The sequence below is a fragment of the Odontesthes bonariensis genome, chromosome 5 (genome assembly GCF_027942865.1).
Source record: "Odontesthes bonariensis isolate fOdoBon6 chromosome 5, fOdoBon6.hap1, whole genome shotgun sequence".
Taxonomy (NCBI): domain Eukaryota; kingdom Metazoa; phylum Chordata; class Actinopteri; order Atheriniformes; family Atherinopsidae; genus Odontesthes; species Odontesthes bonariensis.
In genome coordinates this window covers 11332868-11404956 of record NC_134510.1, presented here as the reverse complement: position 1 = coordinate 11404956, position 72089 = coordinate 11332868, and the positions used below count along the sequence as shown (strand labels likewise).

Genomic DNA, 72089 nt, shown 5'->3' with positions numbered 1-72089 from the left:
CAGAAGCATCATCGCAGCATCATTTAAAAACAATCATAAACACCATCAGTCTACACAACTTTTTTTCTTCACATTTCACTCCACCAGTTGTGGAAGATTCTAACTTCTGCTGAGGACTTGTTGCATCCCAACATGAAGAAAACACTCTCAGAAACCCAGAAAAGTGGAACAACATACTTCCAACAGGAAAAATAACAGGTTTGAGAAATGTCAAAGTCTGCACTCTTTTCTAAAGTTTCCACTGAGAAGATTTTGAAAAAGTTCATAGTCACTCATATTCAAATGACCAAAAACCTCTGAAATAAACACTTCCCACCTTCAGCTTAAAGGCAAAGTATGCTGAAGTCAGGTTTAAAATCGTTTCAAAAGAAAAAACGGCATCCAAACATTAGCTCTTCTCAAATTGGACTAAGTGTAGAACAGGGTCTTTTTTTTATAATCAATCTTTTTTATAGTTACACATAGAAATTGGTATGAAGAGTTGAACATTAAATCATATATATTCATTTATACAGCTGATAAAACTATTCACAGGACAGAAGTCCTCAGCTTCCTGCTGGGACACATAGTCACATGTAAAGGTAATGTGTAAATTGTGGAAAAACAATCACTGTAATGTTATCTTTTTCAATTTGGGATTAGAAAGGCATTCTTTCTTGTTTGAATTGAATTGAATCCTAACTCAAAGACTGTCCTTTATCCAAATAAGGTACCAACTCCCTGTCAAAAGATTACATTTGACCCCTAACCATGATCATTTCCTAAGCCTCGCTAAGAAGTCTGGATTTTTAAAGTCCCAACCCTGCCTTATTGGCTAAACCTAAACAGGAAGTGACAAAGTTCCATCCTAATGTGTTGTGTTTACATGTGAACAAGACCACAAGTAAAATGGACATTTCTTGGATGTGCGTCTGTAAGTGATTATGGTACAGAGAGGCCAGTTATTTCAAAGTAAAAGCTTAAGATCTGTCATATTTAGGAGCTCTTTCACATGTGACTGTGTGGGTTTTTCCTTTGATCAGCTATCACAGTCTTGAAAAGCAGGTGTCCTGCCCAACAACGGGGTCAGCCCCACTGTCTCATAAGATGAGTTTTTTTTTATCTTTCTTTGCTCAGAGGTGCTGTGATATTCAGGCTCAATAATTACTCTTAAACTATGATTCCGAGCTGCAGGACTTTCAGGTTAAGTTTGCAGTTCCGTGAGAGGATTCTTTGCTTTCTGGCCACAGCCCAGAGGAATTCCATGATCGCCATGGTTCCCTCCTCAGAAGCATCATCGCAGCATCATTTAAAAACAAACATAAACACCATCAGTCTACACAACTTTTTTTCTTCACATTTCACTCCACCAGTTGTGGAAGATTCTAACTTCTGCTGAGGACTTGTTGCATCCCAACATGAAGAAAACACTCTCAGAAACCCAGAAAAGTGGAACAACATACTTCCAACAGGAAAAATATCAGGTTTGAGAAATGTCAAAGTCTGCACTCTTTTCTAAAGTTTCCACTGAGAAGATTTTGAAAAAGTTCATAGTCACACATATTCAAATGACCAAAAACCTCTGAAATAAACACTTCCCACCTTCAGCTTAAAGGCAAAGTATGCTGAAGTCAGGTTTAAACTCGTTTCAAAAGAAAAAACAGCATCCAAACATTAGCTCTTCTCAAATTGGACTAAGTGTAGAACAGGGTCTTTTTTTTTAATGAATCAATCTTTTTTATAGTTACACATAGAAATTGGTATGAAGAGCTGAACATTAAATCATATATATTCATTTATACAGCTGATAAAACTATTCACAGGACAGAAGTCCTCAGCTTCCTGCTGGGACACATAGTCACATGTAAAGGTAATGTGTAAATTGTGGAAAAACAATCACTGTAATGTTATATTTTTAGATTTGGGATTAGAAAGGCATTCTTTCTTGTTTGAATTGAATTGAATCCTAACTCAAAGACCGTCCTTTATCCAAATAAGGTACCAACTCCCTGTCAAAAGATTACATTTGACCCCTAACCATGATCATTTCCTAAGCCTCGCTAAGAAGTTTGGATTTTTAAAGTCCCAACCCTGCCTTATTGGCTAAACCTAAACAGGAAGTGACAAAGTTCCATCCTAATGTGTTGTGTTTACATGTGAACAAGACCACAAGTAAAATGAACACTACTTTTATGTGCGTCTGTAAGTGATTATGGTACAGAGAGGCCAGTTATTTCAAAGTAAAAGCTTAAGATCTGTCATATTTAGGAGCACTTTCACATGTGACTGTGTGGGTTTTTCCTTTGATCAGCTATCACAGTCTTGAAAAGCAGGTGTCCTGCCCAACAACGGGGTCAGCCCCACTGTCTCATGAGATGAGGTTTTTTTTTATCTTTCTTTGCTCAGAGGTGCTGTGATATTCAGGCTCAATAATTACTCTTAAACTATGATTCCCGAGCTGCAGGACTTTCAGGTTAAGTTTGCAGTTCCCTGAGAGGATTCTTAGCTTTCTGGCCACAGCCCAGAGGAATTCCATGATCGCCATGGTTCCCTCCTCAGAAGCATCATCGCAGCATCATTTAAAAACAAACATAAACACCATCAGTCTACACAACTTTTTTTCTTCACATTTCACTCCACCAGTTGTGGAAGATTCTAACTTCTGCTGAGGACTTGTTGCATCCCAACATGAAGAAAACACTCTCAGAAACCCAGAAAAGTGGAACAACATACTTCCAACAGGAAAAATATCAGGTTTGAGAAATGTCAAAGTCTGCACTCTTTTCTAAAGTTTCCACTGAGAAGATTTTGAAAAAGTTCATAGTCACTCATATTCAAATGACCAAAAACCTCTGAAATAAACACTTCCCACCTTCAGCTTAAAGGCAAAGTATGCTGAAGTCAGGTTTAAACTAATTTCAAAAGAAAAAACAGCATCCAAACATTAGCTCTTCTCAAATTGGACTAAGTGTAGAACAGGGTCTTTTTTTTAATGAATCAATCTTTTTTATAGTTACACATAGAAATTGGTATGAAGAGTTGAACATTAAATCATATATATTCATTTATACAGCTGATAAAACTATTCACAGGACAGAAGTCCTCAGCTTCCTGCTGGGACACATAGTCACATGTAAAGGTAATGTGTAAATTGTGGAAAAACAATCACTGTAATGTTATCTTTTTCAATTTGGGAGTAGAAAGGCATTCTTTCTTGTTTGAATTGAATTGAATCCTAACTCAAAGACTGTCCTTTATCCAAATAAGGTACCAACTTCCTGTCAAAAGATTACATTTGACCCCTAACCATGATCATTTCCTAACCCTCGCTAAGAAGTCTGGATTTTTAAAGTCCCAACCCTGCGTTATTGGCTAAACCTAAACAGGAAGTGACAAAGTTCCATCCTAATGTGTTGTGTTTACATGTGAACAAGACCACAAGTAAAATGGACACTACTTTTATGTGCGTCTGTAAGTGATTATGGTACAGAGAGGCCAGTTATTTCAAAGTAAAAGCTTAAGATCTGTCATATTTAGGAGCACTTTCACATGTGACTGTGTGGGTTTTTCCTGTGATCAGCTATCACAGTCTTGAAAAGCAGGTGTCCTGCCCAACAACGGGGTCAGCCCCACGTCCTCATAAGATGAGTTTTTTTTTTTTATCTTTCTTTGCTCAGAGGTGCTGTGATATTCAGGCTCAATAATTACTCTTAAACTATGATTCCGAGCTGCAGGACTTTCAGGTTAAGTTTGCAGTTCCGTGAGAGGATTCTTAGCTTTGTGGCCACAGCCCAGAGGAATTCCATGATCGCCATGGTTCCCTCCTCAGAAGCATCATCGCAGCATCATTTAAAAACAAACATAAACACCATCAGTCTACACAACTTTTTTTCTTCACATTTCACTCCACCAGTTGTGGAAGATTCTAACTTCTGCTGAGGACTTGTTGCATCCCAACATGAAGAAAACACTCTCAGAAATCCAGAAAAGTGGAACAACATACTTCCAACAGGAAAAATATCAGGTTTGAGAAATGTCAAAGTCTGCACTCTTTTCTAAAGTTTCCACTGAGAAGATTTTGAAAAAGTTCATAGTCACTCATATTCAAATGACCAAAAACCTCTGAAATAAACACGTCCCACCTTCAGCTTAAAGGCAAAGTATGCTGAAGTCAGGTTTAAACTCGTTTCAAAAGAAAAAACAGCATCCAAACATTAGCTCTTCTCAAATTGGACTAAGTGTAGAACAGGGTCTTTTTTTTAAATGAATCAATCTTTTTTATAGTTACACATAGAAATTGGTATGAAGAGTTGAACATTAAATCATATATATTTATTTATACAGCTGATAAAACTATTCACAGGACAGAAGTCCTCAGCTTCCTGCTGGGACACATAGTCACATGTAAAGGTAATATGTTAATTGTGGAAAAACAATCACTGTAATGTTATCTTTTTCAATTTGGGATTAGAAAGGCATTCTTTCTTGTTTGAATTGAATTGAATCCTAACTCAAAGACTGTCCTTTATCCAAATAAGGTACCAACTCCCTGTCAAAAGATTACATTTGACCCCTAACCATGATCATTTCCTAAGCCTCGCTAAGAAGTCTGGATTTTTAAAGTCCCAACCCTGCGTTATTGGCTAAACCTAAACAGGAAGTGACAAAGTTCCATCCTAATGTGTTATGTTTACATGTGAACAAGACCACAAGTAAAATGAACACTACTTGTATGAGCGTCTGTAAGTGATTATGGTACAGAGAGGCCAGTTATTTTGTTCAAATTGGCTTTGTTCTCAGACATTATGAATGAAATAATCTCTTTACTTTTCCACGATGACCTAAAGTTATCCAGGAAAGGGAAGACAAAACAATTGAGAAAGCAGGTGCAAATTCACACACACACATTGTTTTGGCTGATCCAGAGAATATGACGAAGCATGTTGAACTTACTCATGTCCAATCATACTCGGTCGAGTGTGAGTCCAACCTATGAGGCTATAAATGCAAATGATACCCGGAAATCGAGGCTCAGTCTGACGGATTTCCTGCAGGAGCTCTGTTCCACTGAGCCCAGCGCTGATATGCTTGACGTGTGACTACCAATAAACATTTTATTTAACTTGAGATTCCTCCGGGTTGTTCTTGAGCTTCCATTGAAAGAATCGATCTAACATTTTATGAAAATAGGTTTTAACATTGTTATGTTGTATATGTTTACAGGGTTTGATCCACTCCTTCTCTTACATGAATAATATTCAGACAGAGTCAGATGAACTTACAGTTTAGAGTTGATATGAACTATATGAGTGGAAATGAGTCAGTTTCTTCCTTTTTAAGTATCTTATACAGAAAAAAAGAGTTCCTCTTTGAGTTAAATTGATGCTAAAAAAAATATGAAGCAACAAAACTGTGTTTGTTTTACATCACAGGTATAAAGAAACCTTCAGTGATCCATCTTCATGTTTGTTCTTTAGTATTTTACAGGAAGTGAACTATAGAACTCCCAGTTCTGTTCGTCAGTACAAAGACTCAGCCCTCATTTCATTTTAACATGTAATTCATTTCTCACCCTGAAACCCAGCAACACTAACAATTTAGAATCCTGTCTCCATCTCAGATTATTTGACTCTATTAACTAAAATGTACAATTATAGGAAGGGATTTTGATAAATACCACATCTACCTGAGAGAGGAGAAACTGCTCATTTCTAACACCTAACTGTTGAGATAAAGAACGCACACTTTAAATTACACATCAGGTAGTTTTAAAAAGATCATGTTTAACATGTTAACTGAGCAGAAGTAGAAGCACTTGTGATAAAACCACATGTCACCTCTGCAGAAACAGTCAGAGACATTTTCAAATAAAAATCAGTGTGTGTGATGATGCCACACAACTGCACGATTGGAGCAAAGCGAATGTTGTAATTCACAGAATTAGTACGACCTCTGTCACAGCAGAAGACATGAAATAATACTCATCAGCACAGTAACACACACAGCATGTTTCACTTTACACTTCTGCTGTTTAACAGTAAGAATTCTTGCAGTTCATCTGCATCACTGTCTTATAGTCTGAGTGTTGCACACACTCGGAGATGTCAAGTGCTGATATTACAATCTAACAAACATCCAAGAACTGTAGAGAAGGTCCCACGATAGACAGTCTAAAATGTTTGCATATTTATGTTGTGTGTGTCTCATTGTCACCCCAAAAGAATCTCTGTGGACGTATTCAATTAATCAAAGCAGTAAAAGTCTCCTCAAAGTGTGTGTGATGTGACAGCAGCAGCTTGATTGAATGAGTGATGGAGCAGAGTGTATCTGTGAAGCAGCGGTGAGTGATGTGGCTGATGGTCGTTGCTCGTCTTCTCCAGGTGGGGGCGCTGCAGGTCCAAGAAACAGCTGTGCTTTTCAATGGAAAAGAGAAGATAGAGAAACTGCTGTAACGTGTAAAGAGGTGATGTTGGAGCGTGTGTGTTGTCCTAGTATTTTGTTGGAGAGAACAAAGAGTGTAAAAGACTGGGTCCCGCTGTATGACTCAGGCTGCACTGCAGCGTCTAATCACAGGTGCGATCCCACTACTGAGCGGCACGGGGGCTTTGACCTGCTCTGTTTCCGACCTGGGCCGGTTCTCCCCTCCTTACACGACCTGGTGGTCCTGGGCTCCCCCAGGAGCACCATATCAGTACCGAGCTTAGTGCGGACACCCGATCGGCATAGTCTACTGCAGCTCAGAGCTCCTGAGCTCAAGCGATCCACCAGCCTCAGCCTCCTGGTAGCTTGGATTACAGGCGCGCGCCACAGCACCCGGAGAGAGACTCTCACGTTTATCAGACTTTCAGCTTGTTGAAGTAAACAACATTTTGATGTCATCAAACACAACAGCGGCATCGAGCAGCAAAGACTGACAAGTGTTTGGATCGTTTTCATTCCTGCAGAAAATCCCAGCTCAGTTTTTGGAAACTTGATGAATGGAGCAGCATCCATACAGGAGAATCTCTGTGTTCCATTTGTACAGTTACATGTTTCCCTTTCAGCTTCATCATTTTATAATAGAACTTTTACACGATAATATGAAGAAACAAAACTGTGTTTGTTTTCCATTACAGGTATAAAGAAACCTTCAGTGATCCATCTTCATGTTTGTTCTTTAGTATTTTTCAGGAAGTGAACTATAGATCTCCCAGTTCTGTTCGTCAGTACAAAGACTCAGCCCTCATTTCATTTTAAAGGGGACATATTATGCAAAACTCACTTTTTGCAGGTCTTTGTGTTCATATTTTGGCCTCTACTGTTCTTTTAAACACTCCAAGCGCGAAAAAAACCCATCCATCCATTTTCTGTAGGTCAGTAGAAAGACTTTGGTGTCAAGAATAATATGCTGCTGTGAGCCATTTGAATGGCTCCCTTATGCTGACGTCACTCTAAGGGAATTTGCATATACCTGTCAAGTCCCCACCCACTAAATTAGTTGAAGATCCACCATCTAGTATCGAGCATCGAGCATACGAGCGCAATGGCTATGAAAGGAAAATCACACATGAAATGTTGTGTTGTTGGCTGCACGGAGCAACACAAATCTTTGCATTTTCTCCCGAGCAAAGAAACTCGAAGAACTGCGTGGCTCCAATTAATTTTTGATGACCATGTCCCTGGTACAATTGGAAAGAATCTTGTGGTGTGTGCAAACCACTTTTCAGCAGACTGCTTCGAAAACCTCGGACAGTACACGGCAGGACTAGCTAGCAAACTTCGGCTGACGGATGTCTCTGTGCCAACTATCCGTGGCAAGTCAGCAGATGAAGGAGATGTAAGTACTTTCAAATAATGAGTTTCATGTTTCTATTGCAGTTTCTATTTAGCCAAAGCTAACGTCGCTTCCTGTCAGCCCTGTACCTGCTTAGATTGAGAGATGTTTCTCTCCGTTCTATAAAGGCGGTACACCTATCAAACGGTAACGCAGGTGTCCGCTGTCTCGCTGCGATCTATTGAAAGTCAGCCCTCGATCCAAGTTTTTGTCGGCCGGACCAGGGTCCGGGGCGCAGTGCAAATACTACCAAATACTAAATGTTGTAAAGAGATGGCATTATGTTTCTAAAAATAACCTTATTAGGCTACATAGTTGTGGCAGACTAAACATGGTAGGCTGACAACTAAGGAGAGATGCGATGGTAACAAATAAGTATATTTAAAAAGTTGACTTAAATCAATACTATGTAACATTTCTACCTTAAAATAACAGCTTGAAAAAAATTGTGCAGCTAGAATGAGTTTTAATATTATGATTGGCCTGTCTCCTGTGCCCTTTGGGAGTCTGAGTTGGAAAAACTGCGCTATGTAACTTTGCTGGACCGGCCCGGGAGCTGAGCGGAAGAACTTCGACTTGCTTTCTAGCACACCTACCGCAAAAACAAATAGACCCCTCTCACGCACCCAGGTATAGGGCTAAGCTAGCGCAACATTATCAGTACGATCATCATGGCAGAGGCACTGAAGAATCAGAAGAAGACGTTGACTGATGAAGCAACATACATTACCTCCAAGCCTGTAGGGGGAGCTCCATAATGGGCTTTTTGAGAAGTTACATAGTATTGCTTTAACATTCAGAAACCGCTTGCTGCATTCTTGCTGTTTGTGCAGGTGGATCCTCTTCCTCTTGTTCGGGATCGGGGTAAGACTCAGGGTCAAACATATGTGGTTGGATACCGGCTCTGTTTGCAGTCATTTCCACACGTGAAATGCGCAGGGTAAACAGTACACGCAGCCGGAGGCTTCTCATGAGCGGGGCGGGGCGTGGCCAGCAACAGCTTATTTGCATCAAAGGGACAGAGCCCTTTAAACGGCTCAATTTGGGAGAGACTGAAACTGGCAAGAATAGAGCTGGTGAAATCTCTTTATGTGAGAGTGATTTTGTGCAAAGAACTTCATGAACATGTTTTGTATAGCCCATAGACCAATTCTAACTTGTTTAAAGAGGTAAAATATGTCACCTTTAACGTGTAATTCATTTCTCACCCTGAAACCCAGCAACACTAACAATTTAGAATCCTGTCTCCATCTCAGATTATTTGACTCTGTTAACTAAAATGTACAATTATAGGAAGGGATTTTTATAAATACCACATCTACCTGAGAGAGGAGAAACTGCTCATTTCTAACACCTAACTGTTGAGATAAAGAACGCACACTTTAAATTACACATCAGGTAGTTTTAAAAAGATCATGTTTAACATGTTAACTGAGCAGAAGTAGAAGCACTTGTGATAAAACCACATGTCACCTCTGCAGAAACAGTCAGAGACATTTTCAAATAAAAATCAGTGGAAGTGTGATGATGCCGCACAACTGCACGATTGGAGCAAAGCGAATGTTGTAATTCACAGAATTAGTACGACCTCTGTCACAGCAGAAGACATGAAATAATACTCATGAGCACAGTAACACACACAGCATGTTTCACTTTACACTTCTGCTGTTTAACAGTAAGAATTCTTGCAGTTCATCTGCATCACTGTCTTATAGTCTGAGTGTTGCACACACTCGGAGATGTCAAGTGCTGATATTACAATCTAACAAACATCCAAGAACTGTAGAGAAGGTCACACGATAGACAGTCTAAAATGTTTGCATATTTATGTTGTGTGTGTCTCATTGTCACCCCAAAAGAATCTCTGTGGACGTATTCAATTAATCAAAGCAGTAAAAGTCTCCTCAAAGTGTGTGTGATGTGACAGCAGCAGCTTGATTGAATGAGTGATGGAGCAGAGTGTATCTGTGAAGCAGCGGTGAGTGATGTGGCTGATGGTCGTTGCTCGTCTTCTCCAGGTGGGGGCGCTGCAGGTCCAAGAAACAGCTGTGCTTTTCAATGGAAAAGAGAAGATAGAGAAACTGCTGTAACGTGTAAAGAGGTGATGTTGGAGCGTGTGTGTTGTCCCAGTATTTTGTTGGAGAGAACAAAGAGTGTAAAAAGACTGGGTCCCGCTGTATGACTCAGGCTGCACTGCAGCGTCTAATCACAGGTGCGATCCCACTACTGAGCGGCACGGGGGCTTTGACCTGCTCCGTTTCCGACCTGGGCCGGTTCTCCCCTCCTTAAACGACCTGGTGGTCCCGGGCTCCCCCAGGAGCACCATATCGGTACCGAGCTTAGTGCGGACACCCGATCGGCATAGCCCACTGCAGCTCAGAGCTCCTGAGCTCAAGCGATCCACCAGCCTCAGCCTCCCGGTAGCTTGGATTACAGGCGCGCGCCACAGCACCCGGCGAGAGACTCTCACGTTTATCAGACTTTCAGCTTGTTGAAGTAAACGACATTTTGATGTCATCAAACACAACAGCGGCATCGAGCAGCAAAGACTGACAAGTGTTTGGATCGTTTTCATTCCTGCAGAAAATCCCAGCTCAGTTTTTGGAAACTTGATGAATGGAGCAGCATCCATACAGGAGAATCTCCGGTATCAGGTCAAAAGTATTTGACTGAAGGAGAGTTTTCATCCACAAACATTAAGAATTACTGCCTGTGACACAATGACTTGTGTCTTCGCCCCAATGAGTTGATTTTCATCCTCTTCTATGCTGGTGACAGAAGGACAGGCAAACTCATAGGACCACTTTCATCGATCAAGTATTTGGCGGGTGCCTCAGGTCCCGAGATAAGTTTTCAGTAAATCCTTTTTTTTGTGTGTGAAGTCCCATTTTAATATTTCACAGCTTTCATACATTTGAGCCTTTTCTACATCTTGCTCTGGACGTTACGGTAATTACACCTCATCCATTCGTGGAGCTGACATGTTCTGTATTTCTGTTGCTGTAAAAGCATTAGATTTGGTCAGAGCTCCTAAAAACAACACATTAAACTTCTGAATTGATTTTTCTCTCCGTGCAGGAAGCTTCCAGTGTCTCCAAGGCTCTGAAACATTTTGTCAAGTCAGAAAAGCTGGGTGGTGAAAATTCCTACAAATGCTCATATTTCCTTTGTCATGTATCACTTTTCTAACTAATTAGGCGATCTTTGCCTCAGTTGCAATAAAATGGTCACAGCAAAAAAGGGATTTAAAATCCACCGCAGCCCCAATGTGCTCACCCTCTCACTCAAACGATTCACAAACTTCTCTACAAGAAAAATCACAAAGGTACCGTGACACCCCTATTTTGATATTTACTGTATAGGAACAATTCACATGCGTTTGAATTATCAACCACATATATTTGAATGGTATTTTGAAATCAATCCTCTCTTTTGTGTTGACCAGGATGTGAAGTATCCAGAGTTCCTGGACCTGCAGCGCTACATGTCTCAGTCTGAAGGGGAGCCCCAGATCTACGGGCTGCTCGCTGTACTGGTTCACTCTGGAGCCCACTGTCACTCTGGACACTACTTCTGCTACACTAAGGTACTGATTATCCCACAAACAACGATTTCAGTGTATCAGAACACTGCCTCATACACTCACACACACACATTTTCCTCAACACTTCACCAAGAACTCACTTCAGCAGAGATTAATGGAGAACTCCTTCATATAGTGGTCTGAACAGACTGAGGTCTTAACTGAAAAGTACAATCAATAAATGTACTAAATGAAACTCAGGAAGGTACATGAACACAACATTATTCAGAAGTGGAATCTATGACAGCACATATGATGTTGTTTGGACTTACCTTTAAGCAGGTTTTATTGTATTTAAGACTCGAAATCCATTTCAGAAACTAAATCTACAGAGTGAAACCTGACAAATCTCTTGTTGCGTCTCACAGGCCAGCGACGGACAGTGGTATAAGATAAACGACTCTACTGTCTTTGAGCGACATCCATACGGTCCTCAAAGAAGAAGCTTATCTTCTTTTCTACATCAAGTAAGAAAAACATCATGCAGGGAGTCAGAACGTTGGCAATTCCACAGAAAAAGAGTATTAACACGACTGTCTTTCAAAAAAAAAAAAACAGTTGGAATGCTCTTTGAAATGTAAATGGAAACACAATGCAGGAATGTAATATTTCCAGATCATTAAAAACTGTTTTAGCTGTGGTAATGATTGTATACCAGGGTAAAGGTTCATGACATTTTGCCAAATTCTCTACTTTTTGTTGTTGTTTTTGGAAAAAGTGGTTTAAGTAGTTAAACCCAACAACTTCACCGTACATTTGCTTCTGGCAATGAAATGCTTCAGTTTGCTGATGTCATCTTTCATCACATTGTTAGATCCCCGGATATGACAGAAGTTGGGGACTATAACCCAGGAAACTCCGCTCAGGTGTCTCCACAGCCGGCGGCGACGCCTCAAATCAGCACCACCCTCCACAAATACAACAATGGCTTCATAGATCCCCAGCTGACACCAAACACGACAAAGGTGATGCTCAATCTTTTCATATTAGTGATCCTTCTTCTAGTGTACTATAATTTGCTTTGACGGAAGTTTGATGATCTCATTGAGAAATATTTTAATGTCTGTGTTCCTCAGATCTCCAGCAGTAATCACGGCAGTTCTTCCTCTGTGACTGCTGCTGCTAATGGACAAGACACTGACCACAGTCTACCAAAGTAAGTTTAATATTCAGTTTAGAAAGAACATTTCTGCCATTGCTGTTCCATCCAAATCTTCTTTTGGGTATGAATGGGAATGAAAATGACTATAATTTATGCACATCTACTTTGTTGTATTGACATTTGCATTATTTTTTCTTCTGACACTCTATAAACGTGTTACTTCAGCCTAAAGTTTTGATCAGTCGAGGGTCACAAAAGGACTGCTGATCATCTGAGAAAGCAGAGAGGTTACAGCTCAGAGTTCCAGCACTTTAAAAGATTTAAAATAAGCTCGACAATGCACCACAAGAACAGGTTAGTATTGGTGTCTTTGACTTCGTGCTGACTGAAAGTCCTGCCTCTACTCAGAGATGTGTTCACATAAATGTTAGATCACTTAGATGTTTGAACTTCACAGCACAGACAGATGTACATTCTTACTTTAAGATCTGTAGCTGCCAGCAGGGCATGCATCACTGCAACTTATTTAGAAGTCTTATAGAAATCTGGAGGCCTGTACCCTGAAGCAGCTTTAGAGGCTCGGTGAGGTAACTTCAGCTCCAGGTTTCCAGAGGTTCCTGCTCTTGAGCAGGTTAGGTTTGTGATATGAGAGCAATACATGTCAGCACCTTACACTCAATCAATCGCCACAGAAAAAAAAAACAGTGAGAAGGTCTCCTCTCTCTAAGACTCAGACTACGAGAGATACGTAAGAGTCGGAACAAAATGCTGACACAAAACAGAAACTGATGAAGCAAAAGCTCAAATATTTGATGGAAGATTAAAAAGTCACGTTGATTTAAAAAAAGGATTCATGTCGGTGAACTACAAAAGATATTCTGTTTTCTCAGACTCCTGCAGCAGGAAGTCTGAATGAAGCTGTGAAGAATATTGAAATGTTCAAATGAAATGTCAAAGAATGTTTTTCACTTTAATAGATCCATGAAGCCATTAATATCAACCACCCCAAGTCTGAAAAGTGTTTTAGTAACCTGAAGGTGTTTGGACTTTAATACAGGAACATAACTGTACTCGTCTTTCTGTGAAACTGTGAATCGCGTTTTTCAGTGTTTATTGACATGTTCTGATGGTTAATCTCATGTTCAGTTTTGGAATTGATGGTGTTCACGGTGTTTTCTGTCCATCCCTTAAAGCTCTAACATGGACTCAGACGGATTCACGGATCCAAGAACGCTAAAGAAGAGGAAGCGCACGGCCATGGACCCTGAACAGTGTACAAGCAGTGAAGAAAGGCAGAGCTGTAAACGACGTTAGTTGGACAGTAAAGACTTTGGCGATGGCTTTTCATCAGAAAGCACAATCTACAAGTGAGTGCGCGCCAGCCGGTCGAGGCAGATGGCCGTCCTTCCTGAGTCTGGTTCTGCTGCAGGTTTCTTCCTGTTAAAAGGGAGTTTTCCTCTCCACTGTCGCCTCGTGCATGCTCAGGATGGGGGATTGAATTGAAGACAATTTTCAATGAGATCCGTTGGTTTTCTTAGCCAGACAACTTATTTATTTTTAATTGGCATTGTATGAATTGGACTTATTTGGATTTGAATTAATTGGATTTAATTGGATTACAATGAATAGGATTTTAATTGGCTTAATCTGGACTGTATCTTTTGAATTCCCACAAGATGATATTTATTACTCTTATTTCTACGGAGAAATCCTCCATCCAGATTCTCATGTTTTTGCTTTATAGTATAGTTCACTTTGAGGCACCAAAAAAAAAAGCATGTGCATTTAATATGATACATGCTCAGTTTAGGCTTGGTGATTCCTCTTCTGTGAAAATATATTTATAAAACATTAGGGTCATAAAGTGGTATCCAGCAGAGGGCGATGTATGTTAAAATGATACATTCTGTAGTCATTTGTTGAAATGAATTACTTTTTCATCATAAATGTCAACTCTTTTATGATTTTCATGTGAGTGGTCTTAGAGCTGAACACTCATCCTTTACTCTTGTCTAATTTACAAAAGCTGACAAATCACAAAGCCTGCAGTGAGAGGCTCATCTCAGTGAGAGGCTCGTCTCAGTGAGAGGCTCGTCTCAGTGAGAGGCTCGTCTCAGTGAGAGGCTCGTCTCAGTGAGAGACTCATCTCAGTGAGAGGCTCATCTGAGTGAGAGGCTCATCTCAGTGAGAGGCTCATCTCAGTGAGAGGCTCATCTCTGTGAGAGGCTCATCTCTCTGCGCTGCAGGACTGAGAGGTTCAGAAGGTCCTTTGTTCCCACAGCCATGAGGCTTTATAACAGTGACTGCTGAGTTCTTCTCAAATTGATTGATTGATTTTTATTTATTTGTTTATTTTACCATTTAGTCATTTATTATTATTTAGTTAGTAGTAGTATTATTATTGTTGTTTTATCGTTGTTAATTCAATCATTGTAAATATTTAAAAAAAATGTTGAGCTACTTGACGAATTTGAATTTCCCCCATTGGGGGATAAATAAAGTATTTTTCTATTCTATTCTATCAGCTCAGCTCAGTGAAGTAAAGTGAACAACAACAGTCCTTAAAAAGATAACAGCAATAAAGGTGAATGAACATCCAATGCAGAAGTCACTGTGTTTTATTGAGAAAAAAAAATGACTACACTGGTCAACACAATGACAAGCTACTCTGAAGAAAGCTTGTGGCAGTAACTATGTTCCCCATGATGGGTGTGCTTACATCAGTAAGTCTTAAGTGGATCAATAGGCTGCTTGATTAATCCGGTCTTTACTCATAAAGTTACGTTCATTAGAGCAAACACAAAGCAAAAAGTCACTTTCAAATAATGAGCCAACATTATTCTGATACAGCAATGCACACTTAATTCTGCCATTGTGTATTGTGCACACGTTACATGTAACAGTGAAACTACGATGAGTGAAATAATAAAAGGTCATTTTACCCATTTCAACTACATACCAGCAGTGAAATCTAAATCGGGGTGGGATCCGTGGCTCAGGCCGAGCACGGTGGGTGTTTTATTCAAAGGGCAAAACTAAACAGAGCCTTATTCTGTATACATATTTATTTAAATACTCCATACAAACCTCCTGAATATAAATATCCTTGTCTTTTAAAACTGCACTCACAAGACAAACCCCTTTCCAAACAGGTCACTCTTCCTTCATTCTCACCACCTGTTTATAACAATGTTTCTAATAAGACAAATATAATTAGAATAAAAATAGAAGATTTTTTTTTTTGTCCTTTTTTGGCAAGTCAGGAAGGCAGCCTGGGTGCTGGTGTGTTTCATCAGTATCGCCTCACGATCGTATCTACCTGCATCTGTTTAGTCCGTATAAAAACATGAGCGTGGTATGAGCATCCTTTACTCTTACAAGTTCTCAAAGGGACAGCTCACTCCAAAGGCTGGATGCAGGTCTTTCGCAGGTCCTCTGCAGTTGTCAATACACACAAGAAAAGTATTGTAGAAATCTGCTGAAATTTGGATTAATTAGAGGCCAATTCTTGCTTTGGATTTTATTCTAAATGATGTCATGCAACAGGACAATTATAACAAACACAGCAGTACATCTACATCACGGTGTCTAAAAAAAGAAAAGAATCCATAATGTGATAAGTAATAAAATAACTGATATTAGACAGTTGTTAGATAATAAGTGAAATGACAAACATAATTAAAATAACTGATATTAGACAGTTGTTAGTTAGAAGTAATTTAATTTTTTCTTGAATGTAAATGCTTTTTAAGATTAACATGATTGCACTTTGAAATCTGTGTGGGTTAAATATTCGTTATTGGTAATGCCTCGGGGATCCAGTAGGGGGAGCACGCACCTCTTCCTCACTCAGTAAAGACGAGTGAAGGAGAGAGCGACTGTTTCATTTATTCGTTCTCCCATCGCTATTTCCCTTGTTCAAGGTATTTATGAGTAAAAAAACAATGTAAATTTGTTAAGAGCATGTTCATAAGAGTTTTCTATGTGTGACTGTAGGTTGATACATAAGGAGAATCGTTTTATTGAGTGTCTAGAAGTCGTGTATAGCTCATGGAAACAGTTTCAAGCTAAGCGGCTAGGTACCTCATGGCTACGCTTGCAAGGCACAGCAAGGCAATTTTATTTATAGAGCACAATTCGTACACAATGTAAAAGCTCTATTATTAAAATGATGAAGCTCAAAGGGAAACATGAAACTGTACAAATGGAACACAGAGATTCTCCTGTATGGATGCTGCTCCATTCATCAAGTTTCCAAAAACTGAGCTGGGATTTTCTGCAGGAATGAAAACGATCCAAACACTTGTCAGTCTTTGCTGCTCGATGCCGCTGTTGTGTTTGATGACATCAAAATGTCGTTTACTTCAACAAGCTGAAAGTCTGATAAACGTGAGAGTCTCTCGCCAGGGTGCTGTGGCGCGCGCCTGTAATCCAAGCTACCGGGAGGCTGAGGCTGGTGGATCGCTTGAGCTCAGGAGCTCTGAGCTGCAGTGGGCTATGCTGATCGGGTGTCCGCACTAAGCTCGGTACTGATATGTGCTCCTGGGGGAGCCCGGGACCACCAGGTCGTCTAAGGAGGGGAGAACCGGCCCAGGTCGGAAACGGAGCAGGTCAAAGCCCCCGTGCCGCTCAGTAGTGGGATCGCACCTGTGATTAGACGCTGCAGTGCAGCCTGAGTCATACAGCGGGACCCAGTCTTTTTACACTCTTTGTTCTCTCCAACAAAATACTGGGACAACACACACGCTCCAACATCACCTCTTTACACGTTACAGCAGTTTCTCCATCTTCTCTTTTCCATTGAAAAGCACAGCTGTTTCTTGGACCTGCAGCGCCCCCACCTGGAGAAGACGAGCAACGACCATCAGCCACATCACTCACCGCTGCTTCACAGATACACTCTGCTCCATCACTCATTCAATCAAGCTGCTGCTGTCACATCACACACACTTTGAGGAGACTTTTACTGCTTTGATTAATTGAATACGTCCACAGAGATTCTTTTGGGGTGACAATGAGACACACAACATAAATATGCAAACATTTTAGACTGTCTATCGTGTGACCTTCTCTACAGTTCTTGGATGTTTGTTAGATTGTAATATCAGCACTTGACATCTCCGAGTGTGTGCAACACTCAGACTATAAGACAGTGATGCAGATGAACTGCAAGAATTCTTACTGTTAAACAGCAGAAGTGTAAAGTGAAACATGCTGTGTGTGTTACTGTGCTCATGAGTATTATTTCATGTCTTCTGTTGTGACAGAGGTCGTACTAATTCTGTGAATTACAACATTCGCTTTGCTCCAATCGTGCAGTTGTGTGGCATCATCACACTTACACTGATTTTTATGTGAAAATGTCTCTGACTGTTTCTGCAGAGGTGACATGTGGTTTTATCACAAGTGCTTCTACTTCTGCTCAGTTAATATGTTAAACATGATCTTTTTAAAACAACCTGATGTGTAATTTAAAGTGTGCGTTCTTTATCTCAACAGTTAGGTGTTAGAAATGAGCAGTTTCTCCTCTCTCAGGTAGATGTGGTATTTATCAAAATCCCTTCCTATAATTGTACATTTTAGTTAATAGAGTCAAATAATCTGAGATGGAGACAGGATTCTAAATTGTTAGTGTTGCTGGGTTTCAGGGTGAGAAATGAATTACATGTTAAAGTGAAATGAGGGCTGAGTCTTTGTACTGACGAACAGAACTGGGAGTTCTATAGTTCACTTCCTGAAAAATACTAAAGAACAAACATGAAGATGGATCACTGAAGGTTTCTTTATACCTGTAATGGAAAACAAACACAGTTTTGTTGCTTCATATCTGTTTTAGCAGCAATTTAACTGAAAAAACAACTTGAATTAAGATTTTTTTTTTCTGTATAAGATACATAAAAAGGAAGAAACTGAAACATTTCCATTCAAATTTATATAAACTATAAACTGTAAGTTATCGTCTGACTCTGTCTGAATATTATTCATGTAAGAGAAGGACTGGATCAAACACTGTAAACAAATACAACAACACAATGTTAAAACATGTTTTCATGAAAGACAGTTGAGGAAATCTCATCTGTTTCACTCATCGTGTAAAAGTTCTATTATAAAATGATGAAGCTCAAAGGGAAACATGAAACTGTACAAATGGATCACAGAGATTCTCCTGTATGGATGCTGCTCCATTCATCAAGTTTCCAAAAACTGAGCTGGGATTTTCTGCAGAAATGAAAACGATCCAAACACTGGTCAGTCTGTTAAGAGACATTCTTTTATTTAGTGTACTCAGTTGTTACTTGTACTCAGCTCATGCTGTGTCATTACGTTTTGTTTAAGCCACGCCCAGTTTTGTATTTCTGTATGGTGGAAGTTGCAAGTTCATTCCTCCATGCTTGAAGAAACGTATGAGTGTGTGTTAGCTATTAAAATGCTAAAAGAAGATAAATGATATATTTGCCTCCGTTGGTTTATTCTCCGAGTACAGCGCGAGCAAAAGCTGCAAAGCTCAACAGGTTATGGGCCCAGCCCAGGAGCAACTCGGAGAAAGGTTTTAGGATATTTTATCGCCGGAAGAAAGTCGCGACGAACAGCGTGCTAACGGCTAACAGATAGCATCATGGGCCGTGGGAACACACGCTCCCCTTAGCATGCTATGTTATTGACGCACGTGTACGTGAACTTTTTTTCTGTTCGGTTATGATTAAGCAATATGGAAACCTTATCAAAAAACAATCCGATTGAACTGCAACTGTACAGAGATGTTGAATATGCTGAGTTTTTCATTTAAGAAAAGCGTTTGTTTTCATATGACGAAAGGCAGTTGATAGCGTCCTTCCGGGCGACATTTTAGATGTAAGGACCACGTGAGCTGATGGTAACTTGGTTGGTAGCTGAGCAGGGTTTAGGCTCAGGGCTCGCCACTAAATTGTCGCATTTTGCTCCTAAAATTTGAGACGGTGTAAGTAAACTTCATCTGCTAGTACATTTGCTACCAGTAAATTTTCGGATTTAATTTTATCTTGCATGTATGGCCATTTTCTCATGGTGGCTTCAACTCAAACTCTATAAATATAACATGCCCAGGGGAAAAAAAATAAAAATAAAAATTTCCGAAATTGGAACGTGTCTTTTTGTTTGTATTAATTTATTTTTGTGACGAAAAAATACACATTGCATGTGTTTTTTTTTTTTTTTTTTTTTTTTTTTTCAAACTACAGTGTATTATGATTTTTACAATAAGTGTGCTTAAGAAATTTCTGGTGGAAATTGAACTCAAACTTCTCTGGTGAAATACATGTACTGATATACTATGATGTAACAATGATTAATACTTGCTCCTATTTCTTTTTCAGATTAACAGTCTACTGCTGATCAAGCTGCATACCCTCAAATATGTTAGTGATACTGTGCCATGGATAAAGAACGGTGGAATTCCACACGCAGTAATTTAAGGAAAAGAGCTGTAAAAAGGGTTAAGAAGTTCATTGACTCTTTGCATGAGCTTGAGGTTGACGCTGAAGAGGAGTGCAGTTTTCAGAATGAAGCAATTGCTTCGACCTCAGAAGCAATTGCTGATGCACCAAACTTTGATATAGACAGTGGAGATGGTGGATTAAGTTGTGATGATGACAGAAATGATGTGGATGATCCAAGGGATTTAGCAAGTTGTTTGAGAGAATGGAGTACACAATTTGGGATTTCACTGATTGCTTTGTCCGCCCTCTTGTCTATTCTGAAAGTTCATCATCCTTCATTGCCCAGAGATGCCAGAACATTGTTAAAGACACATATTTGCCATGCTGTTAATTCCTTGGCAGGTGGTTCTTCCCACTATTTTGGGATACAGAATATGTTCAGTAAAATATTTCAGAGACTTGCATTTATTTTTCCAGATGGTCATAACTTTAAATTGCAGTTAAATATTGACGGTCTACCAATTTTTAAACATTCAGCTGTTCAGTTTTGGCCAATTTTAGGAATTCTCCAAGGGTTCAGTAGGAAACCTGTGCCACTTGCTATTTTCTGTGGGAACTCAAAGCCTCACTCTTTGTCAGAATATCTAAAGGATCTGGTTTGTGAACTGAAATCCCTGAGCAATGGATTTGTTGTTAATGGTAAAACATTTTTCCTGACTGTGTGCTCAGTAATTTGTGATGCTCCTGCAAGGGCCTTCGTTAAAGGCATTAAGTCACACAATGGCTACAGTGGCTGTGACAAATGTGTACAGTCTGGCATGTATATGAACCATCGCATGACATTCCCAGAGGCTAATGCTAGAGCTAGAACTGATGAATCGTTTTCAAATGCAGAGGATGAAGACCACCACACACAACCTTCGCCGTTTTGTGAAGCATCTGTTCCTATGGTCAGTGGCTTCCCACACGACTATATGCATTTAATTTGCTTGGGCGTTGTACGTCGTCTACTTGATTTATGGATTGGCACATGTGGGAAGTTAAAATCCCGCATTTCATCCAGGCAAGTCTCTCTGATTTCTGCCAAGTTGATTGCTCTCAGAATGTACATACCCTCAGAATTTGCCCGAAGACCAAGGGGGCTTGATGAAAGATTAAGATGGAAGGCAACAGAACTTGGGCAGTTCTTACTTTACACTGGCCCAGTTGTTTTGAAAGATGTTCTGGCTCCTGAGGTGTATCAGAACTTTATGCTTTTATCTGTGAGCATTTACATTCTAGCAAGTCCAACCTATTGTTTGATGCTAAATGACTTTGCAAACACACTCCTCAGACCATCAGGCGAAAAGGAAAGGAATATCGCCGGCAAATCAGGCTGGGTTTACCCAGTCTAGGGCAGTGGTTTATTGATTCAGAATTAAATAGCTGTTTACTGACACTTTGATTTACTTTTTCTCTTTTTTCAGATCATTAATCCACATCGTCAAGTAAGCAAGTCCTCAGTTTTATAAGCTTCAATCTTAAAATATTTTCTGTTTCTGAATCTGTTCACCACATGCACTTACAATGGCATCACGCTGGTCGAAAAGGCGGAGATGTAGGTCAATGCTTAAGGCGACAGAGTCAGAGATACTTCAGCAGTTTGAGGAGACCTTTAATCATACCAATATGCAAGGCAACACTGACATAGCATTGGAACATGTAGAGTGACCAAGGAAAGTAGTGGATCCAACTGTTTCAACCTCTAGTGACTCAGTTGTAGAGGAGCTACCAGTTACAGGGAACTATGAGCCAGGTTCAGAATTCAGTGAGACCCATGAGTCAATAGACACAGCTCAATTTATTGATTCAGATGATACTGAAAGTCCAACTACAGAGTATTTGATGACAGGCCTGAGATTTTATGCCTCTACATTTTCAGTCTCTCAAGTGGCCCTAACTGCACTTTTGAGCATTTTGCGCTTGTATCATCCAGAGCTGCCTAAAGATGCGCGGACAGTTCTGAGGACACAAGGTCAAGTAATAACTAGGAAGATGGAGGGTGGGGAATACTATCATTTTGGCCTAGTCAATGGGTTGATGTCGAGGCTTAAATCTTCGACGCTACCGGCCAATTTGAACACTATTAAGTTGCAGTTCAACATTGACGGATTACCACTGTTCAGAAGCAGTAGGCTTCAATTCTGGCCAATTCTGGCCATGATAAATGTTGACTACACCAGATCTCCCTTTCTTGTTGGCCTGTTCTGTGACCTTAGCAAGCCTAAAAGAGCATTTGAATTCCTGGGCCCATTTATTGAAGACCTTAATGACATTTTGGACAGAGGTGTAATTTATAATGCGCAGCAGCTAATGGTGAAAGTGTGCTCATTCATTTGTGATGCCCCTGCACGAGCTTTTATTAAAAACGTAAAAGGTCACAATGGTTATTCTGGCTGCGACAAATGCTCTCAAGTGGGTGAATGGCAAGGAAAAAGAACCTTTCCTGATGCCAATGGTAAAGTAAGATCAGAAACAGACTTCGCCTCCATGATCGATGAGGACCACCACTTGAGTGTAACGCCTTCTCCCTTAGTTGGCATTGTGAAAATGGTGACAATGTTCCCATTAGATTATATGCACCGGTGCTGTCTAGGAGTGACCAGGAAGCTGTTGTACATCTGGATGAGGGGCAAATGTCTTGCATCTAGGCTGGGCAGCAAAAAAATTGAGGAGATTTCTTTTAAGTTGAAGGCGTACACTCCAGCTGAGTTCAATCGAAAGCCAAGAGAACTCTCCGAAATTGATAGGTGGAAAGCGACTGAACTCCAGTATTTAATGCTATATGCTGGCCCTGTAGTGCTAAGAGATACAATTCCACTTGAGATATTTAACAACTTCATGTTGTTTTCAGTAGCCATGCATCTCCTCTTAGCTCCTGGGACTTCAAAGAAGATGGTGGACTGTGCTCACGAATTTCTAATTTCATTTGTGAGTCACTTTGGGCAGCTATATGGCAGAAATGAAATAACTTACAATGTCCACCAGCTGACACACCTGGCAGCAAAGTATCATCTCTATGGTCCCTTAGATCAGGGGTTCCCAAACTTTTCCATGCCAAGGCCCCCCAAACAGTATCAGCTTCTGGTCCCCTTTGCAAACCACAGACAATGCTACAAAATATGTAAAGAAACATCAACTTTTACAACGTATTTTCTTTCTTTTATTCACGGACAGTAGCTCGCTGTGTGAATGCAGCCTGGCTAAATGCTCTTCTTTACGTCTGAAGAAGTCAACCGCTTTTTCGGACTCTGCCGGATGTTTTTGTATCAAGTGACGCTGAAGTTTCGAAGGTTTTAAACACTCATTTGAGAGGGTCTCCAGACAGAGGACGCCATTTTCCTGTATGGCTGTAAAGCCAAACTTAATGAATGCTGCCTCATACTTTCTGATTTTAGTTGGCCAGTTCTTTCAGTCTCTTCCAAGTGGCTAGCCATTTTGGCTAGCTACCTACATGCTAGCTTGAGGAGCAGAGCAGCTTGAGAACAGGTGCAAACCGCCAGGTCTACGATGTTTCGACTGGCAGCCAATCAGAAAGACAAGCATAGCAAATAACATTTCGATATGATATATTATTATAAATTGTATTTTACAATACTGATTAAAAAAATTTGACAATTTTTTATGTTTAAAAAAAAATTTAATTCTATTTTTGCATTTTTTTCTTATCTTCACTCCAATTTTCTGAGGCCCCCCTAGCGCCCCCTGGTGGCCCCCACTTTGAAAACCACTGCCTTAGATAACATTGCTGCCTTTCCTTATGAGAACTATTTGGCCCAACTAAAACATTTACTGCGCAAACCTCATTTGCCTTTACAGCAAATAGTTAAAAGGCTTTCTGAAAAAGACCCTCAGACATCCCAAATAAACAAAGGACACAAATTCATGCACCTCCACCATGATGGTCCATTGGTGCCTCATATAGGACATGGGGAGCAGTACAAAAAGGTTGTGACTGAGCATTTCACCTTATCATGTAGGTTTGGGGATAATTGCATACAGATAGTTGATGACATTGCTCTTGTTGACAACATAGTCAAAGTAGCTGAGGAAACATGTAATTTTCCGGAAATTCATAAAGAAGGAATCATATGTCCAATACCCCTTCGAATCAGCAAACATTGACTGTTACAAAGTGTGGGACTTAAGCAGCGGTGTCAATGTTGTAAAGCTCCAAATAATAAAAAAAAAATATGTACTTTTCCCCGATAAAGAAGAGTTCGTTGCCATTCCCCTCATACATACAAAGTAAATGATTTTCGTAAAATCAGTTCATAAAAACAGTTCATAACAGCAGTTCATAAAAATTAGTTCATAAAAGCAGTTCATAATAGCAGTTCATAAAGACAGTTCATAATAGCAGTTCATAAAAACAGTTCATAATAGCAGTTCATAAAAAACAGTTCATGTGTTAATAACTATTATCTTTACCATAGAAATAGCATGAAGGCGTGGTGTATTGTTAAGTTCGACAGAAGTGGTGCCTAACATATGGCTACAAGGGGAGAAGGTATTCTGGCCTCCATATCCTCCTAAAGAATCGGGCAAGGTTCGTGCTGCCATCAGGAGGAGGGACGAACCATCAGAGCAGTGGCAGTCGTATGAGCCTGTCAGGGTACTCTTAAGTCGAGGTGGGTATTGTTGAATCTGGCTGACAATTCATTATAGCCCTTCGTATCAGTGTTTCTTAACAGCTCTATGTCTGCAGATACCTTTGAGGAGGCGGAGAGGTGCCTGGAAAGGTACCTAAAGCAGGACTGCGACACCACAGACATCCAATCAGAGGAGGAGTGCCAGCAGCCTCTGAAAAGGAGAAATAAGTAATAATGAATTTCCAAATTCACAGTGCAAAATTGTGGAATAGTTTTGAAATTATGAATATTACAGTAACTACAGATGAACACATGTAAATAACGCAGTGTATTTATGGTTCGTCTTTGCTCACTTCTAGACCAAACCCGATCTATAACAATTTGGGTGACTCCGATGAAGATGGCCAACCTACAAGGAGTAAATAACCCCAAGCCCCTAAAGTTTTGTTTCCAGGTATAGTAGGTGTTATGGTTGTATGTGTTCCTTGTGCTGTAAAAAATAAGCAGAGAAACTAATTCAGCATAATAACCTGTAATGTCTTTTATACCCCCCCCCCCCTTTTTGTCATACACACCAACAGCCTCCAGCCCTCTGCAGTCTCCCTCTCCATCCTCCCAACTTCAACCTCTAACCCCAGCAACTTACCAGACCACATTTAACAACCCAACCAGCTACCAGTCTCCGCTGCCCTACCCCAACAGCCAACCCATTACCTTCTCTGCTGAAGAGTTTCAGTTCCCCGTCCAGTCCTTCATGCCAGTGGTTTCTGCCGGTACTCCCCAGACTGCAGCTAATTTCTCTCCAGAAGGTATGTTTTAGAAAAGAGTTTCATGTTATTCCAAACACCTATACTCAGTCATACAGATGAAAAAATGTTTTTATCTTTATCTTTGTTACAGACTCAAGAGACTCAGCCAGGCAAAGGCAAGTTAAAAACTGTTATCCTTCGAGATTCATATCTGAATGGAATGGCCCTGTGCATTGAAATACCTAAAAATTACAGTGGTTTGCATTCTCTATGGAACAGTTAAAAACTAACTGTGCATTAAATATTGTGATTGGTGACTGGCTTGAATCCCCAAACTATAGCATTTAAAGCTGCAGTCTGCAGGATTTGTTGTTGTCATACGTAAAGTCCTAATTTTTGGCATTTTAAGAGTTTACATGATCTATCAGAACACTTGAAGTTGAAAACGGTGACCTCCGTAGTCGCAAAATGCAAGAAATGCTTATTTTTTAACCGAAAAATAAAAAGTTATTCAACTTCCTGTCCCGCCCCATCAAAACACATGAGAACTCGTGCACGTCTACGTGCACGCCAGATGCGCTTACACGACTCCTCATTCATCAACTCACCTGTCATTTGCGATCATGGAAGACACAGTAAGTAGACTAGCCCGTAATGAAGTTCAATAGTCTAGATAAATAAGCGTGGGGACGAGCCTACCTTGTATCGCGCGTGCACAATCGGTGATTGACAGGCAGCAGAGCCCAGCTCGTAACCTGATTGGTTACCTTTTACCGGTCCGGTCTGCAATTTTGTAAACAAACCTGCTGGCTTTGGAGGGACCTAGCGGGACATATAGGGGACCTAGAGAACTAATTTTTTTTTGTATTGGGGTATTTAATGTACTACTTTCAGAATCCCCGGACAGCTCCAGGCATTATGCTTGAAAAAGAGTTGCAGACTGCAGCTTTAACATCCCTTGTGTATATTTGAAATTGCGTTGACCATTTCTTTATTTCACTCTTTTTTTACATTACAAAATAAAGCAATGCAAAGTTTTGCACTCAACCCAAAACTATTTCATATTCCTGTCAATAGATGTAACCTTGCAGAAGCTGCTCACCACAGTCACTGAGTTGACGAAGGAGGTGAGGGACCTGCGGCAGGATTTCCGCGAGTTCCGCCAGTCCTGTAGGTGTGGCCAAAGTGCTGGGGTGGTGCGCTTGACAGCAGAGCCACTGCAACTGCCTCTGCATAGCATGGAGGCCCTGGAAAATGCAGAGGTGATACTCCAGTCCCAGGAGGCTAGGAAGGCAATGGTAATCATTTAATGATTAAATAGTGGTTACATAATTCTTCTGACTGAACTTCACTGATCTGCCCAATTTTGTTTCACTGTTTAACAAATCTATTAAACTATCTGTGTTTAAAGTCATCCCATACGAGGATGCAAACAAATGTCACACTTTAATATGTCCCATTCAAAAATGTCTGATGTGTTGGCACATCTTTATCAATCTCAGTTAAATTCAGATAGGTTTACTTTTTAAACTGAAAATAGTTACTTTTTTTTTTATCTTGATAGGTGGCCCGCTTCACAGTTATTGGGGGGACCACCCTGGAGATCAGGGTCCGGCGCATGCTGGCATACAGCATGACCAATGAGCTGGCCTCAGGCCTAAACTGGGCCGGGAAGAAGAATAAGGATGCGGACAAACAGAAGCGGCCCTTCAAAGAAATGGCTCTGTGCAAATGCATGTTTGGTAAGTCATTCTGCTTAAGTATGAATGCAGTGTTTTCAGTAAGCATGCTGCCTATGCTTTCCACACGGTTAAGCACCACGAAAGCTACAGGTCAATGGACTGCACATCTGGCTTGTTAAAGGGATAGTTCGGGATATTTGACATGGATCTGTATGGCATCACCATAACCAGTGTCGTGCATTCAAACTGACTTACCCCCGACAGTGTCCTGTGAGCCGAGTTTTTGTCCAGTGTTGGTCAAGGCGAAAGTAGTCCGGCTTGTTTGCTGGGGTCAAGAAATTAGCGCGTTTTTCTTCCCAAAACAGTACGTGTGCTAAAGAGTGATTTATTTCATCACAAAAACCGAAGCCGGCAAAAGTCACTCCTCGTTATCACTTGGGCCCTATACTGTCTCTCATTGTGTATCAGTGCGCACGTCATTCTGACCGCGAGCTGTGCGCACGAGTCTTTCTGTTCTTTGGAAGTGCTCAACACTTACTCTGCAGACAACTGGCCATCGGGTCCAGCTGGTCTGGGACGCCTCTTCCAGTTGATCTTGGGAACATGGAAAAAAGTTCTCAGACGCCTGCATTCAGGAGTGCAGGGAAGTCACCGTTATTTGTGATGCAGGCAGCAGCTGTCCCGCGGCCGCCGACATCCTCATCTATGGAAAGGTTTTGTATCTGGGGCATAACTAAATCCCACTCGTGGCAGCAGTAACATTCCACCTCTGTCTGCATTACTTCGCACTTCAAACAAGTGCACCAGGATTTGTCGGCCACCCTGGGTATCGCAGCTCCAGCAGTGGCTCCAGCTTCTGTTTCCATCACTTCTCTGTCCACCCTCTCTCTTTCTGCCCGATCTAAGTCCATTTGGCGAACTTCCTCCTCAGTATAAACGGGTTCAGAAAGATACCCCCTTGGCTCTGAACGGAAGTCAATATGTTCCTCGTCGCTCTCGTTGTCAGACATCTTCCCGAGCAGTAAACAAAGTGAACTCGTGCGCACAGCTCGCGGTCAGAATGACGTGCGCACTGATACACAATGAGAGACAGTATAGGGCCCAAGTGATAACGAGGAGTGACTTTTGCCGGCTTCGGTTTTTGTGATGAAATAAATCACTCTTTAGCACACGTACTGTTTTGGGAAGAAAAACGCGCTAATTTCTTGACCCCAGCAAACAAGCCGGACTACTTTCGCCTTGACCAACACTGGACAAGAACTCGGCTCACAGGACACTGTCGGGGGTAAGTCAGTTTGAATGCACGACACTGGTTATGGCGATGCCATACAGATTCATGTCAAATATCCCGAACTATCCCTTTAAAAAAGGTATTCACAGATTCTCTAACTGCTCAAAAGTTCTCATGCGCTCGAACAAAGACAGAAGCAATTGTAAATGCCGTGATAGCCCCACATTCTGTTGAAGTTGCGCTAGAAGCACTTCAAGATATCCCCTACTGTGGCGTGTCTACTGATGGCAGCAATCATGGAGCAGTGAAAATATTCCCTCTGCTCATTCAATATTTTGATTGGAAAAACGGTGGTGTGCAAAGTAAGTTACTTGAAATTATCGCTTGTCTGTTGATTCACTGAAGGGGATTCTGTGCACCCAGTACAATTACAAGAACATGACCTGCAAAGACTTCCATTCTTACTTAATGAGTCATCGTAGACTGTTGGGAAAGATTCAGTCCTCTGAGAAATATGCCCCACGTGAGGAGGACTGAAAAGTATCAGCCATTGTACAACTTTTCAACTTTAAAAATGTCTTATTTTGTGCAATTAGGTTTTATATTTATTATTTTTGTTTTACCATTGTTGTGACTATACTTTACATTGTATACAAATGTATAATTTGTTTTTGCACATTTAAAACTTTCAAGTGTTCAAAATAGCCTTTTGAGGCAGTGTTTTTCTGTTAGCGTTGGGCCGGCCAATAAAGCTCATTATCATACATAGTCACCATGTCTGTTGACACATTTGTATGAATTCACATGTTCATGGGTGCATATGTGACCCCACCCCCACCCCCGCTGAAGTGTCCTCTTTTTCACAAACTCAAATCTGGTCACCCTATTAAAGGCTACATTCACCTATTTGACTATCAGATGTTCCCTTTGTTCTGATAGACTTACCAGTTAATGTTTCCAGATGCAAAGTTTGTTGTGGTGTCCCTTCTGCCACAAATTACCTCAGTGACACTTCCGACCAGAGAGTGGAAAATATCTGACCAGTATCCAGCACATATTTGACAGTCAAACTCGTGATTACACCTGAAACATGTGATTCAGAGAAGAAAGTGGCATGGTCCTGTGGTGACGTTGTTCTTCCAGCAGAAGGGCACGAGGGGAAAACATGGGCAGCGCGATAATTAGGCTATTATATGGTGTAGGACTTCGGGGTGAGGCGTTTGAGAGCATAGAAATAGAATAGGATATTCTATGTCTATGTTTGAGAGGGAAAGATAGCTACCACACACACACACACACACACACACACATAGTGTTTCTGTCTACATGGCCTATATGCTTATATCCTTCACAGGCAGAAGTCTGCTATGTTAAACTGAAATGTATTTTTTGCTTGTTTTTTATTTTAGATGCCCTGACTCAACGACTGAGTACTGCAAGTATCTATGAATTCGCACAAGCTGTGCAGAAGTGGCTGCGCTACGCTCCAGACCGGGCGGGGGGATCTGGACGACGGCCACTGCAGGAGACAGCCTAGCGCATTAAAAGAAAAAAAAGAAAAATGCAATAAAAAGGATTTTTTGATTTAAAAAAAAAAAAAAATGCATGGGGTGTTATTTGTTCTAGGCGATATAGCCTACAGGCTTAGTCTGCTATAGTTTCTATATTTTGCTCATAGCCCATCCTGGCTGTAGATAGCAGGATTAATAATATTAATAATAATAAATTTGTTGTATACAGCGCCTTTCATGGTACTCAAGGTCGCTTTACAAGATATTAATGTTAATAGTCTAATAATAATGTTTTTAATATATTAATTTAGACCTTTTTAGATTAAACATTGTTTACATTGGATATTCGACAGATATTCACAATAAGGAAATAAGGTGTCTTTTTTTTCAAACCAATATCAAACCAACTTCACCACGGTCTGTAGCGGCAGCTGCAGCAGACACATTTCCGGAAAGGTACTGGCTTGATTAAATTCATTCTGGACTCTATATCCGACCACATGAAGACCTCGGGACACTTCGGTTTGGCTTTAGGGACCCTCTACTCACTACCACGTAAGTGTTATGTTGTTTGGAGCTGTAGAAGAGGTATAAAAATAGCTTTTTGTAGCGGTGACATGATTTGCCCCCTTCACTTCCAGGCTAACGACTTTTGGCTAAAAACGGTCAAATCGAAATTCTCAAAACACATCCGAATGACATGATTTTGATGTCAACTCAACGTATGTACTCCCAACATCCCGTAAATTGATCTAAAGTGCATTTTACTCTGGATTATCCCTTTAAGGTCAGAAAATAACGTAAAAATCGCGCGCCTGCAGTTCACCTCCGAGCTGAGAGGCTGAACGTGGCCTGCGTAGCCCCTGATTGGCTGTTGAGGCACTCCCCACGTGGGGTCATACGAACTGTGCGGTGCATTCAAATGCAACAGGAACATTAAACTTTACCGATGCAAACATAAAATAAATACTCTCCCGCTTCTTTTATTGGTCTCTATGTCAGTCCAGAGAGATTCGGGGCTGAAGCCCCGAATGACCAGGTCTCTCGACGCCCCTGGTGTGCGCAGCTAAGATCATGTTTCTTTCCTCAAGCCAATGACAAGAACTTCCGTGAGAAGTAACGCGAACGTCTGTAAATTCTGTCCCGCGCAGGCCTCTACAGCATGGCAGCGACCAGCGACCGAGTCTGACGTGTAGTGTAGTGTGAGCAGCCAGATCGCATCAGACCATCGGATCGTACAGTGTGAGAACAGGAATCATGAGCTGCGACGTTTTAACCCTTGCGATTCACTCGTACAGTATGAGCAGCAGCTGAATACCGCGATTGAAAAAATCGCACAGTGTATGCCCAGCTTTACAGGAACTCGAGAATGTCCTTCTCACTGGAGCAGTGAGTTCAGTGACAAATGACTACCCAGAGCTTGACAGCATCAGTCTAAAAGTAAAGCTGTCTATGCTTCATTCCAAATACAAAGTACAGTCCATCTCAGATGCAGCTGATCTCTTCAGAAGCATGACCGTTGAGGTCAGGGGCTTGTTTGATCAGGTGGAAAACCTTTTGAGGCTTTTATTGGTTATGCCTGTGTCGTCAACAGAGGCTGAGCGAAGTTTCAGTGCTCTGAGGAGGTTGAAAACATGGCTCAGGACAACAATGACGCAGGCACGGTTGAACCATGCTGCTGTCTGCCATATCCACCAGGACAGGTTGGATAGCATTAAAATAAAACAAATATGCCAGCAGTTTGTCTGCGTTAATGACCGGCGGCGCCATGCATTTGGCTCATTCATTCAAGATTTGGCTAGTTAATAGGCTCAAAGCTACAAACTTAAAAAGTTTTTCAGGAAAAAGTGAGCCGTGGAAAAGTGTTTTTCATGTGACAGTTTGACTACTGGTGTTTTATTTTTGTGGGAACTGTGCAATCAATCAATCAATCAGTCTTTATTTATATAGCGCATTTCATACCACAGGCAACTCAATGTGCAGAGCTAATAAATGCTTGTTGGTAATGCTAAGTAGTCATCCGCCTACATTTTTCAAAAATTGTACATTTCCACTTTTATTGTTCACACTTTTCACACTTATATTTGCAGTGTGCACTTTCAAAACTTCATCAGTTAATATTTTATACAAAATGCACTACAACTGCAGCACCCAAACTCATCAACTTACAGATTCTGAAATTTCAGAAACACATGTAATAATAACACATCTTACTGTGGCAATGTCTGCCTGGGCCTGTGATAATGTTGAAGTCACCAGAAACTTGAGTGACTTGCATAAAAAAATCAATTCTCAATCTTGCCATTATGGTTTACATTAAAAAAATCAGAGGGCTCTGAATCAGATGGGATTTGCCATTATTCACCCCAGAATTGGTTAAAATGCAGGAAATTGCATCTAAGAAATACAAAATTTTCTGGGGGAGGACCCCCAGACCCCCACATAAATGAGGTGTCCCTCAACCTTAGGTGGTGGAGTGGCAAATTATGTCCCCACCAATGTCAACACCATTATTACGCCCTTGGGTTATACACAGTAACACTCAATACAATACATATAAGAATTAATTATGGGTGCCAATGCAGAAGGCATTAGATAAACATATTACTCTTGTAAATACTTATTATTCTCCCGTTTCCGCCCTAAAGTTCGGCGCGCTACTAGTAATAGTATAACTCAGCCATACAGCATCACAAGGACGTCATTCAAAGTTTATATGTGACAGGAGACTCTCGGCTTTAACTGAACTAAAGGGTTTGTTGATTCATTATACCGCTTTGACACAACGGCAGTTTACGTTTTAGGAAGACTAAAACTCGGCCGAGGTGTTTCTCCCACTCAAATCCTCACTCCAAAATTTCCTTGAACAAAAGTCTCTCATGTCCGAAATATCTGTCCGATCTGGACAAATTTTACTTCAAAACGTAGGTATTTTTGTCCTCCTTCGCCCAAAGTCACACTCATTGAGCTCTGCCTCACAGATTTTTCACAAATCACCTCTGAGCCCAGAGGTCGGCATTCCATTTCCATTATAAACGCCCCAAATCCTCGAATCGATGTGAAAAATTATTTTAAAACTGCCATAACAAACGAGCCACACATAGTAGCCGAATAAAAATTACACCGCTGGCTTCTGCCATCTCTTCCGGTGTTGACGGTTCAAGAATAATTCGGAAACAACTTTTACTTTTCGAACAGTGACCGTTTGTTCGAGACAGTGCAGTCAAAATTATACTCCAATTTTAAGAAGCAATAGTGTCTGTACAAATGTCAGTTGGCTCTGTCTTACATACGCTCGCACCTGCTCCTGTATCCATAGCAACAGCTTGTTAGCCTTCTCTGTTCTAAGACTGCTTATGAGGGCAGAGCTAAGATGGATGCCTTGTTATAACAGCTTAATGTTATGAATCTGATCTGCTTTTCTACTTTAAACTGATAGTGAGGGGAAGTTTGAAAATACCCAAAATGCATTGGAAAAATGCATTGAAAAGCACTGAACGAGGGCATTTTGGAGGCCTCATAACTCAGCCATACAGCATCACAGAGACATCATTCAAAGTTTATATGTGACAAGAAGCAACAGCTTATGAGCCTGCTCTGTTCTGAGACAACATGGCTGCCCCATCATAACAGCTTAATGTTATTAACCTGCTCTGCTTTTCTCCTATAACCTGATAGTGAGGGTAATTTGTAAAATGCCATAAAAGCTGTATATTTAAACAGAACCTTGATTAAAAATGACAGAACTGTCTTCAGCAGACCTGTCTCAGGCTCAACGAGCCCCAAAATGCCCTATTACATCTGTAGCGACCAATCCTTTACTCCGTCGCTACTGGATGCTGATTGTTTAGTTTTGACGTGTACTTCGGGCAATAATCCAACGAAACCTTCCTTTTGGCTTGAAATAATAATTTGCTTTTAATTTCTTTATGAAGCCACAATACTTATAATTTGTCCATACACAATAGACAGATATCGCTCAAGCACAGTTGAAAACTTTTTGCTTCCCACTCATCAGCATCACCTGTGCCACACTGAGTACGCTGATGTAACCTGCCTGACCCCCCGCCAACATCCGGTAAAGGTCAGTGCACCAAAGAGAAACTGCCGCCTTGTGGCTAGGAAGTGAAAATGTTCATAAATGAAACATTGCTCCTACAACATCATCACAGAGACATCATCAAACAGGACCTTGATAAAAATGACCAAACTTTGGAACTTGCAGAAGCCCAAAATGCCTTAATTTTGAGGCCTCATAACCCAGCCATACGGCATCACAGACACATCATTCAAAGTTTATATGTGACAGGAGACTCTCACCTTTAACTGAACTAAAGGGTTTGTTCCAGGCATACGCATCAGTAATAAACTCAAGGTCATAAGGAGAGAAAGAGAGGGCACTTTTGCGCCAAATGCCAAAAACTGGCCTATTTTGGAGGCCTCATAACTCAGCCATACAGCATCACAGAGACATCATTCAAAGTTTATATGTGACAGGAAGCACTGAACTTTAACTGAACTACAGCCTCTGTCTCTGGGCGGGCAGTAGCTTGGCACCGATCAAAATTTCTTCTAGAAATGTTCTAGTTTTCCTTCACAGCCTCCAACACACTCTGTGTGTTCCGTAAATGATTCTTTGCATTGTTTGTTTAACACTGGCCACCGTACTTGTGTGACGTGGGCCAATCGGAATGCTTACCTCCCCAGTTCTATAGCCCTTTTTCCATCAGATTCTGTAGCGAATTAAAAGTTATATCGCATTACTTTGTTGCGATATAAGATGCGTTCGGTTGGTTTTCCATCAAACAGGACGATTCTAGCGAAATAAAATGACATCACCGGAACGTGCTGATGCGCATTATTCTGACTCGACCAGATGATTTTCCATTACAAAAGTGGCGAATTGTAGCGAATTAGAATGCTCGGTAGCGGGAATTTAATTGCTCGCGCTGTTATTGTCAGCCTCCTGTTATAACAGTTGCTATAACTTTCAAGGCTACGTACCTTTTCACCACCGGCTTTCGTTTTATTTATTAGGCTAGTTACTTATTTAGAGTTATGGACCGTAGGATAGGACTAAACATGCTGCTAGTGCTGCTATGTCAGCTTATAATAGCCGTCAGAAGTTTAAGAAGGAGGATGAGAGCGAGGCGAGAATTAATTATGCTGCTTCAGGACCTCCCGAATTGTGTTTAAAAAAAGCAGAGTCTCTGCTCTCGACCAGTTGTTTCTTTTACCATCGGACATTGTTGTTACTAGTTGTTGCTGCTGTTTTGATACCGACAGGATAGGTGAAATGGGGCGGCTGAGCGGCTCAACAACAACCTTCGAATCCTCGCGCTTTACCAATACCATCTGTGCATGCGTGGCTAGTCTGAATCGCATTAACCTTTTCCATCACTTCTGTAGCGATACAACTTAGCCCTGAACCACCTATTTCGAGCGAATTGATTTAATGCGACAAAACAGGCGTTCTAGCGATTTAACCGTTTTTCCATCACATGTATCGCACTAACTTCTTGATGTGCATCAAATTAAAGCGAATCATGTCGTTGATGGAAAAGGGCTTATGTCTGTTATGTATCTGGCGCGGGCAGTTATATTCGGCAGTTGAAGTAAACTACAGTAACGGTAAACCTTGTGTTGTGTGATCTTTGACACATACACAGAGAGTAAACCTTCTACATGGTGGCAGAAGTGGGATGAACCTTCTCGCCTGCGAGTTTATTTTTCTTTACCGTGTACATGTAGTAGTGTCTGTTTGTTATAGACACTACTCTGTCTGTATATTACTCTATATTTACTATACTATACTATACTATACGAGTAAATATTTACTGGATTGCGTTTGTGATTTAAAGCATGACACAACAAGGGGCTTCAGCAGCGGATGAACCTTTAAGTTAAAGATATTTTCCCATTATTTTTTGTGTATGAAATGCGCTGTGAATAAACTTGGCTTGTGAATAAACTCGGCACATTTATCTAGGTAGGTGAGGTAGTTCATGGTGGTAACCACTTAAATCCTACATAAGAGGGGAAATTGTGACAAGTAATGGTAGGATTAAGTTGACAAGTGCATGTGAAATCAAATGTATAGGCTATCCTAATAAACTACGATTGCTGGACAGGAGGACGACGTACAGCTTTAAGTTTATTCACAGCGCATTTCATACACAAAAAATAATGGGAAAATATCTTTAACTTACAGGTTCATCCGCTGCTGAAGCCCCTTGTTGTGTCATGTAAATATAGAGTAATATAGAGTCCGCACTGTGGTCAAAGTCAAAATATGTTCTAGTATCACCGGCCGCGCTGATGGGGTGATCGAATTTTCTTCTGCTGGTGATGCCTGTGACGTGATGACGTCAGCGATGACGTATTTTGGTCCCCTTTCCTGCACTTGAGAAATTCGTATTCGTAACTTTTGAATTCGTAACTTTTCGTTTCGCGAATGTATTTTTTGATGTCGTAACTTTTCAATTCGTATTTTGACAAATATAAAAACACAACCCATTATAAACACAGATGGATTCATTTTTAGAGATTGCACATATTTATTTTATGCTCAACTACAACCAAAGACGCACACATTTCCCAAATATGCGCGGATTACTTGCACGGATGCACGTTTCTTTTTGACCGATTTCTTACCCCATATCTTTTCCCCGATATCGCCACTACCTTGCCACGTCAAGCTACGACCTTAAAGTTAAGTGTCTTTCATGTCAAGTCTTTTGTTTTGTCTCAATAATATTCATGTATTTATTCCACAGTTTAGTCTTGTTATCCGGCTCAACCGCGCCTTTTGTTTAACTTTGTTTTTTGTGAATAAAACCCAGTCTTTTTGCCTTACACCTCTGAGTCCGCATCCGTGTCCTACCAACCCACCCGTTGTGACAGTTCTGGCTTCTAACTTGACTCGGTCTCTGTTACCAAAGATTTGACATCTTCCCTGACTGATAAATAAATGAACGGCCTGTGGAAGGAGTTTCATCCGCACCACAGTCTGATCATTTCCCCCCTAAATCATCTGAGTCGGACAAAAACTGAGACAAAAATCTGTTCATCCGTCGGTTTCTGTAACTTTCAAGAATTCCAGTGGCAGTTATGTTTGTATTAACATTTTATTAACAGCATTTTATAGCAAAACATCCAGAAACTGCAGCAAGTTCAACCGACTGTTAAACACATCATTTGAATGAAACATTTCTGCTTCAGTTCAACATGTTTTATCTTCATTTTTCTAGTTAAACTGCAAATAATTTCACTGGTGTTCATTCCAAAACATAAATCCAGTATTTCTAAAGATCTTACCCTGTTATACATCAACATATCCAGATCCTTTAGATTGTTTCTTTTCTGTTGGAGTTACAGAAAAATATTCCTTTGCTAAATGTAAAGTCTTCAAACAGGACGTCCTGTAAAATGAATAAACTATCAAAGATGATCCTCCTGAAACTGAAAACAATTCACAACAAAAACTAGAAGACAGTCAGTTAAAGATTAAAGAAAATTAGGGCTGGGCAAGTGAACTCGTTATTATTGCGCTAGCACATTAATTATTTAACGCCGATTAATATTTTATCGCGCATTAACGAATGTTTTTTTAATGAATCTATAGACTCTTTAGAATATTTCTATCCAGATTTGAGTAGTCTAACTAATGTAGTTTCCATACAGGACCCAGTTTATGGTGATCAGAATACCAAAAATGCAGTGAAATGGCCCTTTATGCCCACCCCTTTACTTCGTGAATCGGATGTCAACTTCAGTGTCGTGTTATATCTGCTGGTTTGGTTTGTGTGCGTGGTATGTTTTTGGCAGGGAAAAGTTATGAGACATCCCCAACCCACTTGCGTTGTTTTCTGTCAATGAGTTCAGATTGGCAGGCAGCTAGCCACCATAACACCGTAACTCCAGCGCAGTAAACAGAACTCGAACCCTATCTTAACAACAGTGCATGGTAAAACAAAGGCAGAGTGCCGTAACCATGGCCGTAACTCCGCTGTAACTTAATTCCAGCCTTCTAAAGTGCAGTGGAACAAAAAAAATACCGTAACTGATGTTACGGGCTTCTGTCTTGCAGCAGGTGTTACACGATTAGCTTGTCTCGGCTTATGCTCACTATTGTCAGGCCAAAGTTAGCCATCTGAATTGCAGGTGGCAAATTGGTGGGTGCATGTGGCTTCGACTACTCAAACGTAACCTAGAATGTAAAAAGCTGCATTATCGTAGATAGCCAATCATTTAGTGCACTTTTCTGTAGCTAGAATCTAGCTTAGAAATGTAAGGAAGTTTATTTCAATGTACGTACCTTGACATGCTTCCGCAAGTTGGAGGATGAATTTTTGTAGGCGGTGATGAAGTTCTCTTTTGGTAAACAGAGCAAACACTTGAAGCGAAAACTATCATTAACTTGTTCAGGAAATTGAAATAGTCTGGCGAGGTGGGGCCACAGGTTGGCACATTCCCGGGATGGACCTGCTGCGTCTTCTTCCATTGTTTCGTCCATGGTTTCTCTCATCTAATCTGACTTTGGCGGAAAAGCTGAAGGTGATTGCTGATAGGCTGTCCCAATCAGTGGTTCCTGCACAATCCAATCACGTTTGAGAGGGAAACGACAAATTGAGTTTTTTATTTTATTTTTTATTTTACTCACGGTTATGGATAGAAATGTAGCGTAGTAAAGAGTACAATATTTGCCTCTCAAATGTACTTGAGTAAAGTCATGAGTACTCCCCAAAAATGATACTCGAGTAAAGTACAGATCCCTCAAAATTGTACTTAAAGCAATACTATGTAACATTTCTACCTTAAAATAACAGCTTTAAAAAAATTGTGGGGCTAGAATGAGTTTTAATATTACGATTGGCCTGTCTCCTATGCCCTTCGGGGGTCTGAGTTGGAAAAACTGCGCTATGTAACTTTGCTGGACTGGCCCGGGAGCTGAGCGGAAGTACTTCGACTTGCTTTCTGGCACACCTACCGCAAAAACAAATAGACCCCTCTCACGCTCCCAGGTACATTTGATTACTCTTACCTTAGTCAGGTTCACTGTGTACTTTTGTGGGAATTTTTGGGGGATTTGTTGACCTATATATTTTTGGAATCTGCAGACCTTGGGGATTCCAAAAACCAATGTTGCCACTTGAACAGACATCTGTATGGCGACCATTTTGGAATTTCAAAATGTGCGCCATAAAATACAGAATTTCAGCTACATTGGCCTCTAAACAACCTAAAAACTTAATTTAACATGCCAATCCTATGTTTTCTTGGTCAAGGAATCCAATGGTGACTTCAAAATTATGCTCAGAATCGTGCTGTGGTGCCCCCAAGGGGTGGGAAAGAAAATCGCTACCCTTCTTACTGCCCCCTCAAGTAACATACATCCCTGATTCTTGAGAGTTGGGACAAAGCATGTCCCACATAGAAAAGTGAAATTTATATCAAAATTCAAGCAGTTCATGAATCCCATTAAAATCAGGAAAAAACATGGTCTGTGATATCCCTGAGGACCTCTTTCCATTCCTCTGCCTGTGGTGAATGCAAGAATACCACGCGCTTGTAAGTCAACCATTTTTTGCTATTTTTGATATTTTGATATAAAATACAATAGTGGATTTAATTATAGTATTTTATTCAGATTATTAAGACAGTTGCTAGTTAGTAGCCTAACTGCCAAAATTAGCTGGCTGATTGCTGGAATGTTGGAACGATCAACAAATCCCCAAAAAATTCCCACAAAAGTACATTTTTGTACACAGTGAACCTGACTACTATTAAACTTTCCCCTTTGCATTAGGTCAGTTGGTTGAGTGAGCGTGTTATGTTGTTACAAGTTATTATTAGTAGAGTTTATTTTTTCACTTTGTTCTCCTTTAAGTAAGTAAGTAAACTTTATTTTATATAGCACCTTTCACAGATAAAGATCACAAAGTGCTTTACAATCAAATACATAAAAACAATTATAAGAAAACGCCACCAATAAAACAAATGAGTAATTATAAAGTCATAAAAGACAAAAGAGACCATACAAAGATATGTGTATGTATATATATATATAAGTGGAGACATATATAAGGGTTCATTGTCACATGCTCTTGATTGTTTTAAATTCTTTATCAATTATTTTCAGGTAAATAAAAACCCATTTCTGAAAGTAACCTGTGCAATGCTCGTCTGTCACATCTTCAGATAAACGCCTGAAAACCTTAAAATGAGAAACAAGCACATCACACATTGAATTTCATCCGAGCTGCTTCCTGGGTAAGTGTTAACTGAGCTATGTTTTGACCAGTTATCCTTAAACAGTCTGAGGAATCAGATGAGATCTGATTGTTATCATCCTGAAGATACCATTTTCTTTTTTTCCTTAACAGTGACAGTAAAATTAAGCAAGAACCAGTAAAGGGATAATCAGATTTTTTATTTTTTATTTCCAACTTCTGTCACAGCAATGCTGTGTGAACATGAAATGTTTACAATGTATGCATTAACAGCAACCTTTGGTGCACAAGGTTCTTCCTGTTAAATTATGATAACTAAAGAAATTGTTTTTTTTTGTTTTTTGTTTTTTTTTATTATTTGCCGATCGTTGAAGTGATCATTGTTGAAGTGGAAAGATAGTGAATTAGGGTGATGGAGGACAGGAAGAGGAGTGGGATGGAAAGATGGAGGAAAGGAAGAGAGATAGAGGGGGTTGAAGAGAAGGAGGAAAGGAAGAGAGGGGAAGACAGGAATGCGGAGATGGTGGAATGGGTGAGGTAGGTCGATGACAAGTAGAGGAGGAGTGGAGAGAATGTGATGTAGGTGTGTGACTCAGCAGGTAAGATGGGAGAGGTGAGGATCAAGATAGATGGAGGCCAGGTCAGATAGAAGCATCTGTTTTTTCTGTTCCTCCGCATATTTTGTCTTTTCCTCCTGAATTTCTTTCTTTTCCTTCTCCAAATCATTTTGAACTGCCTGCAGGCATTTGCTTCTCTCATCTAGATCTTTCTGTTGTTCTTGTAGATTTGTATTTTTTGGCCTAATTCTGTCCTCTCCTCTTGGAGTTCTTTCTTCTGCACCTCCAACTCTTTCTTTTCTGCTTCCAGTTTTAAGAATGCATCTTTTAATTGTTTAGCTTCGTCCTCTTGATGGCTTTGGGCTGTCCGCAGGAGTTTCATTTCCTCATTGAGGTCTTTCTGTTGTTCTTCTCGTTGTTTCTGTATTTGAGCCAAGGCTCTCCTCTCCTCCTGCAGTTCTTTTTTTTCTATCTGCGTCCTTTTAATTTCTGCTTTGAGATTTATGTTGATATCTTTAATTTAAATGTGTCACTATTATGGTTGTAGCTGGTCAAGAAGCAGCTTCTTTGTGATCCTTTGTGCAGAGCCAGCTCAAGAATCCCCACCTTCTCTTCTTCTTTCCTTTCGCTGTCTTAACTTCATTGTCTTGCTGCTCTTCCCCTGCATCTGTCTTTTGTTTTTTACTCTTCTTTCTGTGCAACGTCCACCAGCGTCTCTCCTTGTTTTTCAACTCACTCTTGTCCGACACTCTTTGCTTTTCCGCCTCCAGTCGTTGATTATCCTGAGGTGGCGTGTTCTTTTCTTTGTCCTGCTGCAGTTGTTTTGTCTCTTCAGCAATTTTCATCTTTTCCTCCTGAATTTCTTTCTTTTCCTTCTCCAAATCATTTTGAACTGCCTGCAGGCATTTGCTTCTCTCATCTAGATCTTTCTGTTGTTCTTGTAGATTTGTATTTTTTTGGCCTAATTCTGTCCTCTCCTCTTGGAGTTCTTTCTTCTGCACCTCCAACTCTTTCTTTTCTGCTTCCAGTTTTAAGAATGCATCTTTTAATTGTTTAGCTTCGTCCTCTTGATGGCTTTGGGCTGTCCGCAGGAGTTTCATTTCCTCATTGAGGTCTTTCTGTTGTTCTTCTCGTTTCTGTATTTGAGCCAAGGCTCTCCTCTCCTCCTGCAGTTCTTTTTTTTCTATCTGCGTCCTTTTAATTTCTTCTTTGAGATTTATGTTGATATCTTTAATTTGCTTTATGTTGTTCTCCAACAGTACCTTCAAATGTGTGTTCTCTTTATGTAATTGCGTCTTTTCACTTTCTAATTGTTCCCTCTCATTGTCCAGTATTTTTTTAGACTCTTCCATCTCGTTGTTTATGATTTTTTTTGCCAGTTCAATCTGTTTTTTTTCTTCCTCGACATATTTTGCCAGTTCCTCCTTTTCCTTGTTCAGTTTTGCAATCGCCTCCTCTGTTTTATTCCTCTCCTCACATGATTTTTCCTCCTCTTCCGGCTGTTTTTTAAAGAGCAAATTTATCTTTGCTCTTTCAAGTTGTTCCGTCTGCTCGGCTTCCATTTTCTTTTGCTGCAGTTTTTTGTTTTTTGCTTCCATTTGATCTTTTAGCTTTTTTTCCTCCATCTGCAGTTTCCTATTGTCCTCGTTTTCTTTTTTAACGGACTCTTCAAATTTTTCCTTGGCCTCCTGGAAAGCTCTCTTTACTGCTTTTGTTTCCTCTTCCATCTTGTTTTTTTTTGCCAGTTCTTCCTTTTCCTTGTCCAGTTTTGCAATCGCCTCCTCTGTTTTATTCCTCTCCTCGTTTTCTTTTTTAACGGACTCTTCAAATTTTTCCTTGGCCTCCTTGAAAGCGCTCTTTACTGCTTTTCTTTCCTCTTGCTGAGCGGACGTCTCACTCTCAATAGAGGTATTCTTGGTCTCACACTTTCTCGACTTGAGAAGGTTTTGCCTTTCTGCCACCAGCTGATCCACTCTCTGTCTAAAAGCCATCGTGGTGAGAAACAAAGACACTGTACAGAAGAAAATAATTATATTGATAATGATAACCACAATAATGATAATAATTATACTGGAAATTAACTTAATTCTTATGGTAGTATACTTGTGGGGAAGTCAAGATGATGTCATCTTGATGATGTCATAAGCACTTTGATGTACTATGATGTCATAGTACATCAAGGTGCCTAAGCCCCTCCTCCAAAGAGTTGCTATGGAAACAAGTTTCTACACAAAAGTGCTCTGGAGAATTCAGTTCAATTCAATGATAATTTGTTAATCCCCAAAGGGAAATGATATTGCTGCAGTATGAATTAATTACACTTAAAGAGATGCTATATAAAAATCAATAACAGCATTAAACATGGCAAACATGTTAAAAATGGAAGTGTAGGAGGGAGGAAGGAATGGTAGATATCTTCAGAGATGGCCATCAGTGGGATGGGCTGTTGTTTTTGAAGCTGATGAGTGCACATGCAGCACATTGGAAGGTGACACTGGTGAACTCTCTCAGTTGACCACATGGACAGGAACTCACAGCCAAAAGTTTAACATCTGGGGTAAAGAGACAGGTATCATTGGAAAACTCAGTAAGCTGCTCCAAAAAAAAAAAAGCTCAGTAGAAAATCCCAAGACAGTATGTCCAGAACTACTGCATCAGGCTGCCTGCCTCTAAGGCAGCGGCATTCTGGAACCTCTAGAATGGAGTTGTGTGGGGACATTTAACTTCTTAAAAGGAACTGGCTATCAAAATTTGGATAGAACATTTTTGTTTCAGTCAACAAATCTAAAGTTTGTATTTTTTTTATTCCTCCCAGTGAATTTTCATATCATTTCTTGCTAGATTTAACAGCTTCAGGGTAGAGTATGGCAACCCGACCGAAGCCCGACGGGCCCGGTCGGAACCCGACGGGCCGGGCCGGACTCGGACAAAAAATTAGAATGTCTTGTCGGACTCGGGTCGGGCTCGAAAGCAAGCAGACATCGTGAAAATTATAAACAGCCAGAGGACAGGTTTCAGTTCATTGCAAACGTCAGTTTTTGTGATAAACATAAATAATTGAATATGCATAAATGAAAATGTTGGTAGGCTATTCGTGCCTCATGCCGTGCAGCATGCATCTGTGTGCATCTGTGGTCTGTGCATGCTCGGTGCGCACGCACGCATATCGCACATTCGAACAACTTTACATTAAACACGTGCGATCAGTGCAGCCGAGCCTAGTTGGCTGGAAGTGCTATGGAGGACATTAAAAGAAAAATAGCTTCTGGAGAACTGTGTGGAAACGCTTTAAGCTATAATGGATTATGGTGGATAATGGTGCGCTGTCACCAATGTGTATTTACTGATTAGGGTGCGCCGTTTTGCGTTGGTCACTGGTCTCGGGCTTCCGGCGGGCTTGGACACAAATATTTTAATTAATCTCGGGCTCGGGTCGGATTGGAGAACTTTTCTGTCGGTTGAGGGCCGGGCTCGGACAGAAAAATCCGGCCCGAGCCAGGCTCTACTTCAGGGATCCTTTTATGCTGGCTGCATGATGCTGAAGGTTTGTACTGCCACTTCACTGCAAGAAGGTTGGTGGTTCAAATCAGCTGAGGGCTCAGCCTCCCATTCTGCCTCCAGGATACAAAGGTAAGCCTGCTGTCTGAAAGGGGAACGCTTTGTTGGGTTAATATGGTTCTTTGAGCATTTTAAGTTTCACTGGAGCTTGGTCACTAAGGGCTTTGTATTTAGGGGGAATTATGATTCCCATTAGACACCAAGGATGTGCTTAACTTTGGAAAAATGACATCAGAGACAGAAGCTGCTCCTACAGACGGGTTTAAGTGAAAGGACACGTCCTGGTCCAAAGTTCTTCACAGGAGTTTTGGAAGCCAAAGTTCTGCCGTTCAAATTCGCTGGATGGTGAGGCGGTGCGTTCGCAGACAGAAACGGTGACTTGAGATTTGTTTGAAATTAATGGCAGAAACTTCTTGTTCATCCAGACTTTTGTACTTCTGAGACGTGCTTTTAGTTTCACTGATCCGTTTTATTTATTCAACCTGTGCAGCAGTGAGTGCTGCCAGAAACAACACAGAAAACACAGGACAGCAACTGATGAATGTGTGGTTTTATTCAGATCAAAGTGGGTAAAAATGTGTCACTCAAACAGGAGCTCAGAGTAAAACTCTACATTGTGGAACTCTTGCTGAAACAATGCGTTTGTTTCACCACAGATTACATACATTCCTAATGATGCTCCCAGGAAGGACCCTGGAGACGTTTCCAACTGAAAACAGCCTGGTGGGCAGTCGGGTTTCCTGCTGATCAAGTCCAGATCGAGCTGGAATACCCACGACTGCTGTGGAGTGAAATGACACCTAACTAAATGACTAACAGCTGTTTTCTCACATGAAATGTATTTTCAGCTAAAAATCAACAAGGAATAATCTGCCCGTTGCAAACAAGGACGAACAGAAATGTTTTTAGACCGTTAAGAGTAAAGCAACAAAATGCTGTCACACTTGTTATAGTTTGAGGGATTTAGCTGTGTCAGAGGTTAACAAAATAGCTGCTTTTCTAAATTTGACACTTATCTCCATCCTGCACTTTCACCCCCAGTTTATCACAACGAAAAGTCAAAAATAAGATAAAACAGTATCGGTTAATACCATTTATATACTGAATACAGAATAGATAAACATGTATATATACTAATAGAATCTTTCCATTTGTAGTTAAATGTACTGCAATCGCAAGAAGTGCTTCTCTAAGTGGAAAAGACTATTTCTTCTCAACAGAACACAGAGACACGGAGGAGCCAGGCCAGAAGCCAAATCCAGGATGAAGAGCTTCGGTGAATGTGGTCTTTAAGGTGTGGAGGTGGATCAGTGTGTCAGAGGAGAATCTGTAGAAGGACAGAGTGCCGGCAGGATGGTCCACATACACTGCTGCTCTGTTAGAGGCAGCAGAGGAGGAGGAGAAGGAGGAGATGAAGTCCCTTCTGTTGTTGTGGCAGACGGAGTACCGACCTTCATCAGAGCAGCTCAGACTCCAGGACTGATCATTAAAGCCAAACTCGCAGTCATTGCTGTTTCCTTTTTTCCTGATTCCTCTGTAACTCACTGATATCTCTACCTTCCCGCTCCACTCGACCTCCCAGTAACAGCGGTCAGTCAGACCATTGCTGCACAGCAGCTCAGGCCAGAAGTCAAACCTGTCTGGATGATCAGGATACTTCTGATCCTCCTCCACCATGGTCACCTTCCTGTTGTTGTCAGACAGTTTCAGTTTCCTGCTCACTGTGTTTGTGTCGACTGTGAGTTGACAGGAATCTGATGGAGAGAACAAACACAATGCAGCTGCAGTTATTGATCTATCATCTGTTCACTTTGATCAATGAGTGATGTGACAGTGTGACGATGGCTGGATGTCATGAATCAGATGCAGAACACACTCACACTTCCTCAGCCCTGGTGTCAGCCATCGTTCTCCAGCAGGCTCCACCCTGAAAGGAGGAAAATAATTGTCACATTTTTCAGGACTCCAGAAATAGTATCTAGAATGAGCCGGTCCCATTCCATCTGATGCTGGAGGAATGGTGGAGCACATGCTGCCAATCATACCCATATATTCTGGTTCTGTCCCAAACTAAAGACACTGGGGAGAGGTATCTGATGCTCTATACCTTGGGATCCTACTGTGGCTCTATTAGGAGTGATGCCCAAAGGGCTGAATGGGAGGTCAGAGAAACATCTTTAAATATATTACTCACAGCAGCACTGAGCTGCAGAACTATTAGATAGTTGAACCCCCCCCTTCATATAACATCTGGATCCAGAAGGTTTGGGACCTCCATCAGATGGAGCACATTACATATCTATGAAGGCTCCTAAAGTCCATCTTTACTAACCGGTGGAGCCCTGTCGGCTCTTTATGAACACAATGAGACTGGTTAGCCTTCCTTCTCTGCCACCTCTTTCCCATCATCCACACAGAGCCTCACAATGTTTCAGTGGGAGTCCTGCTGGTTTCCTCATCACTTATTTCTGTGTGGGCTTGTACATATGAATGTCTGAATGTGTATATTTGATTTAACATATTTAATGTGGCCCTGTGATGGGTGGCGACCTGTCCAGGGTGAACCCCGCCTCTGGCCCCGCGACCCAACCGACGGATTCAGCGGGTGGAGAAGGTGGATGGATGGATGTTTCATGTATTTAATTGGGAGTGAATATTTGTTCTGTTCGTCTCTTGTTTGCTTTTGATCTTAATTTGGATATAATGTGTGTAATGATGGATAGAGAAAAGTGTAGAAACTGAACGTCGGCGCTGAAAACCCAATAAAAAACAAGTTCAAACTAAATGTTTTCTGCAGTCAGATGATGGAGATGATGACGTTTCTGTCTCTGAATTCAACTCTTCAACTTTGGAAGAATTTTCACTTTGATTTTTCACTCATTTCTGAAGCCAAATATGAGCTTTAAACACTCTGCTGAAATCTCTTCAGTCTCTGACATCATGGTCTCTCCTGATGGTCACATTGTTTCTGCTGACTCCTCCTCTCAGAATGTTTCAGGGCAGCCAAACATCCAGATCCTCTCTCAGGACGCAGGTCTAACCCACATGTACGCATTTCCAGATGTACGCTGAACATGGTTCTAGAAATCTTTGTGCTAAGCTAGGCTAACATGTCCTGGACCCATCTCTGCGTCTGATCCAGGATCAGAGGACCAACAGACACTTCTCGCTGTTGTTCCTGCAGATGTTCTCCATGGAGACCTCCTCAACAAATATCTGCTGTTCATGTCCAACCAGCGTTTTTGCTGTGAGCAAAGGAAACAGGCTCCTACATGTGTGATTGTTCATGTAACACTCAGCAGGAAGCAGAAGCACAGGGCTGAGTGCAGGACAGAGAACATGTTCCCAGCTCTTCCTCCTCTATCAGACATTGTGAGGCTGCAGCAGGCCTGTCCATACCTGAGTTTGTGTGGATCCTTCAGTGCAGCCCTCAGCAGCTTCTCTCCTGAGGCTCCTGGATGGTTGTAGCTCAGGTCCAGCTCTCTCAGATGGGAGGGGTTGGAGGTCACAGCTTCAGCCAGAGAAGCACAGCCTTCCTCTGTGATCAGACAGCCTGACAGGCTGCAGACACACAGAACAACAGAAACTCTGAGAGAACTGCTCTGAAGCTGAAGCTGAAGCTGAATGTCTGCAACTGTCTCACAATACTGACTCTGTGTCTTCAGAAATCTGAGTCAGAATCAAACTACACACTAGGGATCGACCTGATTTCTGCTCCCATTTTAGCCCCGAACACATGCAGACACTCCCTACTGAGTCCTGTTCAGATAAAAATATGGTCTGCACCACAGTGACAGCAGCAGTAAAGAAGAAGCTGATTTCACTGATGTGAAACTGAGACGCTTGTCAGCAGGGGCGCCGCTAGGGATTTAAGAATTATTTTCATGGGCCCCAAACAGCCGGTCAGGAGGCTTTATGATGAATTTATGATACTATTTTACATAAAACTATGCATTTTGATGGTATTTTTGATGGCATTTTCAGTCCGTTTTTTGTTTTTCAAAAATGTGTTCCTTCTCTTTCTTTCCTTTCTTTTCATTTTTGGCAACTTGACTTTGAGGCATATTGCCTTCTCCGTCTTCTTACCCGCTGCGGCGCTGCAGCTGATCCAGTCAGACTGAACCATTTCACATAAATAGAGAGGGGGGGCTTAATGTTTCCAAAACAAATAAAGTTATTGTTACCGGAACATTGTAAATAAAATATATTTGTGATCATAAGTTAGTTAATAACTTAGTGTCACATTATTTTTTTTCAGTGTTATAATTTTAGTGGGGCCTCTCTGGGGCCCTCTTAATCATAGAACTTAATATAGAACTTTGTGGAATCTTCACTCTACATTATTTATTGGAGGAGAATGCAGCACAAAAGGAAACTGACCAAATGACCCAAAAAAGACTTTCCAGGTTGTTCCAGGTTCAGGTTCCAGGTTCAGGTGAGTTCCTGTGGTGTCAGAGGCCTAAAGCTGCTGGAACAATCATACAAAGAGCATCCACAGGTGTTCTGTTACCTGAGAGTTTCCAGTCTGCAGTTTGGACTCTTCAGTCCATCAGACACCTGCTTCACCCCTGAATCCTGCAGGTTGTTGTTACCCAGGTCCAGTTGTGTAAGGCTGGAGGACTGGGAGCTGAGAGCTGAGGACAGAACTGCACATCCTTCATCTGAGAGGTTACAGCTGCTCAGCCTGAGGAGGAAATAATGAGAGCAGTAGGAATCTGTGACTTTCTCTCCTATAGAAACAACAGCAGTATATCCATACACATCCCTCTATATCTGTCCTCACAGAGCTTTGTTGGAGGCTTTGACCACTGGCAGCAGCCTCAGAAGAGCCTGCTCTGAAGCAGAGTATTTCTTCAGGTCAAACACATCCAGATGTTTTCCTGATGACAGTAAGATGAAGACCAGAGCCGACCACTGAGCAGGAGACAGTTTATCTGTGGAGAGACTTCCTGAACTCAGGGCCTGTTGGATCTCCTCCACCAGAGAACGATCATTCAGTTCATTCAGACAGTGGAACAGATTGATGCTTCTCTCTGCAGACAGATTCTCACTGATCTTCTTCTTGATGTACTCGACTGTTTCCTGATTGGTCTGTGAGCTACTTCCTGTCTGTGTCAGCAGGCCTCGTAGGAGCCTCTGATTGGTCTGCAGGGAAAGACCCAGGAGGAAGCGAAGGAACAGGTCCAGGTGTCCATTTGGACTCTCTAAGGCCCTGTCCACAGCACTCTGGTAGAAGAGAGTCTCTCTCAGTGTTTCAGACTCCTGAGACTTTGGTTGTTCCTCCATCAGGTTGAGTCCAGAGCTGATGAAGGTCAGATGGACATGAACAGCAGCCAGAAACTCCTGAACACTCAGATGGATGAAGCAGAACACCTTCTCCTGGTGCAGCCCTCTCTCCTCTATAAAGATCTGTGTGAACACTCCTGAGTACACTGAGGCTGCTGAGATATCGATGCCACACTCTGTCAGGTCTGATTCATAGAAGATCAGGTTTCCTTTCTGCAGCTGCTCAAAAGCCAGTTTTCCCAGAGACTCAATCATCTTCCTGCTCTCTGGACTCCAGGGTGGATCTGTCTCAGCTCCTCCATCATACTTGAGCTTCTTCACTTTGGCCTGAACCACCAGGAGGTGGATGTACATCTCAGTCAGGGTGCTGGGCAGCTCTGCTCCCTCTCTGGTTTCCAACACATCCTCCAGAACTGTAGCAGTGATCCAGCAGAAGACTGGGATGTGGCACATGATGTGGAGGCTTCGGGATGTCTGGATGTGGGAGATGATCCTGCTGGCCTGCTCCTCATCTCTGAATCTCTTCCTGAAGTACTCCTCCTTCTGTGGGCCAGTGAACCCTCTGACCTCTGTCACCATGCCGACACAGTCAGGAGGGATCTGATTGGCTGCTGCAGGTCGTGTGGTTATCCAGAGGCGAGCAGAGGGAAGCAGCTTCCCCCTGATGAGGCTTGTCAGCAGCACATCCACTGAGGTGGGCTCTGTAGCATCAGTCAGGGGCTCCTTGCTGTGGAAGTCCAGAGGAAGTCGACACTCATCCAGACCGTCAAAGATGAACACAACCTGGAACTGTTCAAAGCTGCAGATTCCTGCTTCTCTGGTCTCAGTAAAGAAGTGATGAACAAGTTCCACCAAGCTGAACTTTCTCTCTTTCAGCACATTCAGCTCTCTGAAAGTGAATGGAAACATGAACTGGATGTCCTGGTTGGCTTTGCCTTCAGCCCAGTCCAGAGTGAACTTCTGTGTTAAGACTGTTTTCCCAATGCCAGCCACTCCCTTTGTCATCACTGTTCTGATTGGTTCATCTCTTCCAGGTGGGACTTTAAAGATGTCTTCTTGTCTGATGGATGTTTCAGCTCTGCCTGCTTTCCTGGATGCTGCTTCAATCTGTCTGATCTCATGTTCATCATTGACCTCTCCGGTCCCTCCCTCTGTGATGTAGAGCTCTGTGTAGATCTGATTCAGAAGGGTTGGCTTTCCTGCTTTAGGAATCCCCTCAAACACACACTGGAACTTCTTCTTCAGAGCAGATTTAACTTTACGTTGACACGCTGTAGCAAAAAGTTCTGAATGAAGACAAGAAATGACATCAGTAAACAGACATTTCAACCCTGTAAAGAATGAGTATCTGAACATCTGCTTTTCTGTGTGCTGAGACATCAGTAAATGTGTCCTTTATCCAGCAGGTTAAATCTTTAGAGGAATCCTCTTACTGCTCTGCAGACGGTCAGCCAGCTCCTCCTGCTTCATTCTCCTCAGGAAGTGAGCTGTGATCTTCACTAATGCCTCTCTGCTGCTCCTCTGCTCTTCATCCTTACCCTCCCTCTGAGTCTCTAAGCATTCTGGGTAATCTGGACTCAGAGCCTTCTGCATCTTCTTCAGCTCCTCCTTCACAAAAGTGAGCATGTTGTCCTCCAGCAGCTGGAACAGAAAACTATATGAATGAGCCAATCAATGAGCCAAACATCAGATCCATGTTGGACACACTGACTATCCACTGGTCTACAAAGTGCAGCATGGAGATGGCTGTGAACAGAACAGACGGAAAAGTAGTTGTTGTACATGTACAGACCATAAATATGGAGTCCAGCTGTGTTTGATGCTGCTGGGCAGATGGACCACTGGGACCCTCTGAGCTCTGCTGGTCCACTCTGTGGAGGAATCATGAAGAATGAGCTCACATTGTGTCTGTCCACACAGAGACCAACACAAGGTGAAGGTCCATGAAGGGATGTGTGGATGTGAGCAGTGGATCAGAGGACTCCCTGTAGTGGGAAAGCTTTACTGGTCCGGCTGATCCCACTGAGCACCAACAGCTCAGTCTGCAGCTGCTTGGAGCTTTCAGCTCACTTTGGTTGGGTCCAAGCAGCTCTCACCAACCCCTTCAGAAAGCTTTCCCTCCCTGCTGAAGTGCCCTGGAGCAAGGCAGCCAGAGCCAGTGCGTGCTTGGATCAGACTGGTTGTACTGGTATGTTCCCAGTGTTGGACAGATAGATGATTAAAACAGAGTCAACAGTGAGAGAACTTTATCTGTGTCAGTAAAGTTGTACCTCTGAACATCGGGGTGGTGCCTTTTCCTTGGAGAATGTTTCATAGACCGCTCAGTCTTCTGGGACTCAGAGCTTTCAAGGTTTCAAAACCACTAAAATCTTCTGTCATACCGTCCTTGCGGTATTTTTTTAATTATTATTATTTTTGTTATGTGGTGTCTCGTCAGAGAGAATGTGATGCTCACGCCGCGCAACGCCGCTTGCTGTGAGTGACAGCAGGCAGCTCAGCGGGCAGCTCAGCGGGCAGCTCTACGGGCTGTTTGATGGCTGAAGGAGGCGAGCCTCCCAAACTTTTCCCTCGTCTGTTTTTTTGTTGCCTCCACTGTGTTAGAGCCAAAGCACAAAGGCGCCCCCTGCTGGACCAGCTGCTGTCCTACAGACACTCAGAAACACCTCCTCCAACATCATTCTTTCCTCTCTGACTGCTGTGTTGGTGGAAAACATCCAACACACACCGCTTCACATATGAACATAGAAATGGATGTGAAGCAGAGCTGAGCTCACATTAAACACATGTTGGAGTAAAAACTGTTCAATCTGACTCTGCTGCATTTTACTCTGTTACAGCATTTACACTCAGCTCACCTCTGAGGGGATGGATGTTGGGCTGATTTGAAGTCATCATAACGACCCATCGACCAGTCGCTCTTAAAGGACACACAGCTAGGTCCAGGTCCAGGTCCGAGTCTCTGATGGATCCTGACAGAAAAACACTTGTTTTCTTCAAACTAAAGTATCAGTGATAGTGTTTGAGTCTGCAGTGAGACGGCCTGTCAGAAGTCAGGAGTCAGTGTGGCTGCTTTGGAACCAGAGCCGTACATAGAGAGAGTTTGGCCAACTATGGGTTCGAACGTTTGAGCTATCCCGCTATGCTGATTGGTTCTGGGCTGGTCACGTGTTTCATGGACGCCATGCTTGCTACCAATATTCATATTTCATACAGCGATCCCCACAGTGAGCTATATCGGAACACTTCAAATACATTATTAAATTATTATTAGTTGTTATGCCAATATAATGCCAAGCTGCAGTGCATATGGCTGTAGTGTAAGACTGGGTCAGAGGAAACAACTACACCGTTTCCCCCGTGACAAAAAACAGAGGAAATTATGGGAGATTAAGGTCAGAAGGAAGAACTGGAAAGCAACAGATTTCTCCGTGTTGTGTGAGGTAAATGTCATTTTTTTTCTCTGACTTTTGTTAACAATTACTTGAAAAAATAAAGTCATAATAGCATTAATATATACCATGCTCTCAAAAACTCCTGATACCGCTTAAGAAATTAATTAAGTTTGAAGTTAGTCAAGCCTTATGCTAACCTTATGCTAGTTAGAAAATTAGCAGCTACTGTTATAACATCAGTAACTCGGATGCAATATAACACCTACTGTGAAAACGACGTGTGCATTTAATTTATGTCGATGTAGACAGCCACATTTCGGTAACACATAACTTTGCCTCAGTTACTAAGTTATTACTGCTATCGCGCTAATATTATGGTCCTTTCTTCCCGCGATTGACATCTGACTAAAACCTCATCCTATGCTTGTGAAAACACGTAACTTTGCCTCAGGTACTACCAAGTTATTATTGCTATCGGGCTAATGTTATGGTCCTTTTCCCCTGCGATTTACATCTTACTGAAACTCACGTCCATAGCCTCATCCTATACTGTCAGTCGCGTTATCATTTTCTAATGTATTTCGCAAAAAAACTGTAACTTTGTGAAGAATTCAGTAGTTAGTCATGAACATTTTGGATGTATTGAACTTGTGTGTATTTGGCCAATTTAGAAATGAGAGTTTTATTCATGCATGTGTTTGTGAAATAAGAGATGTCTGGTTAAGAACGCGAGTTGATGAGTTAGGTCCTGTGTTAACAAGAACCTCTTTTAAGCAAACTCCTTGTATACGAACGATGTTCTTAATGTTTGAGTTCATATGTAGGGATCTTGATAATACTACAAGCGAAGTTTGATGATATATCGAGCCTTATTTGTATTTTAAATTCAGCGATTCTGACATATGCGGCCCATAGGCTTACGCTGTGGAATCTTCGCCGTTGGTAGCGAACATGGCGCCCATGATTCGAGTTGGCCGAACTCTCTCTATGTACCAGTGGCGGCTGCTGACTTTTAAAACAGGGGAAGCCCATATTACGCGTTCAGGGTTGTAGTGGCTCGTGCCATCCCAAAGCAGAAGATAGCCAATATATAATTATTCAAAACCATATTTTGTCTCCAAGTCGAGACCAGACTAGGCAGGGCCGGTTACCGGTTTCAGAGTATGACAGGTATACCACGGTATGAAAAAGTCAAGGTTTCAAAACCACTAAAATCTTCTGTCATACCTTCCTTGCGGTATTTTTTTAATTATTATTATTTTTGTTATGTGGTGTCTCGTCAGAGAGAATGTGATGCTCACGCCGCGCAACGCCGCTTGCTGTGAGTGACAGCAGGCAGCTCCGCGGGCAGCTCCGCGGGCAGCTCCACGGGCAGCTCTACGGGCAGCTCTACGGGCTGTTTGATGGCTGAAGGAGGCGAGCCTCCCAAACTTTTCCCCCGTCTGTTTTTTTGTTGCCTCCACTGTGTTAGAGCCAAAGCTCAAAGGCGCCCCCTGCTGGACCAGCTGCTGTCCTACAGACACTCAGAAACACCTCCTCCAACATCATTCTTTCCTCTCTGACTGCTGTGTTGTTGGAAAACATCCAACACACACCGCTTCACATATGAACATAGAAATGGATGTGAAGCAGAGCTGAGCTCACATTAAACACATGTTGGAGTAAAAACTGTTCAAACTGAATCTGCTGCATTTTACTCTGTTACAGCATTTACACTCAGCTCACCTCTGAGGGGATGGATGTTGGGCTGATTTGAAGTCATCATAACGACCCATCGACCAGTCGCTCTTTAAGGACACACAGCTGGGTTCAGGTTCAGATTCAGGTTCAGGTTCAGGTTCAGATTCAGGTTCAGGTTCAGGTTCAGGTTCAGGTTCAGGTTCAGGTTCAGGTCTCTGGTGGATCCTGATGGTAAAAAAATGCTTTTCAGCCAGCATGCATGATATACTTAATAATCTCTAAATCAGTGACCTGATATTAACTTACTCTGCTTTCGAGGCCTGTAATTTGAAAAGTGGGTGATCCTTCTGCAAGTGGCTCTGTGAGGACCCACTCCTGGATCCAGGTCTATGTCCCTTCCTGTGAATAAAGGTGGTTTGGTGATGTGAGCGCTGAGCTGGGACATGGAGAAGAGTCATGGACAGTTAGAGATGGTCACCTCACCTCTGAGCTTTGCTCTGGCTCTCATGTTCCTCACACAGAGAGGTTTCAGTGTCCTCACTCTGATCCATGCTGCTGAACTCTCATCAGCTCACACACACTTTCTACCTTCTTCTGCAGAGGAAACACAGATCATTCATCTGCACATCAACTCACATCCTCCTCTCCATCGTTGATGTAAAAAGATCAGCTGCTCCTCTGATTGGCTCAGATTGTCTGTTCCACATCAGTCTCTATGTGTGCACGGCGCGTACGGCAATATTTGAACCTTATTGTAAATGAGATGCGTCCTGTACTCATATTCCCTGTTCCAAAGCATAGTCCCTTCAGTGACTCACTCCCAGCATTAGCATCCTCAGGCCAAACCGTTCCAAACCAACAAAACCCTGATCTGTAAAACAAGCTGGAAGCAAGAGATGGCCTTCTTAAAGAAGCAAGAAATGCTTGTGGTGAGCAGACCCGTCCTCTGTGGAGCATTGGGTTGACTCAGAACGGACCCTGAATAAAACCAGCAGAAGATCATCATTACAGTCAGCCATAACCAAATAAAGCTGATCTCATGAACATCATCCCACTCCTTCCTACCGGAGCTCTCATGGACTCGTGTGACACGCACCGACTGCTTCACAATAAATGATTAGTCTCCACATTCCAGGTCTTTCTTTAGGGTTCGGGTTGTTTGTTTTGGGCCTGTTTCTGTCTCCAGACCTGGAAATACCAGCTCCAGCAGAGGCCAGAAGACACACTTTAGGGCAAAGGAGAACGCAGTTTATAATGCTTCCTGTTTGAAGGGATCAGGATGCAGTCAAGACTTTAAATGAGTGAAAACATTACAGTTGCTTCGGGGATGTAACGGCATACCAGACTGCTCTGTAGCATCCAAACACAATATGGATCAGATGTCCTAAAACTGAATATATCCTGATTTAATCTGAGAATAATTCTGCACAGAAACCAAGAGCATGAAAAGGATGAAGGAAGGATGGCAGCGGAAGGCGGGTCAGGAACTGGGAATGGACAAAGAAACCGAGGACTTTCTGAAGAGGGAGAGCTGATGAGAAGAATGGATGCAGGTGAGTGACAGCGGACAGGTGAAGACCAGGTATGGGTAAAGCCAACAGAGACCCACAATACAGGACGCCAAAATTCAAGAAACCAAGGAACCAAATCCAAACACACCGAAAGGCACTGACCATCCGGCTGTTACAAGATGACAGTTTGATGGCAAACTCAACGGATGCCGTGGCCTCTCTCCTGGGTTCCCAGCACTGGGACCCTTCTCTTTGCTGTGCACATCACCTCCTTTGGTCTGGTTATCCACTCACAGGGCTTCTCCAATCAGATGCACATCATAACCAACTGCAGCTTTCATTCTCTCCAGATGACCACATGGTTTCAGCCCGCCTCTCAAAGATGTCCACATGGGTGAATGGGCGCCACCTTCCACCAAACCTCTCAGAGACTCATCTATTGGTGAGCTGAAAACTTGTCCCTAACCCTGGGACAGACCATGGCCTCTCACCTCAACTACATCAACCATCTTCAAGCCCCTACAGATGCTCCATAATGTTGTGATGTCGTGACACATTGGATGTTCCAGAAACCAAAAAAGATCAGGTGTGTCCCTCATTGATCCATGGCTGCCTGAAACCCGTTTAACTCACTCATGCTGCCCAAAGGGAGATTTCTGGGTCTAAAAAGCTGTTTGGAAACAGTCCTACAAGCCTAAACTCCTTGTGGACCACTACCTTCCTCTCAGAGAACAAAGATGGGACGAATCCCACAAATTCCAGGCTGACTTACTTTATCACAGGTAAGGCGTGGGTGAGGGTTTCTCATCTAAACGCTTTAATGACAGGAAGATAAAATAACTAAATGTAATTTAAGGTGTCTGTAGACTAAATGGGTGGAGGAATTGATTAATCAGCTGAAGGGAATATTTCAGATGGGTGTTTTCAACACGAGAAGAGAGCTATAATATCATTATCTAGCGTTACTTGATCAAATATAAGGATTTACCAGAAGTTCTCACTGTCTCAATAAACCTTAATTAACCTCGGATGTAGGGCACCACCTTCAATGAAGGAAAAACACAGATTCTTACGATTCTTGTATGTTAAGTTAATATTTTAATTGATAATCAGTCTCATATCTCGCTACTTTCGTGAATTCTCGTTTGGTTTGACAGACATTACGTAAAGAAAGCTTCTTTCCACCGTGAAACGGGAACTGGCTGGTATCGAGGACTTCACCGTACAGAATGATAAAATTGTCCAAGTGTCAGAGTTGGTTGGTTGCTGACCCACTCTGATGAGGTGAACTTAGGTTCACAAAATGTTAACAAAAAGTTGCTTGACGCTGGCTTTCTTGGTAGGAAAACTATGTGATGGCGTGCAGCAGCGGAGGTTAAAACGTGCGACGTACAAAGACATGGATGACGATGGAAAAACAGAAAGCGTTTATCTTTAGACTACTTCATTCTGTTTCTATCTTTGTTCGGATTTTCTTCTTCTTCCTCATCTTTCTATCCTGTCTTTTCATCTTCTTCTGCATCGTTCATCCTCTCCACATCATTCTGTTGTTTTCTGTCTCGTTTCTCTGGCTCATGGATGCATGGCTTTACTCCATGGTTTACTCTTTCTGCTCTCTCATGTTTCAAAGGGAAGAGAATCCTTCTCATGGATTTCAAAAGGGGAGAGTCCTATTTTGGATCGCGGGTTCCGTGGTTTGACTCGCGGAGGTGGGCGTGATGTAGGCTTACGCTACACTTTCAGCCAATGATATGCCTGGAACTGTTGTGCCGTCCAGAGTGGTGTAAAGAGAGAGTGGCGACACTCCCGTAGACTTCTATAGAAAGAAAGGAATGCGGAAGTCACGTGGGTCACGGAGACGCCAGAGTTCCAAACAAGAGACGCAGCTCCGTTAACCTCAATTACTCGTCAAGAACAATTACTGGTAAGTTAATAAAATAACAGCATTTTAAATTTTATTTTTATATTTGGTTTGCATGAAATGTTGATGTTGATGTTAAAAATGGAATGGATTTGGAGACCTAACTGAAAGCTTGGTAACAGAGGCTAACGTGAGGTAATTAACGTGATCATTTCACTAAAGTCTGTTAACTTTTTGTTGCCAGGTGACATTATGTAAAGTTGTTTTGATTGTTAGGTTTTAAAACATTGCCAAAATACTATATAGGCCTATAGTAATAATACATTTAATACATTTTTGGTATTTCTAACGTATTTTCTCCGGTAAATTGATTAAATTACAACATTTTTGGCATAGTGAGGCATTAGCTGACTGGTCTTTAACTAATTAAGTAAGTTTTTTCAGCATGACTTTGCAGCTGTGATAATGAATTTATTAATTTCTCTGTTGTTGTTGTCAGGGAGGTCAGCAGATGTGGTGCTCGCTGCTGTCATGGATCAACCCTTATTAGGGCTTCAGCCGATTTCTACCATGTCCAAACCCTTGAATTTGATCAAATACAGTTCATTGTTGCAGATTAATCTACCCAACAGTATAAATAGCAGTAAAATAACTTCTTTATTAAGGCTTGTTTTACATTTTCCATGATGGTATTTTATTATAAAATGTTTGGTTTAAATCTGTTTTGTTTGTTTTTTTCACAACTGACACATTTATTTTGTCATTAATATGGTTTTAACCAGAAAAAAGCGGCAGTACACCCTGGTCAGGCTGCCAGTCCATCACAGGGCCATATTTTAATCAATTAGTTAATATTTAACAATAGTTTTCTGGCTTGAAGCACAATAAACAGGGTTACAGATGTATTAACATGAGATATATTCGAAAAATGATGTCTACTACAGAAAAGAAGAATTGATCCCGGCTCATCAGTCAAAGCATCTACAGCCACATATTTCCCTCCAAGTCATTTAAAGCTTCTTTAAAATAATTTATTCAGCTCAGCTTTGCCACTCAGCTCAATGTCCATCTGACACCAGAGAACAGACAGACTGAATGACATCTTCTACAGATGGAGTGTTTGGGACAACAGGAGTAAATCCTGGGAACAGACAGTAACATCAGGCTCTGTTGAAGGATGTAGATCTGAAGGTAAGCTGGACCACTGGCATGATTAGCTGCCCCCTGCTAGCATGCAGGGGTACCCTCTAAGATTTAAAACAGTGATAAATGTGTCTCTGCCGCTCCAAAAAAGAAAAACGTTGATAAAATACATCGTCGGTGAAGTGATCAATGCACATTATGGGTCGAAAATTGCGTCATAAATGTTAAAGTTATCGTTTTTGTGCTCCGTCCCGCTAAGACCCGTTCAAGCTGACTGACAGCGCTGTGATGTTTGGAACTCCGGAGGCTCACATGAACCCCGTGACAGCCCAAGCGGCGACTTCAAAGCGTGTCGCAACTCTGTATTACTCTGTAGCTCTGGTGCCGTCTGCCTGGGTGTGTTTGTAAGGCGATCTGTTCTAACGTTTATAGAGATTTTGGATAAAACAAAGAAACTCTATTTCTCCATTCTTTTGTCTCATAAAACATTTGTCTCGAGGATTCTGAAAACACCACAACTTGTTAAGATATGCGGATTAAAGATATAACATAGACTTATGATATAAAGACATCAAATAACACATAACATGACATAGACGATGATTATGAGTCTCAAAATTCAGATGAATATCTGTAAAGTTATGACATATGAATAGCAAACCAAACAATGTTATTTTCCTGTTAACTATGGAGTACAAAAAGATACTGAAGGGACATCGTTTAACAGTTACATTACTGCATATAACTGTCCCGTTTACTGACTCCGTGTGGATTTAACTATTCAATACTACAGACCACTAGGGGGCAATGTGGTTCCATAGGCGGGTTAGTCACTTTTCCAACAGGATTATTTCTTCGTCATATTTTCAGTTACAATCATGAAAATCGTCTTTACATGCACCCCGTGACTTCGCTGAGAACCTGAAAGAACTTTAATTAGGCAATTTCAGTCCCTTTCCTTTGTATAGACTTCCCACATCTGGTCTTTACCCAGAAAAACATTCCCCACAGGAATGCTTGTATGGTCCAAAGGTTTAAGGTATATTAATTCCACACTGGAGCGTCCTACAATTATTACATAATCAGTGCAAAGGTCAGTTTTTTATGATGCTGGGAGATAAAAACTGACCTTTTCCCATCTTACTATGACAACTGTGAGCTGTCATGACCAGCGATCTGATGAATAACTGTACTTTACATTTTGTATAAAGTTATATATTATATATATAATTTCCCCCAAGTCCGGTATCAGAGCCCAGTCCAACATCTGAATCAGAGCTCTAGTTTTCCGGTTTTATTCTGTTCAGAGCGCGGTGATCAACCGAGTGTGACTGAGCACATTACACTCAGAGTTCCTCTGTCAGAAGGGAAAAGAGCATCGAATGTTGAAATAGAATGAATCAATGTGTCACTTACTCAGCTTCTTCTACAAACTTCTTCCCTCTGCAGCTCTCTGCTGTCTGGACCAGGTCTGTGTAGAAGAAGAGGAAATGCTCTGCTTCTTCTCCGACATCAGTCCTCTCTGTCTGCAGGCTGCCGTCACACTGAAACTCTTCAAACCATAAAAGAGTCTTAAGGATATCAAAGGTTCATTCAGATTGTACTCAGGTTAATTATTGATGCAGCAGCTGACCTCTGATCGCTTTAACTCTTTTATGGTTTGAAGAGTTTCAGAGTGACGGCAGCCTGACACAGACACCCCTCCCGCTGTCAGTTCCAACAATCTTTTTTGAGCAGCGAGAGTGGGAATCGAACCGCCAACCTTCCGGTTATTGGACGACCGTATCAAGAGCGAAAAGACCGTGGAAATGTGCGGTGCCTCACGGCAACTTCAGGGCAGGCGTACGCACTTTTCTACAGCTGCTCATTCTTTGGCGACACTTAGAGGTGATGTTGGGAAACTGTTATAATAAATAAATGTGAAAACAATTAGTCCCCAGACTGTGATGTGCACATCTGAGACACATGATCAATTAACACTGATAAACAATTAACACACCCATGTGTCTGCAGTTACACAAGTGGATATAAAAGCAGCGCAAAGTGGTGACACGCACACCATTAAAAACAATGGCTGCTTAAGCGGTATTAGAAGACTTTGCAAATGGTGCAATTCGAAGAGAGCGTGTGTGAACATGATGGTGACTGGCTGTTCAGCCGTTTTAGGTTCCAGGAGGGAAATCCTCCTGGAACTGTGCGCAGAGCTGCGGCCGGCGTTGGAGCGCAACTCAGCGAGGAGCCATGCGCTGCCTGTGCCCACAGGTGATGTGCACACTGGGGTTCCTATAGCAACCGGGGCATTCCAGAGGGAGCTGGCCAACCGATTGGGACTGTGCCAGTCTACCCTGAGCCGAGCCAGCCGAGTGGGACAGAATTATCCGCATCTCAGCCACGTATATCAAATTCCCACAATGCAGTTGAACAGGCCAACATTAAAGCTCAATTTGCAGCGAGAGCCGGTTTTCCTGATGTAATCAGAGCTATCGACTGCACACACATTGCTATAAAAGCGCCAACAGAGTCAGGTGCTCCAACATGTGCGCTCAATTCCACTTTAATTGGGATGTACACAGGAAATGTGCTTGGATTGATGCGTGCGCACAGATTCATACATCCGGTTGGAGGGCATTTGGGTTTGAGTGTACGCCATGTTTCAGGAGAAAATCCACACAAGTCTTTGTACATGAGGCCCCAGGTCTGAGGTAGTGTGGGCGTGTTCTTCATCTGATTCATGACAACACACAAGCAGCACACATTAAACCATCTTCAAACTGTAATAGCCCTCCTGAGTCAAAGTGTCAGTGCATGGTCTCATGAGTTTGCAGCGGTGGTTGATGAATGTGAGACGCTTCTTTCATCACAGCAGGATTGGCCTTTTCCCATCATAGTGCTGGTGTCTGCTTCAGCTCTCTACTTTGCTTAGGAACCTTCCTGACTGTGTGACATGACCTGAAAATATCTGAGCTGCAGCCAAGAGCTGTTCAACTTCTCCAAATACTAAGGAAATGAGGTCTAATGCTTCCTCAATGGTCTCCTTCGGCATAAGATCACTGAGTGCAATCGTGGTTGAATTATCATTGCGGAGTGGTCGTCTTTTCCTGAGTCCATGAGAATTTTTCCTGCCATTTTTCCTTAAGCCCATGACGTTTTCCATGAGGTCTAGGAAAAGAGCTTTGGAGAAGACAATGGGAGGTCACTTTGTTAGCTGCGCTGCCGCTGAGACATTGTAATGCCCATCAGTGAGGATTGTCTCTGCCAGTCAGCATTCTTCTTAGTGTCAGTTTAACTCAGCTGAGGTGCTGCTTCAAACTAAAAACCACTTATGTGGTACTATAGTCAAGAACAAAAACAAAAGCTTTGCCATCAGTGCTGATGAACTTGCTACAAAGCTGTGTGGAGATACAGGTTCATGCATCATAAACAAGTTAAGTAAAGGAAATATAAGTGGAAGGAAGGTGCCAGGGTGATGTATCTGTTCTTCTTCTTGTATTTCTCTGAATAACGCTGAGGTCGTAGGTCATACGATAGGCACGCATCGTAAAAAGAGTTGCCCAGCCGTATGAATATAGAGATGATAGATCCATAACTGCAGCTGCATTGTGTTTGTTCTCTCCATCAGATTCCTGTCAACTCACAATCAACACAAAGACAGTGAACAGAAACCTGAAACTGTCTGACAACAACAGGAAGGTGACCATGGTGGAGGAGGATCAGAAGTATCCTGATCATCCAGACAGGTTTGACTTCTGGCCTGAGCTGCTGTGCAGCAATGGTCTGACTGACCGCTGTTACTGGGAGGTCGAGTGGAGCGGGAAGGTAGAGATATCAGTGAGTTACAGAGGAATCAGGAAAAAAGGAAACAGCAATGACTGCGAGTTTGGCTTTAATGATCAGTCCTGGAGTCTGAGCTGCTCTGATGAAGGTCGGTACTCCGTCTGCCACAACAGAAGGGACTTCATCTCCTCCTTCTCCTCCTCCTCTGCTGCCTCTAACAGAGCAGAGGGTGCTCCAGCTGTGCTCTCGCTCCATCAGAGACTTTGGGTAGCTCATCGTAGAACTCCCTTACCAACTCTTCTTTCCCCTCATATTCACTCTGGAACAACGAGGAATAAAACTCCACAGCCCTCCTCCTGATCTGCCCCGGTTCGCTCAGCTGTTGCCCCGTGTCCGACACCAAGGAGTGGATCACTTTCCTCTGACTACACTTCCTCTCCAAATTAAAGAAGAAGCTGGACGGTGCATCCATTTCCTTGATGTTTTGGAAATGGGACCTGACCAATGCGCCTTGTACTTTGGTTTCCAGCAGGTTTGCTAATACAAGCTTTTTAGATCTGAGAGCCTCTAAGTGCTCTCGTTCTCCTGTGGTTTCGCTCAGATGTTCCAGCTCCACAATATTCATCTCCAGATCTTTCATAGACCCGGCAATGTCACGAGTAGCATTAAGAGTGTGCTGCTGACACAGCAGTTTTATCTGAACTTTACCATAGTCCCACCACTGTTGCAGACAAGTAAACTCGCCTTTCTGTTGTCTAAAACCAGTCCAAAAATAACTCAGAGTTTCCTTAAAACTACTGTCATAAGTTAAAACTGAGTTAAAATGCCAGTAGGCACTTTTAGGTAAAATGTTTTTGATAAAAACACCACCTAAAACTAACGAGTGATCTATAAAACCCACAGGTAAAATCTGGCACGATTTAAACACGTTAAAATTGTGTTTAAAACAATAAAACCGGTCAAGACGAGCCAACGAAATGCGATTTTCTTTCATATGGGACCATGTGTACTGCCTGGAGTCTGCGTGCATCCTCCTCTATACATCCACCAGGCCATGAGACGAGACCAGCCGCCGCAGAGCACGCTGAGCTGCCGGATGCGGCTCTCTGTGATTACGGTCTAAAACCTCATTTTCTGTGCAGTTTAAATCCCCTCCAATAAAAACATAATCCTCATCCCCACAATCTCCCACCTTCTCCCCAATCTGTTCTAAAAAACGCTCTTTCTCTGCATTGGCAACAGGTGCATAAATATTAATAAACACCACACTAAAATGATCAAACCTTGCTTTGACCAAGAGACACCTCCCCTGAATGATGTGCACGGTTTCAAAGGAATTTGGGGTGAACGCTCTAGAAAAGAGGAAACCAACCCCTGCACTCTGGGAGGTGCCGTGGCTTAAAACAATTTCTCCTTTCCATTCTTTACGCCACTCTACTTCAGTCAACAGGTCACAGTGAGTTTCTTGCACATAAAGCACGTCAATTCTTTTTTGATTCATCATTTGATAAATTAGTGCACGTTTCACAGCTTCTCTAGCCCCATTCAGATTCAAAGACGCTATTTTAAAAGAATCCATAATGGGTAAAAAGCTAAAAACAACATACCAATAAACTATACAAAGGAATAAAGTGCGTGTGCATGTCATTTGACTCAGAATTGTTTTCTTACTTTGCTCATAATTTTTTTCAGTCTAAAGACCTGACGTTCTGTGAAACCCACTTCTTCTTTGTGTCTGATGTGATGTCTGGCTGAAAAGTAAAACACCCTCAGATCCGGGGAAAAACTCTCGACCTTTAGCCCTCTTAGGCCCTTTGTCTGTTGCAGGAAAGAGAGAACAGACTCCGCAGGGTATCTTGGTTCCACACTATTATCCTGAGAAACCGACATTTCACTAATCTGAAAAATAACTCTGCTATCACTGCTCTCAGGGTGCTCTCTGCGTCCTTTACCCATGTGTTTGTTAAAGGGATAGTTCGCCTCTTTTGACATGAAGCTGTATGACATCCCATATAGCAATATCATTTATGAACATTGACTTACCCCCCGCTGCGTCCTGTGAGCAGAGTTCCAGCTGAGTTTTGCGTTCCACGAAGGTAGTCCGGCTAGTTGGCTGGGGTCAAAAAAATAAAGCGTTTTGCTTCTCAAAAAAATATGCGTTCAAAAGAGAAATACATTTGCATCACAAAATGTTGTCCAGGAAAAAGTCAGACCTCACTTCGCTTGGCGCTATTTTTGCCTCCCTTGATATCAATGCGTCCAATGTAAAACTGTGCAGACCGAAGTGCAGACGGAGCAGTCCCCTGCTTCCGAGCAGTAAACACCGTAACAGGTGCGGCTATCGCTAGGTGGCTAGGGAGTGCTCGGTCTGCTCTTCGGTGTGAACGCACCGTTAGCTGCCAACAATAATTTTAAGCGTGTGCGTATGAATCTCACACACGCTCGCTCATAGGTGCTCGGACACGCGCTCAACTCTGACAAACTGCTCGAACGGCTCACTCTGCTCGCGCTCGGCTCTATCTCTCTGCTCGCTCGCGGCTCTGTCTCTGCGCTCGCAACTCTGTTAGTTGTATGTAAATTAGCCACACCACCAGCCAATCACTGCAGAGTCTGCAGTGCAGACTCAATTGAACTTCTACCATCACCCTAAAGGAATTAAACTAAATGTTATATTTTTTTGTCAAACCAGTAACCATTACAGATTAAACCAATAACACAATTGATCAGTTTAAAGTTTAAAAGTTTAAAAAACCCACTGTGGGTCAGCTGCTATAGTTCATAACTTACTAGGTAAAAACAACCACTTCAATACTTCAAACATTTAATTTCCTAAGCTGGTGTAGTTTTATTTTTCTACCGTTTTAGATTTTGATCAAATCAAAATCAAGTCAAATTTATTTGTATACCACATTTCATGTACAAAACAATTCAAAGTGCTTTACATAAAATAAAAGCATTGCAGCAGGGAGTGGAAGAAGCATTAAAAATACATAAAAGAATATAAAGAGAAACAAATAAAAAAGTTGATGTTAGGTTTCTTTCTCTAAAATATTTGTGACACCCTACAACAGTAGGCTAACTAGCTAGCACCCAACTACACCAGTTTTAACATGATTATTACAATTCTTCCTCTTTATTTTTTTTTATTATTTATCACACAAATACCAGTCTGTGAAAACTACCAGTCTGTGATTGGCTGGTGGTGTGGCTCATTTACATACAACTAACAGAGTTGCGAGCGAGCAGAGAGATAGAGCCGAGCGCGAGCAGAGTGAATACTATAGTGTATGACTTCGGCGATCGATTAATTTGTGCGCACGCCTGTGGAACACGGAAGCTGAGAGAGGTAGGTGCTATGTTTTTGAAATCTCAAAATGTATAATGTCTGTGCTAGCTAATGGTATGGTTAGCCCCTGGGTTGAATTCATAGGCGTCGATTACGGGGGGACGGTGGGGACATGTCCCCCCCACTATTTATGATTTGAATTTTGTCCCCACGACTTTTAAAAATGTGCTCTGATGCGACCGAAAAAAAATCCCCACATTCTCAACCGAAATCGTCGAGTCTAAATCATGCGATAGGCGCGCACGAACATGTGAAAAGCCCAATTTGGTATTTAGTCGTTTGATTTGCCGACTGTGAGCCACTGAAACATGAAGTTGTAAAATGACAGCGGAGTCCGTGCATTCCAATGACGTCACACCAGAGGTCCGTTTCACGAAGCAGGTTTAGTGAAAACTCTGAGTTGATTAACCCTGAAATGAGAGAAACTTTTATTCAAGAAACCTGGAGTTTCTTTCTGTCTCCGCCCTCTTTCAGCCACACACGCCATTTGATTTCCTCATTCATTCAGTCAGCAGAGCGAGTTCTTCTACTTCTAGAAGTCCATCAGGCACAGCAGGAGGCGACTGTTTCCACCAATATGTCCTTTTGACAACGATCCCGTGGATGAAGGTGCAGCATTACTGCGCAGAGAAATAAATATTCCTCAGGAGATGGTTATCAGACCGCATAGATTTTTGCATTTCCAGACAATTATCTTTTTGAGTGGCACCATCGGAATTTTGTTGGGACAAAAGAAAAAAAGACATAAAATACAAATAAATATTTGTATGAATGGGCTTAAAAAAAAATTATATAGGCCTATTATATTTTATAAAGGCACTCGTGTCTTGGGGGTGGACTCCCTCAGCCACTGGCCTTCCGTTAGAGGTGGCGGTGCTGGGCACCACCCGTTTTACGGGCATCTGCCTTCTTTCTGTTGGCTGAGTAGAAGTCTGTGTTAGTTTAAATAGGCTTAATTATTTAACAGAACATGATATAGATGAGAAGACATAGTTTATGTGTGTGAAAACAGCATTATGTTGGGGATAAAATAACTGCACAGTCAAATAACCACTTAATATTTATTTTACAGTGTAAAACATGATCAAAATGAGGTACCTCCATGCCGAGGTCTCACCTGTTTGAACAATGTTTTTATATTTCATCTTAAACTGCTGCCAAGAGCGCTTCTCCCCCACGAGATTGCACCTAAATGAAATAAATGAATGGGCTACCATTCAAGCAGTTTCCCTGTAATATTATTGTGATTGTAAAGGACTACATTTGAACTTACACTTTTGCTGCTGCAACGGTGTTGCACTTATTTCTAAAAACATATTGAAACTCGCCGTATGAGCGCATTAAGATTTCCAATTTGAGGTTGGTGAAAAACGTAGCCCCTCCTCTTCCCCGTTGCCATGGTGACTCGTCGAATCGGGGCTCCATTGATGCTGGCTTTTTAAAGTTGTGGCGCACACGCTAAACTCAAGGTCCTACTCAGAGTTGATTAACCTCACTCAAATCAGCGTTTCTGGAACCGAAAACTCAGAGTTTTCTATCTCAGAGTAGATCAACTCAGAGATCAGGAATAGACTCAGAGTTGGTGGAACCTGCTTTGTGAAACGGACCCCGGGTAAACCGCTTTCCCGGCGAAACTCATTTAGCGCTACTTCTACACAAACAAAAATGCAGCGTTTCTTCGCAACTTCGCTGGTGGTTCTTCCAAGGATAACTTTAGAGGATATACACAGGATCGTGGAGTCACACTCACCAACACCACAGTCCAGGCTGAGGAAAGGGTACAAGTTATTTGTGGAGTATATACACAGTTATCAAGGTAAATTGTCTAACGTTTTATTTTTATCAGTAGGCTACTCAATAGCCTTCCACATTCATGTTTTGTAATGATAAGCAAACCATATACGAGCCATAGAAATCATCTGAAATATTGTCTGTGTGTGAAATGTGTGTTAAATATTTGTTATGTGTAGACTATAATATTATGAATATAATTTGCCATGGTGGCTATGAAGTCTCCGCGTGCAGCGTTAGCATTTTAGTATTAGGTTAGCCAAGGAAACGTTAAGCTAGTTATTTGCTTGTTTTTTTTTAGCAACTCCTGAAAATAACATTCTGTATATACTCAGTGTCAAATGTAGTTGATGGAAAGGTGGTAGTGAGAGGCTCGATGAGGAGGAATGAGGAGCCCCACAGACGACAGGTTTCTGCTTAGTTATATGGCCCATTGGCCGAAGTCTGTGTTTGTTTTGATAGTCTGTCCACTGCGGTCACGCCATCTGCGCTTCAGAGAGGCACGGTCGCGCGATCTACACTTGATAATCGAGTGCGAGTCTACATTGCGTCTTACGGTAAAGAAGTTTGAGCCCAATGCATGATGTATATGGCCAGATTAAAATATTCATAAAAAATAAAAAAAAGGATTGTTTTCTGCAAACTCCACCAGATTCTTGTTCTATATGTCCACAGCTACCTCTGTGGTGATTTTCAAGTCATTTCACTGCATCATTGTTTAATAATTTGATGTTGAAATCTTACCCAATGCTTGACGTATATGGCCATATTAAAATATTCATAAAACAAAAAAAAAGGATTGTTTTCTGCAAACTCCACCAGATTCCTGTTCTATATGTCCACAGCTACCTCTGTGGTGATTTTCAAGTCATTTCACTGCATCATCTTTTAATAATTTGATGTTGAAATCTTACCCAATGCATGATGTATATGGCCATATTAAAATATTCATAATAAATAAAAAAAGGATTGTTTTCCGCAAACTCCACCAGATTCTTGTTCTATATGTCCACAGCTACCTCTGTGGTGATTTTCAAGTCATTTCACTGCATCATCTTTTAATAATTTGATGCTGAAATCTTACCCAATGCATGATGTATATGGCCATATTAAAATATTCATAAAAAATAAAAAAAGGATTGTTTTCCGCAAACTCCACCAGATTCTTGTTCTATATGTCCACAGCTACCTCTGTGGTGATTTTCAAGTCGTTTCACTGCATCATTGTTTAATAATTTGATTCTGAAATCTTACCCAATGCATGATGTATATGGCCATATTAAAATATTCATAAAAAATAAAAAAAAGGATTGTTTTCCGCAAACTCCACCAGATTCTTGTTCTATATGTCCACAGCTACCTCTGTGGTGATTTTCAAGTCGTTTCACTGCATCATTGTTTAATAATTTGATGCTGAAATCTTACCCAATGCATGATGTATATGGCTATATTAAAATATTCATAAAAAATAAAAAAAGGATTGTTTTCTGCAAACTCCACCAGATTCTTGTTCTATATGTCCACAGCTACCTCTGTGGTGATTTTCAAGTCATTTCACTGCATCATTGTTTAATAATTTGATGTTGAAATCTTACCCAATGCTTGACGTATATGGCTATATTAAAATATTCATAAAACAAAAAAAAAGGATTGTTTTCTGCAAACTCCACCAGATTCTTGTTCTATATGTCCACAGCTACCTCTGTGGTGATTTTCAAGTCATTTCACTGCATCATTGTTTAATAATTTGATGTTGAAATCTTACCCAATGCATGATGTATATGGCCATATTAAAATATTCATAAAACAAAAAAAAAGGATTGTTTTCTGCAAACTCCACCAGATTCCTGTTCTATATGTCCACAGCTACCTCTGTGGTGATTTTCAAGTCATGTCACTGCATCATTGTTTAATAATTTGATGCTGAAATCTTACCCAATGCATGATGTATATGGCCATATTAAAATATTCATAAAAAATAAAAAAAAAGATTGTTTTCTGCAAACTCCACCAGATTCTTGTTCTACATGTCCACAGCTACCTCTGTGGTGATTTTCAAGTTGTTTCACTGCATCATTGTTTAATAATTTGATGCTGAAATCATACCAATGCATAATGTATATGGTTTAAGGTTTATAGTTTCAGGTTAAATATTTTGGTGATAAACTGATGTAAAACGCACATTCAGTTCTATACATTACAATGTTTTTATTGAATAACTCAAGTATCTCAAGTTATCCAGAAACAACTTTCAGCAGAACATCATCATATAGCAGAACTGAAGCAAGAAAAAACAGCACACCACACCACACACACAACACAGAGGGAACAATCCAAGGCCGGCAGGACCAGGGCCAGGCCCCACAACTTTCACTCTTGATTTGTGCAACTTTTACAGTTCCATTCTTCTGCAGTAGTGTCCAAAGCTTTGTGTGGGACAGACACACAATTGGGGTGGTACCAAGTACTGCAGTTGCTGCACTGCACCATCACCTCTCTGTTGTGTGAGGTCCTGCAGATGCAGTGAACCTCAACTTGAACTGAGGCCCTTTCAGGTTTTACCTTTATGTTTTTATACTGAAAGACTGGAGCCATTTTGTTCAGCAAAGCTCTGTACAGTCTTTGTCTCAATTTTTTTTCCTGAAACTGGCACTCCTCTGGCCTTACTCCCTCACATAACACTGACGCAAAAGCCAATGCAAAAAGTCCACAACTGCTAGTTGACTGCTGCATCTGCACAGCAGGCCTTCTGATAAGGAATTGAGGTGCTTGTGGACGAATTAACCAGGAAAGTTTTTGCTTTGTCTTCTTGTTGGTGTTCGTATTCAGACTGTCATAAATGCAAAGCTCATTGGGTCCACAGAAAATATTACTAGCTGTGACCCAGTGGTTGTCATTTACATTTAATATTTGCACAAATGACTTCTCTGGTGTCCCAACCACCCCTCCCTGGTGAAGAGCCTGATAGCAAAGGCAGGACTGAAACCCATCTACATCAGGGAACTTCTGCGCAAGATGAAAACAGGCTGAATCCACTTCGTCACTACTGAGCCACGTTTTGTGGTCCAGGATGCTTAGCATTTGGTCTTGGTGAATGAATGGCTGTTTTTTTAATTTGATGGTTTGGATGACTTCCTCTGGTGAGTGCTTTGTCCAAAGTGGTCCATGGCTCCTTTGCTTTTTTCCTGTAGGCCTATGCATTTTCTTCCTTTTCTATGAGACAAACAGCATACAAACACACACTTAGTTTCCTGTAAAATTTTGGCCTACAATTGACTGTCCAGCTACCCTCCTTCTTAAACATTTCTTTCATCAGTCTGTTTGTGTAACCTGTTCATGCCATGTGGATTACATAAATCAACTTAGTTTTTGGATAAAAATGTGTTTATGCATACAGATCTGAGACATCATCAAGTCTGTAAATGTATCCAGCATTTTTGGCAAATCAAAATCAATCATTTAATTTGCTCTTCAACCGCAAATCCCATTTTTTGCAATGAAAATGTTCTATGAACATTACAAAAGGCAATTAAATAAAGTGCACCTTCAAACCATGTGTGTCCTGGCTAACTGGTTTTTGGTCCCCATGGTTCTTGGATGCCACTGATGCTGATTGGTTATGAGCTGGAGCTTGGCTTGTCGTCACCGGAGCTGCCACTGATGCTGATTGGTCATCAGCTGGAGCTTTGCTTTTTGTCACTTGAGATGCAGTCACCTGATTTGTTTCATGAAAAGCATTAGAAACTTTTAAAAGAAGTGTTATTGATTCTAAATGTATCAAAAATGTTTGGTTAATCAAAATATTTCATGTAGTCTTCAACTGCATGTCATATTTTTGCAATGAAAATATAAATGAACATTACAAAAGGCAATTAAATAAAGTGCACCTTCAAACCATGTGTGTCCTGGCTAACTGGTTTTTGGTCCCCATGGTTCTTGGATGCCACTGATGCTGATTGGTTATGAGCTGGAGCTTGGCTTGTTGTCACCGGAGCTGCAGCCACCTGATTCATTTAAGGAGAAGCATTAGAAACCTGCATTTAGTTTTCAAACTTTTTTATATGCTAAGTACCATTTACAAAGGTGCTTCATATTACCTTTTTTTTTTTCTGTTTGAACTGGAATGGCTGTTTGATGGAGGTAACATAAACTCCTCTCCTACTTTGCTTTCGCTGCCTCCACTTCTCCTTCACAATACGGTGCTCCTTTAAGAAGAAACATATGAATTCACATATAAGTAATATAACTCATTTTGTGTTCAA

At 41.6% G+C, this 72089-nt stretch overlaps 1 protein-coding gene across 1 annotated transcript; it reads right to left on the bottom strand.

Annotated features, from left to right (window-relative positions):
• Window positions 1-44723: 44723 nt before the first annotated feature.
• LOC142380554 (NLR family CARD domain-containing protein 3-like) lies at window positions 44724-53683 on the bottom strand. Its single transcript, XM_075466468.1, has 9 exons — window positions 53643-53683; window positions 51600-51671; window positions 51122-51200; window positions 50763-50970; window positions 48827-50615; window positions 48554-48727; window positions 47443-47604; window positions 45924-45970; window positions 44724-45797 (listed from the first exon to the last, which is right to left on the bottom strand). Exons 1-9 carry the CDS (start codon window positions 53681-53683, stop codon window positions 45247-45249), a joined length of 3123 nt encoding a protein of 1040 aa, XP_075322583.1. The 3' UTR covers window positions 44724-45246.
• Window positions 53684-72089: the final 18406 nt, after the last annotated feature.

Bases quoted from the DNA above. Each gene is read 5' to 3' on its own strand.
- LOC142380554 (XM_075466468.1), bottom strand. From the start codon at position 53,683: ATGGGCGCCATGTTCGCTACCAACGGCGAAGATTCCACAGC. The intron at 51,201-51,599 runs GTACAACTTTAC...ATTCCTCCACAG, and splicing joins CACCACCCCGATGTTCAGAG to AGTGGACCAGCAGAGCTCAG. The intron at 45,798-45,923 runs GTGAGTGTGTTC...TCTCTCCATCAG, and splicing joins GACACCAGGGCTGAGGAAGT to ATTCCTGTCAACTCACAGTC.